Below are 72089 nucleotides of genomic sequence, written 5' to 3'. Positions count from 1 at the left end.
CTGACTTAAGACGACTTGACACATCGTCTTCGGTTTCCCTAGCAATATTTTGGACTACGTCCACAATGACTTCCGAGGTGTTTAAGCCTACGTCGGCTATTACCTCGTCGATCTTCTTGCTTGGTGATTTGGAGTTTTCAGAGTGAATACTTACCTCTACTTCCTCCTTTGATGCTGACTCGGTTTCGTGGCTCCCCGAGGGTTTGGTTTGCCTTGGTGATTGAGAGTCAACAGGGATGGGGCGAACGGTGTTGATGGGAATGGGCTGGAAAACGTCTCTGGTTCTCTTCGGTGATTTGTCCGAGGAAAGGGTTTTCTCGGAGTCAGTCGGCTTGCTGGAGCTCTTCTTTGCGGAAGACTTCTTCCTTCCCTTCTTCTCTTGTGAGGCTTCGGCTTGAACCTCCTTCCTCTTCGTTTTTTCTTGTTTTGAACTTTCTTCAGCCGGAGCGGAAGAACTGGTCCCTTTCGAAGACTTCATTCTGGAGGACTTCGGCTTAACCGCTCTGTCAGTCTTCTCACTCATTGATTCAGAGTTGAGAATGTTGTTGGGTGGGAGTGGTTCACCTTCACCAAGTTCTATCTTAAGGAACTTGAGAATTTTGACGATCTGCATTGCGAAGGCCTGAACTCGGCCATCTTTCTGTATCACCATTTCACAGAATTCTTCGAAGATGACGGCTCCCCAATCTATCTTGTCACCGTGGACAATAGCCATCATCATCTTAATTTTAAGTTTGGTCAGGTTATCGAAGTTACCTCCTCTACCCTGAATCGAACGAGAGATGATGTTCAGCAACCACCTGAACTCCGGTTTCAGTTTGTTCTTCCGGCTTGAGTGAATCACCAGTTCCTGATCTTTAGCTGATATCACCAACCGGACTACATTAGACTCTGCATCGGTTAGGTCGGTCTTGAAGTCCAAACCGGTGTTAGGCAAACCGAGGGCTTCAGAGAACAGATCCTCCGTGATATGAACTTCTTTGCCGTTGACGGTGGCAGAGACTTTCCTCTTCGTCAAAGTCGCTGTCGCCAGAAACTCCATAACCGCTGTCGGATACACGACGAACGGACCAGACAAGAACGCCTCCAGTCCCGAATCTCTTAGGGATTGAAGCACAGCCTTGTTTTTATCCCCAGCGTGTTCTTCGATGTCGTTGAAATCGACCTGCAACATCCATTGAAAGGGTGCTTTACCTAGAACCATGGTAGATTTGTGAAGAAAAGATGAAGAACAACGATGAACGAAAGTTAGAAAGCCTTTGAAGATTTGAGAGTTTTAGAGAGAGAAAGCGTATGTTGCGAATGATCTGATTTAAACTTATATAGAGGGCGGTTCCGAACGGTTGGAAGGTGAACCGTCACTTGATAGTGTTTTGGCGCCAATTTTCCCTCAAAAAGTTACTGCAGTAACTTTCGGCGGTAAATGCGGAGAAAATAATGGGCGGTAAATTTTTGTGCGGTTAAACCGTGGGCGGTAAGTTTTTCAAACTTTTCATTTTGCTTGAGATTCCGATTTACTGGAAGCATTGTTAACCGGAAGTTTCGTTTAACATGGAGTCTTATGTTTATTAAACTAAAAACCGAAAAGAAGGATATGGAAAGAAAAACCAAAGTCTTTAAAATTAGAAGGTTTTATAAATAAGTCTGACAAATTACATTAAGCGGTTTTTGGTCGTACAGCAAAATGACCAAAAAACCGGAAAGAAAGACAAATAACTTAGTTTAGATTGATCCAATCCCCTTCCATCATTCTGTCAAACCACTTCTCAACGGTGTTGTCGGGTGTCCGTTCCTCAATCCTCGATATCCATCTGTCTAGCATGGATATAGTCATAGTGTTGGCCGGTCCGACTAGAACACCGGGTCCGAGGTTGCGACGCTGAGCCTTCAGAAATCGAGTGATTTAAGGAGAAAAACCGGTCCTTCCCCTTGAAGCGGTTATGAGCTGCTTCAAGTTGTTGAAGAGGTAGGTTGCCCAGTTGATTGATGAGTTGTGGATGATGGCTATCATGATGTCGAAAGCCTCCCGGTTGTAGTTCTGGTTTGGCATTCGGCCCATGATAGACCGCTGAACCAAGTCGTGAAGGACTTGGTAGTGAGGAGCAAATCTTTCTTTCTTCCCGTGTTCTTTGACCGGTACGATGGAAGATGAAAAGATATGAGTGAAGTCTTCCTTAGCCGGAAAGAATGGCGTCGGAAAGTCAGAGAAACCTTCGGTTGGAAGGTGGAAGAAAGCGGCAAATTGATCTTCGGTAAGCCGAAGAAATTGTCCGTCAATGATGGTCCGGATGCTACCATCGTCTAGAATATGCCCATTATTGAAAAACTCGCACACTTCCTCTACGAGGATGGTGTTTGAGCCTTCAAGGAATCCCTGAAGCCCCGATTCTATGATCGGTTGGAAGATGCAGTCCTCATACCGACTGTCTTTTACGTCTTCGAAGTTGACGATGAGAGTATTTCTCAATTGAGCAGACATTTTTAAGGAAGAATGAGAATGAGAGGTCGAAAGGATTTCTTTTGATCTTTCAAGCTTTTTAGAGAGAAGGGTGAAGGAGGCGTGTTTTTGAAGATGCGGGATTGAGTCCCTTTTTATAGCTTGAGCGGTTGGATGCATTAAATGAGGATATTTTGAAATATCAGACCGTTTATGTCTGGTCATAAATGTTTTGTAGGTTATCAAGAGAATAAGGGCATTTCTGGTCAAATCGGATCAGGCATGCTTCTTGGAAAGTAGAGATTTCTGTTTTCAAGAGTGATTCGATTCTATTTGATACGGCGCATTAAATGTTGATCATTTATGATTTTAGACTTAAATGGAAGGAAATGATCTTCATTAATTCATGGTACCAAACCGGTAGTACAACAAAATTACCGGTTTTGGGAAAGGAAAAGAAAGATAGATAGGTTAAACATTTGATGACTCGGCCGCTTGATTCCTCTTTGCCTTAACTGCTTCCCATCGGTCGATCAGCTTTTGTACTCTCTCCTTGGTGAGCACATGCTTTTGGATGGAGAGTTACGAAGGGTCCGGAGTGGATGTCCAGACTGACACAAAAACCGCTCAGCTGAGGAGCGTAGCCAGTTTTGTTTAAAAGGTGCATCTTCTTCAGGTTGCTGAAGATGATCTAGGACCAATTAACCGGTGTCCCAACCGTAACAGCAATCATCATCTCGAAAAGCCTTTGGGTGTAGTAATAGCTTTTCTCTCTGCCCAAGATGGACTTTCCCAAAATCTCACAAAGAAGCTGGTACTTGTGAGATAGTTGGCTTTTAGCACCCCAGGGTCTAACCGGGATGTCAGAATTGGAGAACCGATGACACATTTCTTCCTTGGTCACTGGAGAGTAGGTTAGATCGGTTACCCCTTCAGTGGGAAAACCATAGTATTCAGCGAAATCCGTCTCGCTGAATAGAAATGACTGACCGTAAACTTGTGCAACGATTATGTCTCGATGCACCTCCTTTGCGGTCTGGAAGAATTCTTCGACTACTAGGTAGTCGAGAATGAATCTGTTTTTGAGGAATCCTCTTAGCCCGCTTCTTTCAACGGCTAAGAACATTTCTCTAACCTCATGATCTTCGTATTGGTAGATTGAGTTGAAATCATCCAATAGAATTTTCTTTGCTAGAGAGTTGGAGTTCATGTTCTTGAGAGGGTTTTGAACTTAAGACAGTTTTTGTGAATAGTGATTTTGTGAAGATTTTTGAGGTTTTAAGGGTGGTTTATATAGCCAGGGGTTCGGCTAGATTAGTAGGTTAAGCATGCTCGATGATGTCATCAATTAGTTAATAGACTTTAACTTGTTGAAGTGTATAAAGGTTATTTCCAAAGCAAAACTAATTATGACCAAGATATTCATGATGACAAAAATCTATTGACAAGATGTGAGTCTCCCTCTCTTGATGATGGACACATGTCGTTATCTCGATTGCGGTAGACTGTTTTTATTTATTACAGGCTTCATTTTTCAAGGTATGCATAAAAACTCAGTTAGTTATCACAGATTAACCGGAGAAGTTCATTTCATCAAAACCAGAGTGCATTTGTACTGATCGGTTTTCCATGACCAGTTTTAGTTGGATATTTTGTTCCGATTGTGAATAAATGTTGAGTCACGTCAACATTTGTTCAACTTTGGATTAAGTATATCCACTTCTACCAGGTCATTTCAACCATATAGTAAGTATACACGTGATTTGACATCATGAAGTAATCAGGCATAACCGGAGACTTCCTCCCGGTTAGCATTCTTGAATTTTTCAATGGCCTATTTGAATATGATTTGAGAAGCGAGAACTTCTCCCTGAACACATATCCCGGTTTTTCAGTGTTACGTATGTAAGCAATATGCATGCATAATCATGATATAAGTTTCTTAACATCAGTTATTCCCAGAATATTTCTAAAGTGAGAGAACTTAGCTTCCTGTAGCGGTTTTGTGAAGATGTCCGCTACTTGTTGCTCGGTCGAGACGTATTCCAACCGGATGTGTTTCTCCTGAACGTGCTCTCGTATGAAATGGTGTCTTATATCAATGTGCTTTGTTCTTGAGTGCAACACCGGATTGTATGTGATCGCTATCGCGCTGGTGTTGTCACAGAATATTGGAGATTCCTTGGCTTCTACACCGAAGTCCCTTAGTTGTTGTTGGATCCATAGGAGTTGTGCACAGCAGCTTCCGGCTGCTATGTACTCTGCCTCTGCGGTTGATGTTGCAACTGAGGTCTGTTTCTTGCTGCTCCAGGTAACTAACCGGTCACCTAGGAACTGGCAGGTTCCACTTGTACTCTTTCTATCGATCTTGCATCCTGCGTAATCAGCGTCTAAGTAGCTTATGAGGTTGAAGCTTGAGTCTTTCGGATACCAAAGTCCCACTTCTTGAGTTCCCTTCAGATATTTTAAAATTCTTTTGGCCGCAGTATAATGTGATTGCTTTGGATTAGCTTGGAATCTTCCGCATACCCCCACCGCAAACAAAATGTCAGGTCGGCTGGCTGTTAGGTAAAGCAATGATCCAATCATTCCCCGATATGCTGTGATGTCAACGGCTTGACCATCCTCATCTTTGTCTAGTTTTACGGAAGGACTCATTAGTGTAGCCGCTTCAGTGCATTTATCCATTCCAAATTTTTTCAATAGCTCGGCTGTATACTTCGGTTGTCTTATGAAGGTTCCGGATTCAATCTGCTTAACCTGAAGTCCTAGGAAGAAACTCAGTTCTCCCATCATACTCATTTGAAATCTGTCAGTCATCATCTTTGAAAATTTATCACATAACTTTGGATCAGTTGATCCGAAAATAATATCATCGACATAAATTTGAACAAGTAATATTTGCTCCTTTCTCTCAAATTTGAAAAGGGTTTTGTCAACTGAACCTATTGTGAATTAGTGATCAAATAAGAATTGTCTTAATGTATCGTACCAAGCTCTTGGAGCCTGTTTCAAACCGTAAAGAGCTTTGTTTAGCCGGTAAACATGATTTTCGTGTTCTGGGTTTTTGAAACCTGGAGGTTGATTAACATATACCTCTTCATTTACTTTACCGTTTAGAAAAGCGCTTTTAACATCCATTTGAAAAACCTTGAAATTTTTAAAAGCTGCATATGCTAAAAATATTCTAATGGCCTCGAGTCTAGCTACAGGGGCAAATGATTCTTCAAAATCAACGCCTTTTTCCTGTTTATAGCCTTGAGCCACTAACCGGGCTTTGTTCCTCGTAACTAAACCGTCTTCATTGAGTTTATTCCTGAATACCCATCGTGTTCCTATAACCGGTTTATTTTTCGGTCTAGGGACTAGGTACCAGACTTTATTTCTCTCAAACTCGTTTAATTCCTCTTGCATGCTAGGATCCAATCGGGATCTGACAATGCTTCATCCACCTTTTTCGGCTCAATTTGTGATATGAAAGCAGAGTTTTCATAGTGTTCCAAATTTTGTTGCCTAGTTCGGACGGGTGAGGATATGTTACCTATTACTAGTTCAAGAGGATGATTTTTGTTCCTTCTAAGGTTTATCCGAGACGTGTCTATCAAGCTTTCGGTTGGCTGATCAAGGTTAGACTGATCGGTAGGTTGAATAGAGTCAGACCGACCGATTTCTTTAGTAGAAACTGAAGAGTCAACTTTCTACGGTAAAGCAGCTTGAACAGGCTGAGGTTCAGCATCAACCGCTTGGTCATTGACAAATCGTCTAAAAACCGGAACCTCGTCTTCATCATCAGAATAGATATTGAAGTTTTCCATTTTGTTGTGAAGATCGAAGGGTAATGCAGTGTTTCGTTCAACCGATTCATCGAAAACTACGTGGGCGGTTTCTTCAACTATGAAAGTCTTAGTATTGTATATCCTGTAGACTTTACTTACAGCTGAATATCCCAACATTATTCCCTCATCGGATTTAGCATCAAAAGCGGTCAAGTAATTCTTGTTGTTATGGTGAACAAAACATTTGCTACCAAAGATTCGAAAATACGGTATGCTTGGAATTCGATCATAGTATATTTCAAAAGGGGTTTTGGAAAAACGTTTAGTTACTAGAGATCGGTTTTGTGTATAGCATGCGGTGTTGATAGCTTCAGCCCAAAACTTTTGAGCAATGCCCGAATCAGCTATCATTGACCTTGCGGCTTCCTTGAGAGTTCGGTTTCTTCTCTCAGCCAGGCCGTTTTGTTGAGGAGTTCTGGCACTAGACAACTCGTGTCTAATACCGGAATCATCAAGAAAAGTGGTTAATTTGCTCTTTATAAACTCAGTTCCTCTATCACTTCTGATTTTGTTTACTCGAATAGATTTTTCATTTTGTATTCTTAAAATCAGTTTGATCATGTTTGGAGTTGCTTGGTTTTTAGAAGCTAGAAATGTTACCCAAGTAAATTTAGAATAGTCATCAATAACTACCATAGTATAATGCATGCCTCCTAAACTGGTTACTTTAACCAGACCAAACAAATCCATATGCAACAGTTCTAAACACCGTTCAGATTGATAGTTTCCTTTACTTTTGAAAGATGACTTTTTTTGTTTACCCATTTGACATGCAGCACATACTTTGTCTTTTGAGAACTTAATACTTGGAAAACCGTGAACTAGTTCTTTGGAGTATATGAAGTTGATTGTTTTGAAATTCAGATGGTTTAGCCGTTTATGCCAAAGCCAGTTTGGATCATTTCCGGCTATCATGCACACAGGTTTTTGAAAATCAGTTTTCCAATTAACTTTGTAAATGTTTCTCATTCGGTTACCGGTTAAAAGGATATCATTTTGCTGATTCTTAACTAAACATGCGTTTTTATGAAATTCAACTTTATATCCCACATCACACATTTGACTTATACTCAACAAATTAAAACGCAGTTCTTCTACCAGCAATACATTATTTATGGGTAGGTTACCATGGACAATCTTACCCTTGCCCACGGTTTTACCTTTCGAGTTGTCACCAAAAGTTATGATTGCTCCGGTTTCATACTTGATGTCGGTTAGTAGCTCATCGTTGCCGGTCATATGTCTTGAGCATCCACTGTCCAGATACCATTCCGAGTTCTTTAGCCGGTTGCTTCTCCTAACCTACAAAAGAAAATTATTTACACCCTTTTGGTACCCACATTCAGTTGGGTCCATGGTTGATTAGTCCCTTTGGGATCCAGACTTGAATGAGTCAGATCACTTTTCCGGTATCTGTTCTTATAATGTTTGGCTTAACTTTTTGACTGTTGCTTAAGAATGCCTTATGTTGTGATGAATTTCTTTGAGATCGAGATTTGTTTGTTTTGTTTTGTTTCCGGTTGGCTTTCCTTCTCTCAGGATGAAGCAAGTTTTCCGATTCAGTCGGACTTACATACTTAAGTTCTTCTTCCGGTTTTAAGTCATTTTCGGTTGTTGAACTCTTGACAAATCTTATGAATGGAAGATTGTCTTTTGTGAGTTTCATCCCGTTAGGTTGTTTTGATTCGTTTTGTTTATTTGGTTCATAACCGATGTCAAATCTACATTTAGGATGTCTTTTATAATTACACATTTGTTTTACGGCTTGACGAGATCTCTCCCACGCAGCCGTAACATACAGTGCTCGCTCATCGGTTTCAATTATCGGTTGAACTGTCTTCTCATTATCTTAGAATAGTTCATCCGGTTCATACATTGCGGTTTCACATGTTTTAACAGTGGTACTATTTGTCTCTACGGTTTTAGATTCTACCGGAGTCGGTATGTATGCAGATATGTTTCTGAACTCAGCGACCATTTCGTTGAGTGCAGAAATCAAATCTTCTTTAGTAAATTCGTCAGAAGAGAAATCAAATACCTCTTCGTTGTTTGCCATGAAACAGGTTACTCTTTCTTCATTGTCTTCGTTGTCGGAGTACGCCCACTCGCTTCCATCGTCAGATGCGATGAGTGCTTTCTGAATCTCCTTCCCTTCGTCAGCATGCTGATCATCGTTTCTCCGGTAGTCGTTCCGTTGATTATCATTTCTCCGGTAGTTGTTCCCTTGGTAGTTGTTACCCTGGTACCGGTTGCCTTGATAGTTGTTGCCTTGATAGTTTCCTTCCGGTTTTCTATCGTCTCTCCTTGGTTTTCTGCATTCTGACCTGAAATGTCCAAAATCATCGCAGTTATAGCATCTTTTATTTGATTTATCTACATAATTATAATTAAAATCGTTGTTAGATGGTGGCTGGCTCTTCTTCATGAATCTCCCAAATTTCTGAGCTAGCATCGCCATCACATCTTCACTGATCTGATCAACGCTTTTGACTGGAGCCGGAACGGTTGATACTTGGACCGCCGGTTCCACCGATGTAACCAAAGCTCTGGTTGCATTTGATGTGGATGCTTCATCTTCGATCCGAGACTTAATCTCGAACTCGTAGGCTTTTAGATCCTCAAACACATCATGCAACTTCATCTGCCCGAGGGTGCTTGATTCCCTCATCACCATGGTCTTGATATCCCATGTGCTTGGCAGTGATCTTAAGGCTATGATGATCACTTCTCGGTTGTCATACTTCTTTCCGACTGTTTGAAGCTCGTTGACCACACTAGTGAACCGGTTACTGAATTTCTTCATGTTTTCCCCCGGTTTCATCCTGATGTTTTCATATTTCTGTGTAGCCACCAAGATTTTGTTCTCCTTTGTTCTTTCGTTTCCTTCATGGATCTGAATGATTGTTTCCCAGGCTTCCTTTGCATTATCACAGTCTGATATCTTGTTCAAGGTGTTATCATCTATAGCCTTGTAGATGTGCCTCATGCAATGGTTGTCCAGATTACTCCGTCTTCGATCTTCATTTTTCCATTGGTCTGACTCTTTGTTGATCTTGATTGGTCCCTCTTTCAGGACTCGGCTCATCTCATCATCTAACGTGATCAGATGTAGATACATCTGTTTCTTCCAACTGTTAAACGCTTCACTGTTTAGCATTGGCAGTTTGTTGTTGTGGGTCATGCTTCCAATCTTCTTCGGTTGCTTGAGTGCTAAGAACCTCGCTCTGATACCACTTGTTAGGATCGGGGACGCCCTTGGAGGACCGGGGTGTTTCCGGTTTCAGGAAGGGTGGCCGCTTATAACACACACAACACTTTGGTGATAGTCCGGTTAGAAACTATGACCGTTCTCAGCACTTCGCAAACTGTCACAGACTCTTGAACCGGGTTCAAGGGCGGAAATGTCTGTTTCAGTCTGAAGCAACGTATGCAACTTAGATGATGTTTTAGAAGGAGTAGGTTTTAGAGATATGAGTGGACCGGTTTACGGAGTAAGATTGATTTTGGTTAGGTTAGGTGAGCAAGCAGTAAATGAAGGAAATAACACGAGACAAGATTTTTATGGATGTTCGGAGCAAACCCTCCTACGTCACCCCTTCTTCTCAGGTTATGAGAAGGATCTCCACTAACTTTCAAAGTTACAACAATAACACTTTCGGTCGAGCCCAACTCGCTACTCGCCGGTTACACCAACTCACTCTTGATGTAATACAATAACACAACACAAAAACACACAAAAAGCTTCCGGTTTATGACACACCGGTTTTGGATCGTTCGTAATATTTCCTTATCTCTCTAGGATTTTCGTAACTTGTGTGCCGTTTATAATTTTGATCGTATGTCTCGGATGTGATGCTTATTGCATTTAATGAGATCGCTTCATCTTCCTTTTATAGTAGATGAGATCTCAACGGTCACATTCTTCTCTCACCGTGGGATTGGTTGATCAGCATCACGCCGGTGCAGGAAGGTTACTTGCACGTTTCACCTTCCTCAACACTTGGCAAGCATACAAGGATTCTTAAGGAAAGTGTGACGTTGCCGGTTTGCAGATTCGGACACGTGTCAGGCATGCACGTTCCGGTTGTCAACATCGGATCAGTAAATCATCATTGCTTTCCTCGCATGCTTCCGATCGGATCTTATCTTCTTTTATTCCTTCGAGACACGTCTATTTCGTCATCATACGTCATCTCTACAGATTGAAGTGGCCGGTTTTGTCTCTTACATAATATGGTCCGGCTGGAATGTGAACTTTGTCTCTGCTAGCCGGTCACTTGAGAGAGTAAAAACCGGTTCCTCTGATCTTTGACTTTATCACTTGGAACTGGATTTATTTGAAGTGTTTCCGCAACCGGTTCATGAGGCTCCAGCCGGTTCATACGATTTGATCTGCTCCTGCACATAGAAGTTAAATTACTACAGAGTACTCAAAAAAGGCAATACAAAAGTGTGTAAACTATAAGAACAAGTCAGATATCATAGAAGTTTAGTATTTTGGTACTAACCGAGTAATTCTTTTCAAGTGTAGATGTTTTGTTGTACATTCCAAGGACCATGGTATAAAAGTAGATAAGTATGGGTTTGTAAGTGTTAATGTGAACAGGACATTGAGAACTCAGATTCATGATCTATTCGTAATGGCAAGTCAAGTACAACAAGTTTTTTACGTTACGGATATGGCATCTAGACCTAGATAAAAAATAGTCACAAAAATAAATTCTCGTTATTCGAACATCTAAGGTTAATTTGGGTCAAATAGAATAAGATCACCTTTAAAAAACCTATCGAGAAAGATATACGAGCTCCAAGATCTTAAAGATGTCGACATACTTTTCGATGATCCTCTGGACTTTATTGGATCACTTTCAGACATTGATGATCTAAAGGATCTGGATTCCACTATTATCGAGGAGTATGTAGCAGCCACCATAGAGGAGACCGAGATAGGTAGTTAATTACAACTTATACGTGATATTTAAATGATTATATAATTTTAAAGAATATCGTGTCATTGTTATTTTGTAGGATCTTTATCGAGGAGGATATGACGGGGAAAGAACAAACACAATGCTATTGGGAAACTACCAACTATGCAGAGTATGCGATTAGAGTTTAGAGAGGTGGATGGGAAACCAAAATTTGATAACGCCACCTATTGGTCTAGCATATTGACACCATTATATAGGATCCCATGGTGGTGCCACATCGTCTAGTACATTGGTCTAATTTGTCACATGCCAAGATAGACCATATATGGAAGTCCATAACCATAAGTTTGATAATTTTTAATGTGTTATCTTATAATTTGAAACTTTCATAATCCTAAAATTTATTGTTATTTTTCAGGATCCATTCGAGGTCGTGCCCCATCCCATTGACACCAACCTAACTAGAACGATGTCACATGTGAAGAAAATTCAGGATATGTGGATATGTAAGAACCATAAGGACTACATAATACCGCATCGGGGAAATAACCAGCTAATCTGAGTAAATTCAACCATTCGAATTGGAATTATCTACTGGACCATCCGTACATCACAAATGAATTTAATGTATAGTAGTCATTTATAATTCAATATATGTTTAATCGAATATTAACCAACAACTATCTTATAGTTGCATAAGAAGAGTAAGACCAATACCGACAACATAGTCAATGCAAATACACCCACTACGCCGACAATAGAGCATTTACACAAGTGGATCGACAAATGGTAATATATTTTATCACTTTAATTAAGAGTTAAATTTTCATAATATTTAACTATTTATGTTATTTGTATAGGAGATGGCTACTGAACACCCCATATTTATGCAGATCTCTTCCTAGAGACTCATAGTAGGAGAGGGACCATCGAGGATACAACTCTCGTTGTTTCTCTAGAAGTTCAAGAGAATGTGGTAAGTTCTAATTCTTTATATCATTTTAGTTTGCATGTCTAAGTTTAAAATTACTTAACAATGTTATAAGTGGTTGTAGGCTTTTGATGTGTGAGCGGCTCCAAAAAAACCCTGAGATGACGTTGTTCAAAGTGTTTCAGGCTTCTTTTAGAGAACAAGGAAACGGGAGGGTGATCATGATGGGATCCACAATAAGTCCAACATCATTTTGAGTGCATCAATGGGGAAGTACTTTCTCGAATGTCAGTAAATATCCACGAATATCACACCGTTAAGAGACGCAAGTGTTACGTGAGGATAACAAGACGTTGTGGGACGAGGTGGAGCAGATGTGTAAGGCATTTGAATGTGCAATGGAAGAGACGCGCGCAAAACAAAATGCTCGATAGGCTCAGATCGCTATGATTATGTCTAGGATGTCCCTCTCTTGATCAACAATAGTATATACATTGATTGACATTTTGTATTAATACAATTTGAGATATTTGTATTAATACAAATTGATTTTAATTTTGAATGATCTTTTAGTTAATCGTAGTTAAACAAGATATAAAACAGGTTAAAAAGGTTGCTATCAACCAAAAATGTGCCAAAAACTCGAGAGAGCAAAGATTGTCAACTCTGACGAATGGGGATCAGTTGTCGATAATATTGTTAACTATCATCGATGGTTAATGGGGATATATCGTCGTTGATACTGTTCACTACCAGCGACAGCGAGTGGAGACTACTATCGTTGATAGTTAACAATATCATCGACGACGAATGGAGACTATCGTCGTTGATAGTTAAAAATATCAGCGACGACGAATGGAGACTATCGTTGTTAATAGTTAACAATATCAGCGACAACAAAAGGGAATCGATATCGCTGATATTGTTACTATCAGCAACGACGCAATGCAGTCGCTGATGCTCATAAACATTAATGACGACGTTTTCAGCAATGAAGGGCGACGACTTTATTCGTCTTCGCTTATAATTATTAGCAACAACGTTACTGCTATTAGCGACAGTTTCTACCATCGCTAATGACCATTTTTCCACTAGTGATTCTTACACTCAAAACAATTCTTTTTTGGTTTCTAATATAAAAATCAAGTGACGACTCTAAAAAGACAAAATGCTAGTCTTTTAAAAGTGTCGAATTAATTTATTTTTTTTTTAAATATATTTTCAAAAAATTAAAGTGAAATTATTTATTCGACATATATTCAAAATTGTTAACATGTATCAGGAAAATATTTATGTGAAAATATGTATCGTTTACTCGAAGACATGATAGTTCAAAGATATTTCGTCTACTAATTATTTAATAAAGTTACATGCTCTCACAATGGAATGTTCAAAGGTAAATATGTACGAATGATTATTCTTATTATTAGAAAATATTAAAGATGATCTAAAAATGTATATGAGATTTCTAATCAATGTAATAGTAAATTTGAAATTGGATATGCTAGTGTTTGAAAGGATTGGTGGCACCAATAGAGATAAGGGTCTAGCTATTGTTGACAACTTCGTACAAAAACGGTTTGATAGAAATCCTATTAGGGATTTAAATCACTTTCTATTCTTCACAAACCCTTGCAAACTCTTGAACGATTCATGTGCAGAAACGTTTGCTTAGGTTTGAAGCTAGATTCCAATGAAGGAGAAGATGACAGAATGTAAATGACACAAAGAGTTTTTTATGGATGTTCGGAGCAAAACTCTCTTACGTCACCCCTTCTTACAACCACCGAAAGAATTCACTATAATTTTCTTTAGAATCAAGTACAGCCGCAAAGCTAGTTCACTGTTGAACAGAACAGACTCTGTTCAACTTACAGTATATTTAAGAATATCACTCAGCTAGATAATACTTTGATTTTATCACTCTCTTGATGTACAAAACCAGTAAACAAGAAAGTAATTCGTAAGATTGTAAGTTTAGTAGAACGTTCATATGCGTATTGTGTTCTTGTCAAGTGTCTGGTTGGCCGTTCGTCCGTTTTCCTTGAGGATCTTTAAATAGAGAGAAGGAACCAACGGTCGAATCTTCTATAATGACATGTGGCGAACGCCCATTGAAAAGCCTCCATAGTACAAAGGTACAACAGACTCTGAGCACCATGAACATGGTCGTACTAATCTGGTAGTGCGCCGAATATTCTTTTAGGATTGTCCTGCAAGAAACAAGTAGTGGGAAGAATATTTACTTACGTGGAATCAGTTCATTGGTTGCAATTGGCTTTCGTACTAATCTGCACTGAATAGTGGAGTAGGAGTAGCATACAACTAGTTGATCATGGGTTGACGGATGCTAGCTTCAAGCAACTGCAGAAGCGTGGCATTAGACGTTCTTCAATCAGATCGACAAGTCTAATGAAGTTAGACGCCCCCGTCTAATAGCAGGATCCATTAAACCATCAGGTCTAATGGAATTAGACGACACGTCTAATTACGGTTCCCTTCAGACTAATCTGAAGGAGTTAGACTACATGTCTAACTCTCATCTGTTAGACGGCACGTCTAACTACGTTTCCCTTCAAACTAATATGAAGGAGTTAGACTGTACGTCTAACTCTCATTTATTAGACTGCATGTCTAACTACGTATCTGTTAGACTACACGTCTAACTAAGTATCTGTTAGACTGCACGTCTAACTACGTATCTGTTAGATTGCACGTCTGAGTACGTTTGTTAGACTGCACGTCTAACTACGTATCTGTTAGACTGCATGTCTCACTACGTATCTGTTAGACTGCACGTCTAACTACGTATCTATTAGACTACACGTCCAATTACATATCTATTAGACTGCACGTCTAACTACGTATCTGTTAGACTGCACGTCTAACTACGTATCTGTTAGACTGCACGTCTAACTACGTATCTGTTAGACTACACGTCTAACTACGTCTGTTAGACTGCACGTCTAACAATGTATCTATTAGACTACATATCTAACTACGTATCTGTTAGACTACACGTCTAACTACGTCTATTAGACTACACGTCTAACTTAATGTGTCTAATAGCCAGTAAGTATAATGAACCTCATTCAAACTTAGTCTAATTTAGCATGTTTTAATGCACCTGCACAAAGACAATTAGATGGCTTAGATTTCTTCTTTGAGTTTTATACACACTCATCATCAAAATTCCATTAGTCAAAATACTTTGACCCTTAGTCAAAATAATTTGACCGAACAGTGTTAGTGGTAAGTCTAAACATATATATATGTTTTAGACATAATGTCATTAATCTATATTCTATAATATATTTATCACGTTTGACCATGTCAATTAAATATACAATTGTGAATCCACTAATCAAACTATTGAATAGAGGGTTACTTTGTAAGTCTCGTATTACATTAGCCTACTATAAATTAGTATGAAAAAAACTAACATGTGTAGATTGGAGATCCCAAAAATTAATTTCAAAAGTAAAACTTAATTGTATGACTTGAAAATATACTCTAGAAAATTAATCTTATACTAATACAATTTGTGAAGAAAGAGATCACATATTTGAGAGAGAAATGGGACGCTCGAATGATTTGTATAGATTCTCTCACAAAATCATAAACGTGGTCCATAAACAAAACGGAGACAACCATGAGAGCTTGAAATTTACAAGAAGAACTCTATGTGAAAGTATATAATTATTTACACAAAATGTAGAATAGTTCAAGGACAACGAGTCTATCAATCAATAAATAAAGTTATTTGGTTTTATATGGGAGTGTTCAAAAGGTAACACATATCTATCCTAGGTAAGATTTAATTATTAAACTTATTATCAGGTTATACTTTCAATTTACCTTCATGTGTAAAATGTTAGAATTTAGATTATGTAGATGGCATTCATTATATGAATTTAGGGAGAACAATAGGGTTCATACATGTTGTATACATGTTTTTTTTCTAAGGTTATTAATTATGTGAACTAATTGATACTTTAAATAATAATTTTCTAGAAATGACATTTCGAAGTTGCATAAAAGCATAATAAAATAGAGAAATGATAGAGGGAGCGACTTAGGTAGCTTTTCCCTTAGTGACTCCCTATGTGACAGCCACATAGCATATTACATGGTTTATTATTTAAAACAAATTAGAACAATAGTGCGCTTCTTCATTTTTTTCATAGCTATCTCTCTCTATCATAAATTGCGCGCTTGGAGACGAACTCTGAAGAAGACAAATAAAAGATGATCTCTGAAGCTTTCTAAACATAGAAAAAAATTTAATAGAAGAAGGAGAACAGAGGAATAATCTCAAAAGAAGAATGATCTTTATCAATAAAAAGTAGTAGTAATGACTGAAACTAGGAAAATGTTGAATCGAAGAAGATCATTTAACCTTCAACGACACTAGTGTTCTGTATTTAAAAGTAGTAGAAGGGTTTTGGTGATCTTCAAAAGAAAACGTTCAAAGGTATGTCATTATGCATTGAAAACTGAATTTTTATTTATATATAAACTGTATTTTCATTTGTATATAAATTGCATTTTCATTTGTATTTTCTGCTTTATAATGTTTTATTACAAATTTACTACATTGTCATGTTTCATCAAATACGTTGTCATATTTCATCAACTACGTTGTCATATTTTATTAACTGCGTTGTCATGTTGTATATTAGTTGCAATAATATGTTTTATATTTTGCATTTTAACTTAATTTATGTTCATTCTGCATTGTAAAATTGTGTATTATGTGTTGTCATGTTCTATTAACTTTGTTATCATGTTTTATTAACTGAGTTGTCATGTTGTTTGAAATTTATTGTCATTTTATATATAATATGTATTAATATAATTTATATTTTACATTTTAACTTAACTTATGTTCATTCTACATTGTAAAGTTTTGTATTCTGCGTTCTCATTTTCATTAACTGCGTTATCATGTTTTATAAACTGCGTTCACATATTTATTAAATGTGTTGTCATGTTGTATATTAGTTGCATTGATATATTTTATATTCTTCATTTTAACTTAACTTATGTTCATTCTGTATTGTAAAGTCTTGTATTCTATGTTATCATGTTTTATTAATTGCGTTGCATTTTTTATGAAATGTGTTGTCATGTTTTTTGAATTGCGTTATCATGTTGTATATTTTCTACATTAATATGTTTTATATTATGCATTTTAACTTCACTTATGTTCATTTTGCACTGTAAAATTTTGTATTATGCGTTGTTATATTATATTAATTGTGTTGTCATTTTTTATGAACTGTATTTTGAACTGCGTTGTCATTTTATATATTAGCTACATTTAGAATTTTACGTTTTAACTTAACTTAAGTTCATTTTGCATTGTAAAGTTTTGTATTATGTGTTGTCATGTTTTATTAACTACGTTGTCATGTTTTATGAACTGTGTTGTCATGTTGTTTGAACTGCGTTGTCATGTTGTATATTAGTTACATTAATATAATATGTATTATGTATTTTAATTTAACTTGTCTTCATTCTATATTGTAAAGTTTTTATATTATGTGTTGTCATGTTTTATCAAATGCGTTGTCATGTTTTATAAAATACGTTGTCATGTTTTATTAACTGCATTTTCATGTTATATATTAGCTGCATTTGTATGTTTTATATTAAGTATTTTAACTTAACTTATGTTCATTCTACATTGTAAAGTTTTGTATTTTCTATTATCATATTTTAGTATCTACGTTGTCATGTTTTATGAACTTTGTTGTTATATATTTTTGAATTGTGTTGTCATGTGGTATATTAGCTGTATTAATATGTTTTATATTCTACATTTTAATTTATATTATGTTCATTTTGCATTGTAAAGTTTTATATTCTTTGTTATCATATTTTATTAACTGTGTTGTCATGTTTTATGAACTGTGTTGTTATGTTTTTGAACTACGTTGTCATGTTGTATATTAGATGCATTAATATATTTTATATTATACATTTTAACTTAATTTATGTTCATTCTGCATTATAAAGTTTTGTATTCTACATTGTAATGTTTTATTAACTCTATAGTCTTGTTTTATGAACGACGTTGTCATATTTATTCAATGGCATTGTAATATTGTATATTAGCTGCATTAATATGTTTTATATTCAGTATTTTAACTTTACTTATTTTCATTATGCATTATAAAGTTTTATATTTTGCGTTGACATTTTATTAATTGCGTTGTCATGTTTTTTGAATTACAATGTCATTTTGTATATTATCTACATTAATATATTTTAATTCTCTCTTATTCTTTATCTTAATGTATCAACCATCATCATCCCTTCCTGATGATCAAATCCCCACTATTGGAATGACGTTTATAAAAACATGACAACACAATATTAATAAATGATAACCCAATATTACAAACATGATCATACAATATTAAAAACATAAAAACAAGACAATGCAGTAGTAAAAATATGACAACGCAATATTAAAAAACATGAAAACGCAATATTTAAAACATAACAATACAATAGTAAAAACATGACAACGCAGTAGTAAATATATGACAACACAATATTACAAAATATGACAACGTAGTAGTAAAAAACATGATAATGCAATATTAAAACTTGACAACACAATAGTAAAAATAGGACATCACAATATTAAAAATTTAACAATGTTGTATTATAAACATGACATTCAAGTATTAATAACAATATTATAAACATTACACTCAAGCATTAATAACAATACAATATATTATTATAAAATTGACAATTAAGACAGTTTGATATTGTTGTTCTTTGAGTGTAAGATTCTTTTAATGTAATGGCTCTCAACCAATAAAGTTTTTTCTTCGAATTTGAAAGTGTGATGTCACACTACCAATTATTTACCTTGCCTTTATAAGTCTACATATACTGCATCAAATACACTCCAAATACACTCCGCAATTATGATAGTTGGACATATTTAGCATCTTCATCTTGTACGTGGAGAGCGTATCAGTAATGTGAGATCCTATGACTTCAAAATATTCATTAGATTCTTCAATATGGTCAAAACCAGTCCATATTATCCTTGTTAGGATCTAGGTCGCGGCTGGTGGACCGGGGTCTGGCCGGTTAGCGCGTTTCATTCAACGGTCGGTGTTTAATCCGGTTAGAGATTAACATCGGGATTTCAATACTACACAAACTGTCACAAACCCTTGAACCGAGTTCAAGTGCGGAAGTGGTTTGTTTCAGGTTGAAGCAGCGATCATGATGAATAGGACTGGATTTGGATAAAGTCGGTTTGGAGTTTGTGGGTCGGTTTTGAGATTCAGTATGTCGGTTTAGGTAGAATCGGTTAGAATGTAAGGCCGGCAGAAAATAAATAACAAGACAGGTTTTTATGGATGTTCGGAGATAAACTCCTACGTCACCCCTTCCTCTCGAAACCGCGAGAAGGATATTCACTAAGGAATACACAAACACAATCTGATCGAGACTTATTTGCTGCTCGATAACACTCGTACAATTCTCACTGAAATTGTAATCTCACTTCAAATACACACTTAAGCTATTTAATCTTAGAGATATAAAACACGATTTGTGACTTAGGTTGTTGAAAACTTCTCAGAATTGGTAACTGCGTTTACTCCTCTTCAGTTCCTTCTTTTATAGGTGAAATGTGCCAATGGTCACATTTCATCTCCTTGAATCTGATTGGTTGAGCAGAGGTTCAGTAATTCAGACCTGGCGGTCTAGGCTTCCAGTGTATAGGTCAAACCGGCTAGGTTTGTCTTTACTTAATATGGCAACTGTCGGTTGGACAGTTGCCTGCACCTGGAGGGTTGCGCCTCTGATTTACTCCGGAGTGGAAAGATCATTTCGGACGGTCTTTTGCATCCTGCAGATTGTCCTCAGACTTGTATGAATATGGAAATACTAAAATATGTCCTTTGATATCATCTTCAACAGATACTTAAAGTATCTTATTTGCACCGATCGGTTGTTTAGGTTAACCGGATGACTTCCGGTTTTGGTCTTTTCTTCTAACTGGTCTTGTCTTCCTGATCGGTTAGGTTCTTGGCCAGTTGTATTGCTTGACCGGTTGAGTTACTTGACCGATTAGATTACATGACCTGTTCCTGCACAGGAGGTTTGTTTTTGTTAAGTTCTATTTAACCGGTCTAATTTTATCTAACAATTTCTCCATTTTTGATTATTTTACTTAAGATATTCAAAATCATGTAAGGATTAAAATGTAGGCCGGTTGTTTTAAAAGCTTATTTGGCTGGATTTTTGGAAAATGACTTAGAATAATTTTTTGAAAAATTTTGGAAAAATTTTGAAGAGGAAATTTTATCTGATCAATTTCTTCCTTTTTGAGTATTTTACTTGAAATATTCAAAACCATGTAAGAATTAAGAAATAGGCCGGTTTCCAAAAATACTTGATATATTTATAATTATACTAAGTTAAACATAGGCAATATATAATTAAACATAAAAACTTCTATCTCTTTTTCTTGGGCAGGTATTTGGCCAGCATCTCTTCAGTCATCGTTCCCTTGCCCAGCTTGCAAGGATCGACGCCAGGTCTGGAGGAGGATCCTTGACCGCCTGAAGTGCCGGTGAAAGGTGAGGCCGGTGGAGCAACCGATCTTAGTGGGGCCACTTCGAGGCCTCGCGGTGTTTTGATCAGGAGTATGGTTCCGTCCTCGAGTTCCTCATTTTCTTGCGAAACCGGGTTGATTAGGAGATCGACAACTGTTTCAGCAACATTGTCCAATAGCTTTGAAATTGCCACCCTCTTGGAAGAATTCTTTCTTTTTCTAGTAGTCGGTCTGGATGGGGAGGCAGCCGCCTTTGATTTCTTATGGGCGTCGGCGAACTCATCGAATACTAGCTGTTGGCCGATAAGTCGAGCCGCATCTTCATTTTGCTGAACCGCTATGGCCGGTACAACGTTTTCTAATGTTTGCATATGACCGGCCAGGTTCGCATCCGCCTCTCCCGTTTCCTTTTGAAGTCGGGCTTGCTCGTTCAGGGCATCCTGAATCTTTCGAGCCGCGAGCTCATTTGCTTCCTCAAGTGCTTTGTCGGCAGCTAGCTTTGCCGCTACCATCTCCGCCATTTGTTCGGTGACCGCCTTTAGATCTGCCTCGGTCTTGGCATGTTTCTCCTCAAGCATTGTCATTTTCTCAAGTATAGATCCGGCCTGGACACCGGATTGAGACAGATCCCCATCAATCTTTTTCAGCGTTTGGTCGGTTGTTATGAGGTGTAAGTCTATCAAACCGACCTTTTGGCTGGTATGAGCGAGGTCGGTTTCCAACTTCTTACTTACGGTCTCTAGTACCTTATTTCTGTCAGTTGTGTCACTGAACAAAAGATCGGTAAGACCGTATTTGTCCTCAACGGACGTAATCTGTCCAACCGCGGCTTCCAGCTGTTTATCGGTGGACTCGATCATCTCGATGGATTTTGTCGCGGTTTCTTTTATCTTCTTTTTCCACGGCAGGATAGCGACATTGACAAATTCCTCGATTAGATCCTTGACCCTATCCTCTGTTACAGCCGGTACCGATGCATTGTTGGATTGAAGAGATACGTGTCAATCAAGGGGCGGTGTACCCGTCCCAAGTTCGATGTCGTTGATGATGGGTTCCTGTTGAGGAGAGATATTGTCACACCCTAAAAATCATAATTTGACCGAGTGCCTTCGGTCCTGGCCAAGATCAAGCACTCTTGTGATTGGAAATTAGGACCAAGGAAAATTCTGAGATTTAGGACCGAGAAATATATATTGGGATCGAGAAATATGTGTTAGGACCGAGAAATATGTGTCAGGGCCGAGGAAATATGTCTTAGGACCGAAGAGACCGAGAGAAATCTATGTCACGACCGATAGGGTCCGACCGATTATAGTTCCACCTCATGCTTGTTCCACCTCATGCTTGTTCCACCTCAAGCTTGTTCCACCTCATGCTTGTTCCACCTCATGCTTGTTCCACCTCATGCTTGTTCCACCTCATGCTTGTTCCACCTCATTCTTGGCCACCTCATGCTTCAAACTCTTATTCAACCAGCAGGTGACAAGCTGGTGACCAACATTTTTATCCAGCCCATGCTTATAACCAGCAGGTGACAAGCAAGTGATAAGGCTTTTTTCATTATAATATATTATTCTGCCCATACTTGTCAAGCCAATGACCAGCCCTTTTTCCTCAACCGACCTTGACCCTTTGTATATATATATACTTCACCATGGATTGATTAATATAAATCCATTTTTCCTCTTCTCTAAAAATCAGAAGACAACCAATAGAAATTCTTGAAGAACAGCAACTCTTCAAGCAAGATCAAACCTTAGCATCTTCAAAGTATAAGGCAAGAAAACCTTTTTGTTTCACTCTTTAGAAACCCACACTTGTTTATATAACTCATGTATATTCTATAAATTATACATACTGTTTTTATAGCATGTTTCCCTTGCATATTCATATCTTTAAAGATGAACCAAGTATGATCTGTTTCAAAAAGATATTCTGTTTTCCAAAGGCTGATCTGTTTTACAAACAAGGGTTTGTTTTCTAAAAGAAGGATCTGTTTTATAAACAAGGGTCTGTTTTCTAAAACAATGATCTGTTTTCCAAGGTATGAAACGTTTTATGGAATCATTGTGAACAAGGATGTATGAGTATTGACGGAAGGGAGGAGGGCTACTCAGGATGAGCTCTGGTAGTCTGATTCCAAAATATGTGATGGGGTTCTATTGGGACTGGACTTCTGGGACGAGATCTAGAAGATCCTACCCACACAGACAAGTGTCTATTAAGGTTGTGGACTTTAGGGATAGACTCCGAAGAGTGCCCTTCCAAGTGTCTATTAAGGTTGTGGACTTTATGGATAGACTCCGAAGAGTGACCTTCAAACTATGTGCTCAACCGGATTCCTAACTTTCAGGATCAGCTCTGAATTGTAAAGGGCCAAGTATGTGCTCAAGATCTTACTGTATTTTCACAAGTGATGCTATACTTTACAAACCAGCAAGTGGATCCAAAGAAGCTTTTAAAATGTCTTTTCTACAATCTGTTTTATAACTTGCTGGGTCTTTAGACTCACTATGCTTGTGTGGTGTAGGTACACAGCTTTAGACTTTATTTGACAAGTGAAGGAAGGCTTGGAGTGGGGCAAGGTGCGGGGTTGTGTGTGAAAGGAGGGACCAAGGCAGAAGGCCGAGCCCTTTGTTGGGTCTTTTATTTAAAGTCTGTATTTTATAAGCAAAGGACCTTGTCTTGTTTTTATAAACCAGAATTTTGTAGCACCACTTTTATACTTAACAAAACGCTTCCGCAATGTTTCTGTTTTTCCGCTTATGTTTGTACGGTCTCAAAGCACTCCCTCACTCGGTCTGAGTAGATTAGGAGTGAGGGGTGTTACAGTTGGTATCAGAACAATGGTCCAGATCCTTATTACTTTCACACATGCTCCTGCAATTGCACCTCCAAGAGCTCGCCTTAAAAATCTGTAAGTTGTTTTGAATTCAGCATACAATCATTTTCTTTACAATTACATTGTTCTGCCAAAATAATATATTGATAAAGGTAGTAACTCAGCTTGTGCATCTCAATAAAATGTTTAAACTGATAATAAGATGTAAAGTGTTATTCCCATTAGAACCATGAGAAGAGGAACCAGGTCCAATATTTCTACACCCTTAGAAGAGACAGTCCAAGACCACTACTTATCAGACCTAGTTGAGGCCTTGAGGGATCAAAATCGCATGCAAAACGAGCAGATGAGGGACCAGAACCGAATCCAAAGTGAGCAGATGAGGGAAATGTTCCAGTCTAATGGGAACAACCGCAACTCCAGCCGCAACACTAATGATGGCAGCCAACGACCAATCTATAAAGAGTTCATGGACTTCAAACCAGTAGACTTTAGAGGAAGCACAGACCCATTGGAGGCTGAAGAATGGCTGCGATCCATGGAGACCATCTTTACGTTCATGCAGTGCAGCAACTCAGACCAGGTTAAGTGCGCTTCCTTTATGTTTAAAGACAATGCTAGGATCTGGTGGCAAGGAGCCAAGTCCACTCTCGACCTTAATGCAGCAACTTGGGAGGAGTTCAAAGCCGTTTTCTATGGAAAATATTTCACATTGACCACTAGAAGCAAGTTGGCCAGGGAGTTCCTGGAAATCCGCCAGGGTGATCTAAGTGTCGCTGAGTACGTCAAGAAGTTTGAGCGAGGTAAGTATTTTGCACCAATGATAACGGGGAACGATGACATCGAGCTGAACCATTTTCTGGAGGGTCTCAATGCAACCATTGGCCAAGATGTGATGTTGAGCAATGCTGCAACCATGAGGGAATAAATTGATAGGGCGCTGATGGCAGAAAAGTACAGCAAGGACATTGATAAAGAGGAGCAGGCCAAGAGGAAAAGCTATCCAGGTCGAGAATCTCAAGAGTTAGAGACAAAAAAGCCCTTCTAGCCAAACCATTACCAGAATTCTTTCCCCCAGCAGGCAAGAAGCACTTGGCCAAATAGAAATCCACAACACCAGCAACATCAAGAAAGCAGAATGCAGCCCACCAAGCCAGCAAACCTTGCTAGCTTGTCCTTCCGCACTTGTAATCTTTATAAGAAGGCACATGTAGGAAAATGCGTCTAGGGATTTATAAGAATAAAACTAGAGTTTTTGTTAAGTTTAATTTCGAGGTCGAAATTCCTTTTTAGTGGAGTTGAGTTGTCACACCCTAAAAATCATAATTTGACCGAGTGCCTTCGGTCCTGGCCAAGATCAAGCACTCTTGTGATTGGAAATTAGGACTAAGGAAAATTCTGAGATTTAGGACCGATAAATATATATTGGGACCGATAAATATGTGTTAGGACCGAGAAATATGTGTCAGGGCCGAGGAAATATGTCTTAGGACCGAAGAGACCGAGAGAAATCTATGTCACGACCGATAGGGTCTGACCGAGAGAATCCGACCGATTATAGTTCCACCTCATGCTTCTTCCACCTCATGCTTGTTCCACCTCATGCTTGTTCCACCTCATGCTTGTTCCACCTCATGCTTGGCCACCTCATGCTTCAAACTCTTATTCAACCAGCAGGTGACAAGCTGGTGACCAACCTTTTTATCCAGCCCATGCTTATAACCAGCAGGTGACAAGCAAGTGATAAGGCCTTTTTCATTATAATATATTATTCTGCCCATACTTGTCAAGCCAATGACCAGCCCTTTTTCCTCAACCGACCTTGACCCTTTGTATATATATATACTTCACCATGGATTGATTAATATAAATCCATTTTTCCTCTTCTCTAAAAATCAGAAGACAACCAATAGAAATTCTTGAAGAACAGCAACTCTTCAAGCAAGATCAAACCTTAGCATCTTTAAAGTATAAGGCAAGAAAACCTTTTTGTTTCACTCTTTAGAAACCCACACTTGTTTATATAACTCATGTATATTCTATAAATTATGCATACTGTTTTTATAGCATGTTTCCCTTGCATATTCATATCTTTAAAGATGAACCAAGTATGATCTGTTTTAAAAAGATATTTTGTTTTCCAAAGGCTGATCTGTTTTACAAACAAGGGTTTGTTTTCTAAAAGAAGGATCTGTTTTATAAACAAGGGTCTGTTTTATAAACAAGGGTCTGTTTTCTAAAACAAGGATCTGTTTTCCAAAGTATGAAACGTTTTATGGAATCATTGTGAACAAGGATGTATGAGTATTGACGGAAGGGAGGAGGGCTACTCAGGATGAGCTCTAGTAGTCTGATTCCAAAATATGTGTTGGGGTTCTATTGGGACTAGGCTTCTGGGACGAGCTCTAGAAGATCCTACCCACACAGACAAGTGTCTATTAAGTTTGTGGACTTTAGGGATAGACTCCGAAGAGTTTCCTTCCAAGTGTCTATTAAGGTTGTGGACTTTAGGGATAGACTCCGAAGAGTGACCTTCCAACTATGTGCTCAACCGGATTCCTAACTTTCAGGATCAGCTCTGAATTGTAAAGGGCCAACTATGTGCTCAAGATCTTACTGTATTTTCACAAGTGATGCTATACTTTACAAACCAGCAAGTGGATCCAAAGAAGCTTTTAAAATGTCTTTTCTACAATCTGTTTTATAACTTGCTGGGTCTTTAGACTCACTATGCTTGTGTGGTGTAGGTACACAGCTTTAGAATTTATTTGACAAGTGAAGGGAGGCTTGGAGTGGGGCAAGGTGCGGGGATGTGTGTGAAAGGAGGGACCAAGACAGAAGGCCGAGCCCTTTGTTGGGTCTTTTATTTAAAGTCTGTATTTTATAAGCAAAGGACCTTGTCTTGTTTTTATAAACCAGAATTTTGTAGCACCACTTTTATACTTAACAAAACGCTTCCGCAATGTTTCTGTTTTTCCGCTTATGTTTGCACGGTCTCAAAGCACTCCCTCACTCGGTCTGAGTAGATTAGGAGTGAGGGGTGTTACAGATATGCTCGTCTTCAGCCGGATTCGGATCGCCATCATCCTCAGGTTGAGATCTGGAGAAGACCGACGCCTCTTGGTGCTCGGGTTCCGCTTCCAACCGCGCCAGCTCTTCGGTCAGTTCCCGTTCTTTGACCGTTAGCATGTCCAACACCAAGAGCTCGAACTGGGATTCCTCCGTCCCTGGGATGTGTTTTTCACGAAGATGTTGTATATGTTCGATAAGCCCTAGTAACCGGGCATGCGGTTCGACCATCTTACTTCTTCGAAGAGCGGTCAAGACGCTCTGAGCTTTTGTAAGGTTTATGACTTCGGCTTCCATCTCAACCAGTTTTTCGTATCTACGGTCAGCGGGATGTTCCGGTAGCATGTTGGTGTAAAATATTTCCTGCCGGTTCAGGGCCCATTAAAAGTAGATGTCGCTTGCAGCGTGAGCCTAATCGTGAATTTCTTTCATGATTTGTTTGACGAGGTCCTCGCCCATTTGCCGAATGTTTTCATCCGCAGTTTCATTTCCTTCCGGGTCCCTACTCGAACCGGTTTCAATATCATCAGTTATGGCCGACTGTTCTTCGACCACCTTCCCTTTCCCTTTGCCAGACCGATCCGCCTCGGTGTGGTGAGAGAGTGTTCGTTCAGAGCTTGAGGCCGAGTCTTCCGGATTAGGGGTATCGGTCGGAATACTAGCCGACCCGGTCGGTTGCTGATCTGCCTTGCTTCCGGATTTTTTTTTTGCCGGAGCCTTTCTCTTTTTAGCTTGTGTTTTTCTTCGGCCGCTTGAATTGCCGGAAACCTTTGTCTTGCCCTTTTTCTCCTCCGGTCTAATGAAGTGATGGGATTTTATGATTTTGCTGGGGGGAAGAAAAACACCGGGGCCGGTGTCAGCGTTGAAATGGCGCATCATCTTGCCAAGTGGAACGGCGTATCCCCATGACCGTTTGGATGATGGATCCACCATCTCACATAGGTTGGAGAAAATCACCTTGGCCCAGTTGATTTTGGTGTCGTTGACTAAACCGGCAATCATATCTATCTTTATTCGGGTGAGGCTGTCATAGTTGCCTCCCCGCGCTTGAACCGACTTAGACAGAATCTCGCATAGCGGTCTAAGTTCTGGTTTGACGGAAGTTTTCTTACCGGATACTGTTATTGATACCACATTATCCGAAACGTCCCGGCAAACTGCCTGGAATGTAGCCTCGTCTGTAACCACCGAAAAGTCGCTCCCCTCGGTTGGTAGATGGAAGACTTCAACAACCGACTCCTTGGTGAGTTGAAAAGACTTACCACCGATTGTTGCAGTTATTGTTCCTTCGTTGAGTGCGGCGGTTTGGAAGAATACAGTAACCGCCTCTTGATACAAGATGAACGGTCCGTTCAAAAAGTGTTTAAGACCGGACTCGGAAATTTGAGTTAATACTTGTTTAGCTTCCGCCGATCCATTCGCTCGAATTTCATCGAAGTCGACCTGGACGATATGGGTAAAAAGCACGGATTCGCGACCCATTGTGAGTTGAAGAGACCGAGAGATCGAGAGCGTGAGAGATTTGAGAGATTTGAAAGCTAGAGAGAGAAAGCCGTTTCACGTAAGAATGAAATAAAATGGGTAAGGACCATATTTATAGTCGCGGGTTGGAATTTCAACCGCCGCAAACTGTCACGTCAAGTTTGGGCGGGAATTTTCCCTCCAAAAAGACTTTGGGCGGCAAGCGATAGGCGGGAAGTTTGAGCGGGCTTTTGTTGCGGTTATTTAACCGGTGAGACGGTTATTTAACCGGTGATGACTCGGTTTACGATTAACCGTTTGAGCTTTTAGACCGACTTTTAATTTTGCGAATCTGAACCGAATTTTGATTTTACTGAATTTTGAACTCATTGATTTAAATGATCATTTGATTAAAAAGGAAGGACATAATAGACACCGGAAAATTATGATAGATACCGATACAAGGATCGGTTTAAAGTACACAAGATAACATATTTATAAATTATGTAACGATCAATTTAGAGAGTCTGTCCTCCACCATCTCCTCGTGGAGTACACTTGAGAAGCACACTGGGGTACCCGGTCCAAGATTTGGATGCTGTGTACGAAGGAACCGGCTAATATGAGGGGCATAGTCGAAACATTTCTTTGTCTCGACCATGGTCTTCAGGTTATTGTAGATGATCGATGACCAGTTGATGGGGGTGTTGCTGATGATGTAGGTCATCATGTCGAAGACTTTCTTAGAATAGTGTTGGTTCGGAGATTGGCAGATAATAGATCGGTTGACGATCTCGTGAAGGAGTTGAATGTGACGTGCGGGTTTTCAGACCGTAGTTCTCCACCGGCACTTGGGTTCCGGAGAACATTTCTGCATAGTCGACCGCTGCACTCCCCACCCGGGATGGAAAGTCAGAGAACCCTTCAGTGCGCAGATTGAACATTCGGGAGAATTCGCTTTCGTGAAGGACAAAGATGTGATTTTTCACGATGGAAGTAATGGCGTCGCCGAATATGGCCGCATTATTGAAGAATTCCATTACCTCTGGAATGAAGACGGGTCCGGATTCTTCGAGAAAGACACGAAGGCCGGTGTCGATGAGGGATTCAAAGAGAAGTTCCTTTACTTCAATATCCTCAATCTGGAGGACGGAGTTGAAATCGATGCATAGATAATTTCTTAGAGTACGGTTAGACATTCTTTCAAATTTTTGCTAAGAGAGAGAGAGAGTTTAAGAAATTATAATTTGTTTGGAGGTATGCTGAATTAATAAAGAGGGTTCTTTATATAGATTTGAGATTGTAGGGAAAATAGGAGCATTTAATACTGATATTCCGTTTTGTCTTATTAGTGTTGGGAATATTTATGTTTCCAAAACTCCTTGGGAAGGAGTTACTTTTGACCGGTTGCGGAGCTCGAGGTGGAGAATCTAGTTAGAAAGTAACTAAGTTTGTGTAATTTCCCATGTAGTTGGAAATCGAAAGTTACTTTTCATTAATGAAGGTGGGGTTACAACAAACCGAAAGAAACACAAAGATTAACCGAAAAGATCATAATGGAGTAGGATGACAATACAACCGGTACGTACAACAAAATGACCGGTTGTAGGAAGGAGTGATTTAATTGCCGGAGGAGTTGAGATGTCGGTTCTTCCTTTTCCAGGCCTTCTCGAACCGCTCATAGAACGAGTCGGCAACTTCCTTGGTTATGACCTGGGCCTGATTCAGCCCTTCGCCCGGGCAGAGTGGAACTCCGAGTTCCATAAATAGGCCGTTGATCTGAGGGATAAGGCCGGTTTGGCGAATGGTGATCATCCAGATCAGGACATCGAACAACACCCTAGACCAGTTGACTGTCGTATCTGTTGTGGTAGCGGTCATCATGTTGAAAACTGTAGCACAATAGGTGTTGGTCACATCCTTACCCAGGATGCCCCGACCGATGATATCATTGAGAAGCTGGTATTCAGCCCTCAATGATGCCCTAGCACCGTGGTCACTGACCGTATGATTAGACCGAGAGAAGCTCAAGGAAATTTCGGCCTTTAGTCCGGCCGGAACGTTCAGATCAGTGATCCCTTGCTTCAGAAGATTGAAGCATCTGGCGAAGTCACTCTTAGAGAAATCAAACACGGTCCCTCCGACCCTAGATTGAATGAGGGTGTCGAAATGAGAGGTGCCCCGGAAAACCCTAGCGTTATAGAAGAACTCCAGGACGTTTTCGGGGAAGATGACATGTTTGTCATCTAGAAATGATTTTAGACCGGTGTCTTCAAGCGACTTGATCATTTTGAAGATTTCATAGTGCTCTGTACTTTGAGCTGAGTCGAAATCAACTTGGAGAATGTTTGGAAACTGAGACATTTTTTTTTGTCTTAGTGAGAGGATAAATTGATGCTTGTGAATATTTTGTCTAATGTTTTCCTAACTTATATATAAGTGGAGGGATGATTGTATTATCCAGTGTATAGCAGGTGATCGGATCTATTAACCATAGGATAAAACATATTGCATGAAAGAAGTATGTCTACAACCTAGGATGTGAGTCATAGGCCTGGACAGTGAAAGATATCATATCTTCACGTCTTTGAGGTATGACCATTTTGCTTTGAAAAGGTATCTTTTTAGAACAGATACATTTATACACAGATAATTGTTCCAATTTTGTTTGCAAGACAAATAATCCGGAGTATACTATGTCCAAACCGGTCAGTTTTCAGTCATTGGTCCCGATGCGGTTAATTAGTGTAGGCACTAAGTAACCGGTCGGTTTACTGTGACTGATGAACAGAGCGGTTCTTCAATAGGTACCTTGGTGAATTCGTTTTCCGACAATTTAGGAAGAACTACCGGTTTTGTCTGTCCGAACCGATTTTCCTTTTAGACATTTTGAGAGATGAGCTGATTAATATCGGTTAAACCGAGTATGTTTCTGAAGTGAGAAAACTTAGCTTCCTGCAGGGGTTTTGTGAAGATATCGGCTACTTGTTGTTCTGTTGATACGTATTCCAGTCGGATATGCTTTAGCATAACATGTTCTCGGATGAAGTGGTGCCTTATGTCGATGTGTTTGGTTCTAGAGTGTAAGACCGGATTGTATGTGATTGCTATGGCACTTGTGTTATCACAGAATATCAGAGACTCTTCGGCGGTGATACCTAAATCCTTTAGTTGTTGTTGGATCCACAGGAGTTGTGAACAGCAATTTCCAGCTGCCAGATATTCAACTTCTGCGGTTGACGTGGCAACCGATGTTTGCTTCTTGTTGTGCCATGAAACAAGCCGATCACCTAGGAATTGGCATGTTCCGCTGGTACTTTTTCTGTCAACTTTACAACCTGCATAGTCTGCATCCGAGTAGCTTGTGAGGTTGAAAGATGAGTCCTTTGGATACCACAGACCGACTTCAGGGGTTCCCTTTAGGTATTTCAAGATTCGCTTTGCGGATGTGTAGTGAGATTGTTTTGGATTAGCCTGGAATCTTCCGCACACACCGACTTCAGGGGTTCCCTTCAGTTATAGGAGAGAACCGATGATTCCTCGGTAGGCTGTCAGGTCTACTGCCTAACTGTCATCATCCTTGTCCAATTTGATTGATGAGCTCATTGGAGTAGCGGCAGAGGAACATGTGTCCATCCCAAATTTCTTTAGAAGTTCCTTTGTGTATTTGGGTTGACTGATGAAGGTTCCTCCTTTGTGTTGTTTAACTTGAAGGCCTAGAAAGAAGCTTAATTCTCCCATCATACTCATCTCAAATTTGTTAGTTATCAAGGTTGAGAATTTATCACATAGCTTAGGATCAATTGAATTAAAGATGATATCATCCACATATATTTGAACAAGTAGGATATGTTCATTTTTCTCAAATTTAAATAGTGTTTTATCCACTAAACCGATGGTGAAATCATGTTTTAACAAAAATGCGGTTAGTGTATCATACCAAGCTCTAGGAGCTTGTTTTAAACCGTATAGTGCTTTGTTTAAACGGTATACATGATTAGGTAGGTCAACATTTTTAAAACCGGGTGGTTGTTCAACATACACTTCCTCACGTAGGTCACCATTTAAAAATGCACTTTTAACATCCATTTGTAAAACCTTAAAGTTTTTGAAAGCAGCAAAGGCTAGAAAAATCATAATAGCTTCAATCCTAGCTACAGGGGCAAATGATTCTTCAAAATCAATTCCTTCTTCCTGTTTGTATCCTTGTGCCACTAGTCTGGCTTTGTTCCTCGTGACCAAACCGTCTTCATTGAGTTTATTTATAAATACCCATCTTGTTCCTATGACTAGTTGATCTTTCGGTCTAGGAACTAGGTACCAAACTTTGTTACTCTCAAACTGGTTTAACTCTTCTTGCATTCCCAAGATCCAATCTGGATCTGACAATGCTTCATCCACCTTTTTCGGCTCAATCTGGGATATGAAGGCGGAATTAAAGTATTAGTCCAGAATTTGTCGCCTAGTTCGAACGGGTTTTGAAGGGTCACATATAATTAGCTTAGGAGGATGATTTGTGTTCCTTTTGAGATTCGGTTCAGGAGTGTCTACCAAATCACCGTTTACTTGATCAAGGCTAGACATATCGGTAGGCTTAACAATGATGTCAAACCGATCGATTTCCTCAGTTTGAACCGAGGTGTCAACTTCCTACTGTGTAACAGCTTGATCCGGCTGGGTTTCATCATCACCCATTTGGTCATGGACAAACCGTCTGAAGGCCGGAACCTCATCTTCACTATCAGAATGAATATTGTTGTTTTTCAATCTGTTGTGTAGATCAAAGGATGATGCAGTGTTTCTTTCAACCGATTCATCGAATACAACATGAAGAGATTCCTCCACTGTTAAAGTTCTAGCGTTATACACTCTATATGCTTTACTAACTGCTGAGTAACCTAACATGATCCCAATATCGGATTTTGTATCAAAAGCAGATAGTAATTTTTGCCATTTATATGAATGTAGCATTTACAACCGAAAATTTTAAGATACCTAATGTTGGGAATCCTATCAAAGTATACTTCATACGGTGTTTTGTTGTGAAACTTGTTGATCAAAGACCGGTTTTGCGTGTAACATGCAATACTGATAGCTTCAGCCCAGAATTTTTAAACAACGCCTGAATCGGCTATCATGGACCTTGCGGCTTCCTTGAGAGTTCAGTTTCTTCTCTCGGCCAGGCCGTTCTGTTGAGGAGTCCTAGCACTAGACAACTCGTGTCTAATAACGGATTCATCAAGAAATGCATTTAGAGTACTATTTGTAAATTCGGTTCCTCTATCACTCCTAATGTTGTTGATGCGTGTTGATTTTTCATTTTGTAAACGTTTAAGCAATGTAATTAAATTTGATGCGGTTTCACGTTTAGATGCCAAAAATATTACCCATGTATACCTAGAATAATCATCAATAACTACCATAGTGTAGAGCATGCCACCTAGGCTGACGACCCTAATCGGTCCAAATAAATCCATGTGTAGGAGATCTAAGCATCGGTTAGACTGGATATGTCCTTTACTCTTAAAGGTTGAGTTAGTTTGTTTACCCATTTGACATGCTGAGCAAACCTTATCCTTATTGAATACTATATCAGGAATTTTTTCAACCAGCTTTTTACCACGGATATAGTTTAAGGTTTTCAGGTTTAAATGATTTAGCCTTTTATGCCACAACCAGGTTTGATCGGTTTTAGCTACCATGCAAACATGATGTTCTACTTTATTTTTCCAGTCTACCTTATATATGTTTCCTAACCTATTTCCGGTTAGTAGTATGTTCCCTTGGGAGTTTTTAACTAAGAATGCATGTTTAAGAAATTCTACAGTGTATCCAGCATCACACATCTGACTGATGCTCAGCAGGTTAAAGTGTAGGTTTTCAACTAAAAGTACATTATCAATTGTTAAATTACCATGGACAATCTTACTCTTGCCCACAGTTCTATCTCTTGAGTTATCACCAAAGACAATCATTGCACCGGTTTCTATTCTGATGTCGGTTAGAAGGTTGTTGTTTCCAGTCATGTGTCTGGAGCAACCGCTGTCCAGACACCATTCAGAGTTTCCTAGCCGTTTCTTCATATCCTGCAAAATATACATATTTACAACTATTTGGTACCCACATTTACTTGGGTCCACAAGTGATTAGTCCCTTAGGTATTCAGACTTTAATAAGTCGGACAACTTTTCTGGTTATGGTTCTAACTAGTTTTCCTTCACTCGGTTTGGCGTCTTTCTGTTTTCCTAAGAATACCTTACTCGGAGGTGGCCTTTGATCTATTCTGTGCGGTCGTGGATCGGCTTGCTTACCTTTGGGCCGGTTGGCTTTCCTTTTCTCAGGTTGAAGCCATTTTTCGGAATCAGTTGGACTTACATAGATTAGTTCGTCTTCCGGATATGAGGCACTTTGTTCCTCATCGTTGGTTGAGGAGCTCTTGACAAAACTTACAAATGGAAGATTGTCTTTTATGAGTCTCATTTTGTCGGAATGGTTCCGGTTGTTGGATCTGTTGTTTTTGTATCCAAGACCAAACATGCACTTTGGATGTCTATTGTAATTAGACAGTCTGTTCACCATTTCACTAGATCTTTTCCATGCGGCTATTCTATACTGGATTCGGGCATCTTCCTCGATCAACTCTTGAACTGACTCCTTGAGTTGTTCGGTCTTAGAGGATAGTTCAGATGCTGCCTTGGTTTCTAAGATTTCGTTAGGTTGAATACTATTGGTGTTAGGTTCGGACATGGCTGGTTCTATGGGATCGGTTCTAAAGTTAAGTTGGGTTGGTATTAGTGTTAATAGGTTCTTATACTCTACTACCATATCATTTAGTGCATTAAATAACTCATCTTTAGTAATTCTTCACAAGGAGAATCAAACACATGTTCCTCATTTGCCATGAGACATGTGAGTTCATCATCACTGTCACTGTGAGCCCATAGGCTTCCTCCATCATCGGCTATCAGTGCTTTCTGAACTTCACTTCCTTCACCGGTTTGTGGATAGTTATTTCAGTGGTTCTAATCGTCCGGTTTCCGGTCATCCCGCCTCGGTCTTCTGCATTCCCACCTAAAATGTCCCAAACAATTGCAATTATAACATCTAACATTATATTTATCACCGTAGTTATAGTTGTTGTTTGTTGGTTAGCTTCTCTTCATGAATCTGCCAAATTTCTGTGCAAGCATTGCCATGGCATCCTCGGTGAACTGTTCAGCGGTTCTGATCGGTGCTGGAGCAACCGGTTCTATGGATGTGACTAAGGCTTTTGTGGAGGTTGAGGAGGAAACTTCATCTTCAATCCTAGATCTCATTTCAAACTCATATGCCTTAAGATCTTCGAACACATCGTGTAACTTCATCTTGCTTAGACAGTTTGATTCCCTCATCACCATCGTCTTTATGTCCCATGCACTTGGAAGAGACCTTAATGCTTTCATGATGATTTCCTTGTTATCATACTTCTTTCCAAGAGTTGATAGCTCGTCTATCACATCTGTGAACCGGTCACTGTACTCCCTCATTATGTCTCCCAGTTTCATCTTAATGTTTTCGAACTTCTGGGTAACCACCATTATCTTGTTTTCCTTGGTTCTTTCGTTTTCCTCATGAATTTGAATCCCATATTTCCTTAGCGGTTTTTGCAATCTCTGACCTTACAAATGGTGTTCCTGTCCAAACCGTTGATGATACGGTTTCTAGCATGATTGTCCAGATTGTTTCTTCTCCTATCATCAGCTGTCCAATCCTTTCTGTCTTTATCAATCTTTACCGGTCCTTCAGTCAGAATGAACTGCATCTCATCATCCATGGTAATTAGGTGCAGGTGCATGCGTACCTTCCAGTTGGCGAAATCGTCACCTTCTAGCATTGGAGGCTTATAGAAAGACATGTTTGCTTGAGTATTGAAACTAACTGCTCTAATACCAATTGTTAGGATCTAGCTCGCGGCTGGCGGACCGGGGTCTGACCGGTTAGCGCGTTTCACTCAACGGTTGGTGTTTAATCCGGTTAGAGATTAACACCAGGGTTTCAATACTACACAAACTGTCACAAACCCTTGAACCGAGTTCAAGTGAGGAAGTGGTTTGTTTCAGGTTGAAGCAACACACAGGATGAATAGGACTGGATTTGGATAAAGTCGGTTTGGAGTTTGGTGGGTCGGTTTTGAGATTCAGTAGGTCGGTTTAGGTAGAATCGGTTAGAATGTAAGGCCGGCAGAAAATAAATAACAAGACAGGTTTTTATGAATGTTCGGAGATAAACTCCTACGTCACCCCTTCCTCTCGAAACCGCGAGAAGGATATTCACTAAGGAATACACAAACACAATCCGATCGAGACTTATTTGCTGCTCGATAACACTCGTACAATTCTAAATGAAATTGTAATCTCACTTCAAATACACAGTTAAGCTATTTAATCTTAGAGAGATAAAACACGATTTGTGACTTAGGTTGTTGAAAACTTCTCAGAATTGGTAACTGCGTTTACTCCTCTTCAGTTCCTTCTTTTATAGGTGAAATGTGCCAACGGTCACATTTCATCTCCTTGAATCTGATTGGTTGAGCAGAGGTTCAGTAATTCAGACCTTGCGGTCTAGGCTTCCAGTGTATAGGTCAAACCGGCTAGGTTTGTCTTTTACTTAATATGGCAACTGTCGGTTGGACAGTTGCCTGCACCTGGAGGGTTGCGCCTCTGATTTACCCCGGAGTGGAAAGATCTTGTCGGACGGTCTTCTACAGCCTGCAGATTGTCCTCAGACTTGTATGAATATGGCAATACTAAAATCTGTCCTTTGATATCATCTTCAACAGATACTCAAAGTATCTTATTTGCACCGATCGGTTGTTTAGGTTAACCGGATGACTTCCAGTTTTGGTCTTTTCTTCTGACTGGTCTTGTCTTCCTGATCGGTTAGGATTTAGGCCGGTTGTATTTCTTAACCGGTTGAGTTACTTGACCGATTGGATTACTTAACCTGTTCCTGCACAGGAGGTTTGTTTTTGTTAAGTTCTATTTAACCGCTCTAATTTTATCTAACAATTTCTCCCTTTTTGATTATTTTACTTAAAATATTCAAAACCATGTAAGGATTAGAATGTAGGCCGGTTGTTTTAAAAGTTAATTTGGCTGGATTTTTGGAAAATGACTTAGAAGAATTTTTCGAAAAATTTTGTAAAAATTTTGAGAAAAATTTTGAAGAGGAAATTTTATCTTATCAATTTCTCCCTTTTTGAGTATTTTACTTAAAATATTCAAAACCATGTAAGAATTAAGAAGTAGGCCGGTTTCCAAAATACTTGATATATTTAGAATTATACTAAGTTAAACATAGGCAATATATAATTAAACATAAAAACTTCTATCTCTTTTTCTTGGGCAGGTATTTGGCCAGCATTTCTTTAAGTTATCGTTCCCTTGCCCGGCTTGCAAGGATCGACGCCAGGTCTGGAGGAGAATCCTTGACCGCCTGAAGTGCCGGTGAAAGGTGAGGCCGGTGGAGCAACCGATCTTAGTGGGGCCACTTCAAGGCCTCGCGGTCTTTTGATCAGCGGTATGGTTCCGTCCTCGAGTTCCTCATCTTCTTGCGAAACTGGGTTGATTGGGGGATCGACAACCGTTTCAGCAACGTTGTCCAATAGCTTTGAAATTGCCGCCCTCTTGGAAAAATTCTTTCTTTTTCTGGTAGTCGGTCCGGTTATAGGATTTCATAAAATCTATAAGAGTTGCACAAACATTTTTTACGAGGTTATAGGTTTGACTATCAATGAGAACAAGAGTTTGGGATTCTATGGAGGAGTAAAAGTGGAAACGAAGGCAAATATCTACAACATCATGGGCATCACAAAAGGAAGCTTCTTAGTTAGATATTTAGGAATACCACTCACGGAAAAACAGATCCAAATCTCACGCTATAGACCACTGATCGAGAAAGGGAAGAACTCAATTTCCGGTTGGGCAACAAAAAAAACTTACATACGCACAAAAAATTGAGCTGGTCAAAAGTGTGGTAATGGAAATCAGCGGTTACTGGTCACAATAACACGTGCTCCTGATGAAGGTAATGAAAGAACTTGACGCGCTATTTAGAAACTTTATTTGGGGAAGTAGCGGGAGAGGCGGAAAGAAAGTTAAGTGGACCGCAATTTGCAAACCAAAGGAAGAAGGTGGCATTGGGCTCAAGAACTATGTTTAATGGAACAGAGCATTGACGTACAAGCACCTATGGGCCATCGAGAGTAAATAGAAATCACTCTAGATCAAGTGGTTTCACACTCAGTTTATAAAATACGAATCAAGCGTTTGGAAGAGCAAAATAAGAGAAGGTATGAGATGTTCGTTAAAGAAAATACTTAAGATAAGAAACAATATTGCAGGATTATTTGACATTAGTTGGGGAGACGGAAGAAACACACTATTTTGGCATGACCCGTGGTACGAGGACGAACCGCTAAATCATAAAGAGGAATTCAAAAACGTAAGGATCAGACGAGACTGTCTAGCTGCCAAGGTTAGAGATATTAAAGACGAGCTATGGAATTCGCTCCTTAGACGAATACCGGAGGAACAACACATTTTCGAACATATTAGCAATATCCAATTCAACGAAAGAACATACGTACACCTATGGAAAGATGAGGAAAATTAGAAGATGATATCAAGAAAAGTGTGGAACACCATCCGGGAGAAGGAACAAACGGTAGATTGGTCTAATCTGGTCTGGTCATCAAAGGTTATCCCGAAAAAAGGCTTGCATTTCGTGAAAGGATAAACACGTGAGATCACATAAGGAAGTATTTGGAGATCACGGATACGAGTTGTCTGATGTGTGAAGGGAATGAAGAAACAACTGATCATCTTTTTAGGAACTGTTCATTTGACTCGGATCTTTTGGAAAAAATTGCAAAAAATATGGAGATGACAAAGTTCTCGAGAGACTAGAAAGGAATCAAGGAAGTGGTTGTGAAGAAAGTGAAAATCAAAAAGGTTAAATCAAAGATATTCAAATGCGGATTCGGTTTAATAGTATACAACATCTGGAGGGAGAGAAACACGAGGGAATTTTTGAGGAATCGAAGAAGCTTAGAGCAGACCTGTAATGATATCGTAACTAACTATAGCGCGAATATTCAAACGTGAAAAAGAGCCCCGAAGAACGAATAGAATTAGAGTCTCTATGGAAATTGGAAGGTATCATATCAGGAAGTCAACAAAGACGCTGATTTTTTAGCGAGATCAACGTTGTTTGAACTTGTTTGTAATTCCATTGTATGTTTGTAATTCCATATTTTCTTTTGACTGTTATGAACAAAATTTTCTAGTCATGTCTAGAAAAATTCAATAACGTTTTGGTATTTTTTTTCTTTTTTGGATTTTTTTAATGAAATGACGTTAGGTCGTTTTTAAAAAAAATATTACAACGCATTATATAAAACATGACAACGAAGTTCAAACAATATGCTAATGTAATTCAAATAACATGACAACGCATTATGAATAACATGATAACATAGTATATAAAAATGACAACGCGGATAATAAAACATAACAACGTAGTTCAAATAATATGACAGCGCAATATATAAGACATAACAACATTGTATATTCATAACATGACATTACTAATATTTAAGAACAATAGTTATTGTTTACCTGCACTCTAGATTTTATGTTGTTCACAGAAAGATGGACACGAAGTATTCAACAAAGCCATGTTTGAAGTCGTCATCCGTATATTTGTTTGTAAAAATTATCTCTGTCATGGAGAGAGATGCATGAGCACTCTAATTTAACTCCCAACACATCTTCCCTTCCAAGCCTTGATAATTTGGAGGTATCCTGGTCCATCATAGTTATGTCCAATGAACTCTATTATTTTGACGTCATCTCGAGGGAGGTTCAACACGCACTGAACATCCTACTCATCGATTTTCAACAATTTCCCGTTGCTCAATATAAAAGCACTCCTTCTGGCATCGAAATTTTGCAAAAGCTGGCGGGATATATGGAAAGGGTATCTTAAGATGCCCAAAGAGAGTAGGGAGCCAAAATCAATGGCCTTTACAACATCTTTCTGAACATCTGAGAGTTCTCAGCATGGTTTGTAAAATCCTTTTAGGGATGTTCGGATGTTTAAAATAGTTTATTTCAATTAATTTAAGAAACGGGAAGTGGTGAAAAGCTTCCTCTTCTTAGATACCTTCACATTACAAAAAATTTAGAAATATGACAACTTATTATTCAAAACATGACAATGTAGTATTAAAAACATGACAACGTAGTATTCAAAATATGAAAACGTAAAATTCAGATAACGCAGTACTCATTTGTTACCCTTCAACTTTGTCAGACTTCCTCTTTACTGCCTTCCTATTATATACCTTAACACTGCAAAAAAAGAAGTAATTCCAATATTTAGTTTAATATAAAATCATGACATTTCAGTAATTAAAACATGACAACGTAGTATTTAAAATATGACAACGTTTTATTCAAAACATGACAACACACTATTAATTATATGGGCATAAACAATGATAAAAGTCATTTCGAGTGTTACATGTCTTACAATAAACGAGGATAAAAGTCTTGCTTTTTTTGGATGTGTGAAGGTGGAAATAAAGGAGGCTATATTTGGAGTCATGGGCATAAAGGAGGGAAACCTGCCGCTTAAATATCTTGGTATTCCACTAACATCTAAAAATTACATATTATACATTGCAGGCCACTTATAGAAAGGGTAAAGAACTCAATATCCGGATGGGCAATGAACAAGCACATGTACGTTGGGAGAATCATTGGGTATTGGTCTCAATAAATGGTGCTACCAAAGAAAATTATGAAAGAGATGGATCAACTTATTCAAAATTTTAAATGGGAGAATCAAGGAAAGGGTGGCAAGGAAATTAAGTGGGCTGATCTTTGCAAATCAAAGGAGGAGGGAGGAATAGGGCTGAAAATTACATTGAATAGAATAAGACTATTACACTCAAACACTTGTGGGCGATAGAAAATAAGTAGGATTCTTTGTGGCTAAAGTGGGTACACTCAAAGTTTATGAAGAAGGAATCGAGTATGTGGACTTGTAAAATCAAACTAGATATGGCATGGTCATTAAAGAAGATACTAAAGCTTAAGGACAACACTATACCTTTATTCAATATACGGCTAGAAGATGGTCGGGGAACATTGTTTTGGCATGAACCCTGGTCTGAAAGTCTACTCATTGTACTAAAAACAGAATTGGGGGGAGTGTGTATAAGAAGAGATTGTCTTGTTGTCTCGGTGAGAGATATACGAGAAGGGAAATGGAACACACTATTGAGACAAGTTCCGGGGGTGTAAGGATACTTGACCACTTCCAAACGTTATAGATTAATGATACTATGGATTCACATGTTTGGAAGGTTGAAAATAATGGGAAGTTCAATTCAAACTTAGCTTGGGATTCTATTCGCGAGAGGGGGGAGAATGTGGGCTGGTTTCATGCCGTATGGTCCTCCAAAATCATTCTGAGGTAGCAATTTTTGTCATGGTTGTTGTTTAGGAGAATATTATTAAATAGAGATCGTATCAAGAGATTCATGGATATTCCGAATATTAGTTATGTATGTTGGAAATGAGGAAACAATGGATAATTTGTTTGGTTGCTGTCCGTTTATTAAAGCTTTATGTAAGAGATTCTCGAGGTGCATGGGATTGCCAAGTTTTCCATTAGAATGGCAAAACATCAAGGAGAAAGTTATCATTAAAACAAGAGGTAATCGATTTTCTACTAATGTTTTCAAGTGTGGACAACCAATCTCTAATTCACACATGGAGGCGTATACTCAAAACGTCGGATAATTGGATGTTATGTCAAAAATTGGATATTAAGTTTGAGGAAGTGTCAAAATTGAAATTGTATAAGGCGCTTTACTTGTTTAAAATTTGTGTTTGTAATTTTGTTTACTCATGTTTGTTTTTTTGGATGATTCAGTTGCTTTTTAAAGTGTCAATCTAGGGTCTGTCTAGATTAGGGTCTGTCTAGATTGATACAAATGAACTCATGTTATTTTTTCTTTGCCTTTTAGGAATTTTAATTAAATGGAAAATAAGTCATTTTTTCCAAAACAAAATATTAATAACATGACAATGCATTATTCAAAACATGACAATATAGCATTCAAAATATGACAACATAGTATTCTATGTGAGTTTAAGCATTGATTGTCAGTAAATTAAAAGTTGTTGGTCTTAATTTTCTTTTATGCAATTATGCCATATTTAATTATTAATGGGTTTGGGCCTTTATGTATAAGTAATTTAGAGTTTCTTGGCTAATTATTCATTTATAAAGGTTGTTTGTAAAGGTTGATATACAACACTTAAGACTCTCAAGACTTTTCCTCTTTAACAAATATTATTGTTCTTCCCAGTATTTTCTAGAGTTTCATTTTTTCATAATTATTCTTAGAAGATCCGATAACTAGAACCAACATTTGGTATCAGAGCCTATCTAATGAACATATCATCAAAATCAACCATAGATGTGGTGACAATGAAGATTGGAAGAGAAGTGAATGTGACATTTCATATCCATTACTCGAAGAGTAACTACTCGGTGTGGGCGTTGAAGATGCATGTAAAATTACAAGCACAAGGAGTGTGGGAATCCATGATGTTCGATGAGGTCGACGAACGTAAGTATATAATGGCTCTTGTTTCCATCTATCAAGCGTTACCCAAGGACGTCCTTCTCATTGTGGCCGAGATGGATTCTGCCAAGCTAGCGTGGGAGACGTTAAAGAAAATGCATATTGGAGTGGAGAGAGTCAAGGAGACAAAGTGCAAATCTTGAAGACAAAATTCGAGGCAATTCGCATGAAGAATGGGGAATCGGTGGATGATTTCGCCATGAAATTGACATCCATCGTGACTGGTATGTGCTCGTTGGTAGAGAAGGTGGAGAAGATCTTCGTCGTCAAGAAGTTCCTTAGAGTCGTACTACAAACATTCATGCAGATCATCACAGCGATCGAGAAATTTGATGACCTCAAGAATATGACCATCGAGGCGATCGTCGGTCATCATAAAATCCACGAGGAGAGACTTTACAGCAACGGAGACCAAGAGGAGGAGCACATATTGTTCACGCATGATGAATGGATGTCACGAATGTAGAAAACAGAGAGGTTGATTTTTCTTCTAGATTCTCGAGTCGTAGAGGCAATGGTGGAGATAACCGAGGTCGTGGAAAAGGGTGATGTGGAGGTCAATGTGATGGAGAAAGCTCACATCGACAAGAAGACGCCAAGTCCCACAAAGACAAGAACACGGTGAAGTGTTACACTTGTCAAAATTACGGGCACTACGCATCTTAGTGCCTTAATAATGGTCTGACGATGAGGAAAACCTCACTAGCTTCTAACGAGGAGCCAACATTAATGTTTGATGAGGTAGTGAAGAATACTTTTCCCGAAGATGATGAGTCAAACCTCACTAGCTTCTATGACGAGTAGACGTTATTAATATTTTCTGAGGGAGTGACAAATGCTTTTCCTGGAGATGAGGAGGAAAACCTTGAAGAGTTCGTTCAAGAACTGTCCAAGGAGGAACCAAAGGTGGTGTTGCTCAATGAAGAGAAAGTCATAGAAAAATTCCTCGCAAGTGGAGATGAGTGTAATCACACCGATGTGTGGTACCTTAAAAATTGAATAAGAAACCATATGACGGCCCATTGAGAGATTCTCAATGATATCAATGTGAAAATTTCTAGAAATGTGAAGTTTGAAGACGGAAGCAAGGAACATAGATTGTTGATCAAGCTTGTGGGAAAATCTGTGTGAGTAGAGATACCGTGTTCGATCAGGAGAAAAAGTGGGAGTGGTGCAACAACAATAATAATCTAGTACAAAATTCCGTGGAGTTTGGAATCCTACGAGATGTCTATGCGGAGGCACCACTAGTAGAGATGAATCGTGATGAATTGTTGTTGCTCACCACTCACGATCCAACAACATATCATGAGGCGGCAGTCAAAGAGTCGTGGTATGAGGCCATGAAGAAAAAGCTCGACTCCATCAGGAAGAACAAGATATGAGAATTCACTGACTTACCACCCGATCACAAGACCATCGGGTTAAAGTGGGTTGTCAAGTTCAAAAGAGACAGTGAAGACAACATCCTCAAGCACAAATCGATATTGGTATCAAAAGGCTATGTGCATAAGAAAAACATTGACTTTGAGGAGATCTTTGCACCGTTGGCAAAACATGACGCAACAGGCTAATTCTTGTCATCACAGCTCACCGTGGATGGGAGATCCACCACATGGATGTCAAATCAGCATTTTTCAATGGTGATATCGAATTAGAAGTCTATATCGATCAACCTGAAGGCTTCATCATAAAAAAAATAAAGAGCACAATGTGTATAAATTATACAAGACTCTCCAAGGGCATAGAACATTTGCCTCAACAAGAGAATGAAGAGTCTCGGCTTCGTGAAATGTTCTCAAGAGCTGGTTGTGTACACGAGAAACTATTGAGAAGAAGTACTCATTGTTGGCGTATACATCGATGACTTGATCGTGACATGATCAAGCATCAAGGTGTTGAGGAGTTCAAAATAAAAATGATGATTGAGTTCGAGATGAGTGATTTTAGGATACTCTCGTATTATCTTGGTATTGAGGTGAACCAGAAAAAAGATAGTATCGAGGTGAAGTGGGAAGCTTATGCGAAGAAGGTGCTGAAACAATTTGCAATGGAGGATTACAATTAGAGCAAGTATCCGATGGAAGAAAATTTACAGCTCGAAAGAATGTGAAAAGAAGCTTAGTGGATCCGAAAGAGTATAGGCGTGTCATCGGGTGTCTCAAGTACTTGATGTACACTCGATCCATTATCTCTTATGCAGTTGGCATAGTGAGTTGATACATGGAGCATTCTACCACTCTACACCAACAAATAGTAAAACACATTATTGTTTACGCGAAGAGAACAACAAACTATGAGATTCAGTTAAGAAAATGACGAGAAGTTGAAGAACTCGTTGGTTTTACTGATGGCGACCTAGCCGGTGACATAGATGATAGAAAAAACACATGAGGGATGGTGTTTTATCTCAACGGGAATTCGATCACCTGACAATCACAAAAGCAACACATTGTTGATTTATCTTCATGTGAGGCGGAGTTTATGACATCTACTCCAACGTCATGTCAATGACTTTGTTTGAGAAACTTGTTGAGCGAGGTGCTCAGATGCGAGTCTAGGCCAGTAATCCTCTATGTCGACAACAAGTCTACAATAGAATTAATGAAGAACCAGGTATTTCATGGACACATCGACACTTGGTTCCACTTCATTCGTGAATGTGTCGAGAACCAACAGATTGTTGTAGAGTTCGTAAGCACTAGAGAGCAACGTGCAAACATTTTAACCAACATTTAAGACTCTAAAGACTTTTCCTCTTTAACAAATATTATTGTCCTTCTCAGTATTTTCTAGAGTTTCATTTCTTCATAATTGTTCTTAGAAGATCCAATAATCAGAACCAACATTCCAAACATGGAAAAATAGTATTAAAAATATGACAACATAGTATTGAAAATATGACAACGTAGTATTGAAAACATGATATTTTGGGTTTATACATTTGCAGTATTCATAACATTAAGAGGAATCATATTTGTTATCTTTCAACTTTAGACATTGTTTTTATCTTCTTCGCTTTGTTTTTTTTCTGCATTCACTTCGTTCTTCTTAGCATTTGTTTCGATTTTCTTAGCATTAAAGATGACCATTTGTTTATTTGATTCCTAAAATCACATAAGGTCGCAAGTTAGACTACATCATTCAATGTCACACTGAAGTAAAGTAAAAAGGATGAATGAGTTTTCATTTTAAAGTGACAACTATTTGCGATATTAAAGAATGATGTAGTCAATCGGAAATGGAATACATTCGATTTGCATTTAAGTAAAGAACGCGCTCGAATTACCGATCAATGGATTCTTCGAAGAGTCACATTGGCTAGGGTTAGGGTTTGAATGAAGTCTGGGGGTAATAATGGGTGTAATGGAAAGAAGAAAGTAAAGTGAATACGAATAGACGACTTCAATTTTTATTTTAAATTTTTTTTCTTTTCTTTTTAAATAATACACCTTGGAATAAGCTACGTGGCTGACACGTAGAGAGTCACTCCCCCAGACGTTCCATCTATCATTTTTCAATAAAATAATAACTTTATTCTAGATTATCCATCCTCTAACAAAATTGATTTAGTTTATACGGGAGAAGTATGATGTAGATGTCATACTGAACACTTTTGCAGGTCAACCATATTCTATAACTAAATTATGCTAAAAACATATATTCTTATGTTTATATTAGCTCACAGAAAATATAATACATGGACAAGAAAAAGATGAAGGAAAATACATGGAAAAGTAATTCACGAGTCCCTACCAAGCATCATAAACTGTCATACAGTTTCCTGGTAAGGAGTGGGTGATGCTGCCATTGCAAACTGCAAATCTCTCGTTTGATTAGTGTGCAGCACAAATGCGAAATGTGTTGCAGATTCTGCTGCATCCTGTTTACATACAATTTTGTGAAAACTTCTTACCAAAGAAAATATTTAGTACTACTACTAACTGACCTGTTGTGCTTGTCTCCGGTGCTGCTGCATGATACTGATAGCCCAGCCCATAATATAACAGGGTAAAAGGAAGCCAGAAATGCGTAGCAAGAAAAGCTGTAACACAGAGGAATCGGAAGGCATAGTCAGTTATTAAAATCAGTCCTCTACTCAGTTCTGTTGATGATAATTTTATTAGAACAATATCTTTTATTTATTAATAAAGAAAATCAACCTTTTGGAGAAAAGTAATATAACCTGATTGTTTGCTTTCTTTTTTAAAGGAGGAGAATTTTAAAATATAATGAAGCAACACCTCGTTTTGAGCCAATCTCTACCTTGTGCAATCAGAATCAAATAAAATAGAATAAAAGGTAACCCTTACAGAAAAGAATGTAGATGAATCATGATCAGTATCATCAATATCATCATCTATAGCAGGATCTGTCAATGCCAATGCATGCCTCATGAGAAGAATTGCCATTAGCTGCAAAATTGCAGAAAACAAGATTAGTAGATATTTTGACAAGTACAATTTATTTTAATTTGTTTCTAAAAGGTTGGAACCTTAATTTCATAAAATTATAAAAAAAAATACAGTCACTTACAAAAAGAAAAAAATACGTAACATGTTGATTTTCTTTACAGTTTATACACAGACATACAAATAGTTTACACCTTACATGTTGTAAAAGGACCTACAATTAAAGCAACTGAGCGTAAAAATGCAGCTCCAGTAGTAGCACTTGTAACTGAATAATCATTATACTCTGCCTCCAAAAAGTGTCGCTCAGCCTCTGCCATAGCAAAAATCCTAGCATCATGAAAATCCATTGCGGGGTTCCATTCACTGATTCATCATCATATTGAAACCAACAGATAAAATAGAATTAATATCAAATGCCTATATAGCGGTTGAAGAAAGATTTTAAAAAAGAGAGCACCACTTGAATAAGACATGCCTTATATCAATAGTTGTCTCTTCTGGTAGTGGCCCAGGAGCAGTATAATCAGGTTCATAAGGCTGTGAACAACACGTAACTAGCAGTGAGCAGATAAAGTGTTAGCAGCAATTCAAATTAAGACATGCTTTTGAAAAAGAACTATACATAATAACTGGAAAAATGTGCAATGTAACTCAAGACATGAACGTCAAAGGAAAAGAAAGAAAGAAAGAAATTAGAAAAGATTGATATGTGTTTCCACCACCTTATGACAAATTTCACAAGTTGTACCTCCCTTCTCATTACACCATTGTTGCACACACTTCCTGTGAGCAAACTGCACAAAAACAAAGCGTACGAGCTTCTTCTGAAAACGGGTAACTAACAACTATAAAAATTTCTATAATGCCCAGAAAATTTGATCCACCTTAAGGCTGCCGATACAGCCACAAGGTGCTTCCAGAGTGTCAATGGAATCCTCCTCCTGGCAAATGCGGCACTCAGCCACCTTCAATAGCGACTCCGCCTCCATAACTGTCACTTCCTCCGCAGAAAGAGAGGGATCCGCCATTTTCGCCTCCGTCGATGATAGCACCGCCGCTAGCCGATTTATGCGCAGAACCGTGTCCCATCCATCGAAGTTTGATTTTATCTCTGTCATTCAGACGATGGAAACACAAGCAAAGAAGATCCATCAATATATCCACAATGGTCTTTATCTTCTACCTTGCGAAAGAGAAATCATTTTAAAAAGGAAAAAAACTAGATAGAAAATCCGAGAAATTATGGAGAATGGCGTAATACCTGAAGGGTCGAAATGAAGAAGGAACTGCGTGTGGGTGGACGGGCAACTCTCTTGGACTTAAGTTGTTCCTGACACCGTTCCGTTGAATGGTTCCCGGCCATTCTTATTATCTAATTAATGATTGGTGTTTGCTTCTTGCGAACCTAAACAATTTTAGTTTTTTTTATTTGGGAGGTATATATATATATATTTTTTCAAATACTTCTATAAAAAAAATTAAAAAAATTGAATGATTCAATTTTTTATTTATAAATAAAATTATTTATCAAATAAAAATAAAAATAAAGTCTTTAAAATATTATTTATTAATAATTAATTAAATTAATAATATATACGGTAACATTCCATAATAAGATTTTCAAATGAATGAATTTATATTTTTTTTTTGAAAAAAGAATTCTTAACCGAAATAAGAAACCAAAAATAATTATTCGAATAACGGATATAAAGAATATTAAATAAAAAAATAAAAAAATAAATAAGATATTAGAAAATAATTAATTAAATTTAATGAATAAGAAAAATATAATAATTAAATTAAGTAAATAAATAAAATAAGATATGTAAATATATAAAAGTAGTAAGAATAAATGAGTAATTTTGGGGAGAGGATCCTCTGCTACCATTTTATGGTGCTCCCATGTTCCCTTCTCACAAATGGAGGGGTAATATGGTAAATAAATAAAAATATTTTTTATTTATTTACCATATTATCCCTCTATTTGTGAGAGGGGAACATGGGAGCACCATAAAATGGTAGCAGAGGATCTTCAATGGTAATTTTGAGGGTAAGTAATGAGTGTAATCGGAAGTGGAGATGTGAGAAGGGGAGATAAACAATTTGCTTTTTTATTTATATATATTTTTAGTAAGGAACTTATTTTTTTTTATTTCAAAACATAATAATTAATTTTTATATAATATAAAGTAATAATTTTTTTATTTAATGAACTAGTTCAGATCTATTATATATAAATCTTAACAATTAAACAAAAATGTAATAAATGGTAGAAATAATCTAAAAAATTTAAAATCTCAATATAAAAAATAAATAATTTTATCATTTTGGATAAATTAAAAAACAAACTTATTTCAATTTTAGATGGAAAGAACCAATCAAAAGTGTTGGATTGCAATTAAATGTTTTTAATATTGAGTTTTTCTTTTTTTTTTAATTTAGGAAGTTAGTACATCCTCGTTGATGACCTTCGCTTAAACTTATGTTTAAGTGAGAATCAAATTTGTGATATTTAGACACCGATTTCACTTCCACTTAGTTTTGTCTAAACCGAGGGTGGTCACGATCAGTGCTCGAGACACTCTATCAAAGCATTGGAGGGTTCGGCCCTGGGGTTTGGGAGGCTTAATCCTCAACTCGAATTGTTCAATCTTATGTTAGGGAGTCTCGGTCTCAGATCTAGATTTCTCGGTCATGGGTCCTATAAGTCTCGGTCCCAGGTTAGACGTATCGGTCCTAAGTGAAAATCCTAGGTCATATTTCTCGATCCTTACTCAAAAACACTAGTCCTGGGGCTCGATTCTAATTTAAGAACACCGGTCCTAGGTCTCGGCCCTATGTAAATTTTTTTGGTCCTTGGTCTTGGTCAGGACCGATGATTCTTAGTCTTGCTTCTCGGTCCTCTTCCTCTTGGACCGAGTGTTCTTCATTTGGTGTGAAGATTGCAGGTTTGTATCTTTGGATACAGATCATGAAAAAATGATCGGTAATAGCTAACTCATATGGATGTATGGATCATAACCCTTAATCCTATAATCGATTAATCGAACTCTAATACAATAGACTTTTCAAAATAGTTTATAGGGAAAAATTTGGGAAGTTTTGATTTAGGCCATCTCATGGCATAATTCTTATTCCAACAACTTCGAAATGATGTTACAATCGAACACGACCAAAACAAGAACATTAAACAAGATCTATCACGATTTTACAAACTGAAATTTAAACTTGATTTTCTAAAATTTCAGATCAATCAAACGTGGTCAGGATGTATGTAATATCATTTGAAAATAATCCTAACATGCTTACAAATATGTTAGACAACTATTTGAATCAAAAGTCAAGTTTAAAAGCTCAAAACACGAAATTCAAAATTTCAAAATTTGTATATCAAATTTGTTTTTTTTATTGTTGTTGAATTGATAAAATCTTTTTCGACAGAAAGCATAAAAATCATCTAGGGATTGATTTCAACTATAGAAAGCACGAAATTAAGCCTTAAATAAGATCAACCAAGTCAAACTTGGAAAAATCAAAATTTGAATCATAGCTTAAATTATATAGGTCTATAAGCTTATTGTTGATTGGAGAACACTCCAATGATTTGTATGAAGCTTTTCCAAGCCCTAGATCAAATCCTAGTTCGCTGGAACGATTTCTTATAAAAGACAATCGCTAGAGTTTTTAAAATACTTCAAGCAGGCTGTAATCTTTACACATATGGAGTATTTATACTCGATCTAGGTCGGTTATTAAAGTTGAATTCATATCGAATTTGGTTTCTAAAACCTTATCCTTTGATTTCTTTTTTCTCCTCGGCAGCCTATCTCTAAGGTAGGTTTTGACTTCTAATCCTAGGGAAATTGAAGGTGAGGGAGAGACGTGCACGTTGGTGAAAATGGAGGGATAAGCTTGAGTAATGGCGGAGATAAGGCTTCTGGAAGATCACCAGCATCGGGTGCGTTCCTTTGGTCTCACGAAGAAGATGAACAAGATGACGTCGTTTTTGTTGCGTTATGTTGGGGTTATGTCGGTCGTTGGAGCGTCTGGACTAACGGGGTTAGCGTCCCATTAGTTGATCTATTGTGGACCCGGTGCGCGTGCTTGGCTACAATAGGTATGCGTGGTTGTCTTTCAAAGCGCTGGATGAAGATTCGATCGATGAAATCCTACTACAATCAATTCTTTTATTTTTGGCCACACTAGATCAATGGTTTTATTATTAATAAAATGGTTATTTGAAATCAAATTTTAACCATTTTTTTCTTTTTCTTTATCAAATTAATACACAAAAATATTTTTGGAAACATAATAACAATTATGTCCATTTATTTTATTTTTGGTTATTTTGGGATATTTATTAATTGTTTTAAGACATAAGTTATACATAATTTATGTTTAAAATCATAATTAAATTATTTCAACCCTTTTTAGGTTTAATTTGGTAATATAAATATAATATTTTAACCTCAAATTATTTTTGGATTTTTAATTAATTTTTCTAATTATAATTTAATTTTCACAATAATTAGTCCTAGTTTAGTTTTAACTTCTCCTTTTGGTTTATTTTAAATTTAAAAATTGAAAATATTATTTTAAAATTATAAATATTATTATAAATTGGGGTATGTCAAATTTTCATGCTTACAAATTTACAAGGACAAACATGAGGGCTCTATTGGATTATCATTAGGGTAATGATATTTGATGTAAAACAAAAATTGCGTCGCAAAGTTTTATTATTTCTTTTGATAAATAAAAATCTGGTGAATAAATCAGACTTTATAATTAAATCTCATAACTAACATTTTCCGTCGAATTACAGTCGAGATTGAGAATACAATATTAGATTTAATTTAAGTATATTTTAACTTTTTTCGATTAAAAATATTTTTTTCACTATAGAGTCGTAACTTAGTTTTTCTCGCAAAAATAAGAAAATAAATTTATAGTGTGAGAACACTACTTGATCACGTGTGGAAAATGGCATAAGCGTTATGTTTCACATGTCCGTCTAAATAGACGATTTATACTAATTAATTTTAGTCATATTTAGAAATGATTTCACATTTTACCTTTTAGACATTTTTCAAATTTTTATCCAACTATGCTAAAACATTAAAGTTAAGTTGGATATTCCTGTCAACGGCCGGTTATTTATCAAATACACGGACTAATTCCGTGTTAAAAATAATTTAATGAAATCATAGATTTGATCGTGAATGTCTTGTGAATGTTTGTATAAAAGCATAAACAATTATAAAAACATTCAAGTCATGAATTTTTCATACAAATATCATTTAAGCTTGTTAATATAAAAATCATACTAATCATTCTGACAGTGTGTTCCTTCTTGATGATTGAGATCAAATCTCATCCTAAGGCTAGATGACTATCCAAGCCTTGCCTCTACTCTCTTCTAATTGTAAGCCTTGCCTCTGCTCTCTTCTAATTGTACGAAGCAAATTATGGTCCTTTGCCTTATTTTTTTTTAGTTATTTAAGATACCAGATCAGATCTTCTCAGATCTTCTGCTACCTAATCCACTATTCCTATATTTCGGACCAATCATAATGCAGCATTATTAAATTATATTTTGGGTTGAAATGAAGAGAGACCCAGAATCCGAATATAATTATGGGTTAACTTCATTAATGTAAAATCATTTTTGAGAGTCACATCACAAACGAAGGCACACCAGAAAGTGTTATTTGGTGAACCTTGCTCCACGTCACTCCGCTCATGTAAATTCACTTACTAATTCATCTAAAACCATTTATTCCATCATTAAAATCATTTATATTTTCATGTAAACCTACAAAAAAATACAGAAAAAATATATATTTATTATTTTATCGTCAATATAATTATATATAACATAAATTTTTGAACATGTTAGATAAAATATAAAATAATTAAAGTAAATTCATTTAAATATCTTACATATATAAATATCTAGTGAAGTTTGTTTCACTTTTATTAGCGCTGTAAATACCGAGTGAAGCAAACTTCACAAGGTAGCGCTTGTTTCATTTTTTTATACTCTTCCAGACTTACATTAAAGCATAAATGCTTTTATATGAACGTATAAATGTTTTTACATAAATGTGTTAGTAGTCTTACATTAACATATATATATATTTAATAATTAATATATAATTATATAAAATATAAAATAATTTAAATAATTTTTTAAAAATATCTTACAAATAAATTTTAAAATATTTGTTTTAAAAATTCATTTAAATATATTACAGAAATTTTTGAAAATGTTATTATATATATATATATATATTTCTTATATAATTATATAAAATATAAAATAATTAAAATAAATTTATTTAAATATCTTACAAATAAATTTTAAAATATTTTGTTTTACAAATTTATTAAAATATATTACATAAATTTTTGAACATGTTTGATAACATATAAAATAATTAAAGTAAATTCATTTAAATATCTTACAAATGTAAATACCTAGTGATGTTTGTTTCACTCCAATTAACGTTTGTTTCATTTTTTTTATTCTCTTGCAAACTTACATGAAAACATAAATATTTTTACATGAACGTATAAATGGTTTTACATAAATGTGTTAGTGGTTTTACTTGAACATTTATATATATATTTAATTTATAATTATATAAAATATAAAATAAATTTATTTAAATATTTTACAATAAAAAACTTAAAATATATTATATAAATTTTTGTACATGTGGTTTGATAAAATATAAAATAATTAAAATAAATTCATTTAAATATCTTACAAATGTAAATACCTAGTGAAGTTTGCTTCACTCCTATTAGCGCTGTAAATACCTTGTGAAGCAAGTTTCACCAGGTAGCGCTTGTTTCATTTTATTATTCTCTTGTAGACTTACATTAAAGCATAAATGTTTTTACGTATAAATGTTTTTACATAAATGTTTTAGTGGTTTACATGAACATTTAAATATATTTAATATGTAATTATATAAAATATAAAATAATTAAAATATATATTTTTTTTAAATATTTTATCAATAAATTTTAAAATATTTTATTTTACAAATTTATTTAAATATATTACAAAAATTTTTGAACATGTTGTTATATATATATATATATATATATATATATATATATATATATATATATATATATATATATATATATATATATAATTTTTAATTATATAAAATATAAAATAAATTGATTTAAATATTTTAAAAAAAATTTAAAATATTTTATTTTACAAATTTATTTTAATATATTATATAAATTTTTGAACATGTGGTTTGATAAAATATAAAATAATTAAAATAAATTCATTTAAATATCTTACAAATGTAAATAGCTAGTTAAGTTTGCTTCACTCCTATTAGTGTTGTAAATACCTTGTGAAGCAAGTTTCACCAGGTAGCTTGTTTCATTTTTTTTATTCTCTTGTAGACTTAAATGAAAGCATAAATGCTTTTACATGAACGTATAAATATTTTTACATAAATGTGTTAGTGGGTTTACATGAACATTTATATATATTTAATATTTAATATATAATTATTTAAAATATATAATAATTTAAATAAATTTTAAAATATTTTGTTATATAAATTTATTTAAATATATTATAGAAATTTTTGAACATGTTATTATAAATATAAATTTAATATATAATTATATAAAATATAAAATAATTAAAATAAATTTATTTAAATATCTTACAAATAAATTTCAAAATATTTTATTTTACAAATTTATTTAAATATATTACATAAATTTTTGAACATTTTGATAAAATATAAAATAATTAACGTAAATTCACTTAAATATGTTATAAATGTAAATGCTTAGTGAAGTTTGTTTCACTCCTATTAGTGTTGTAAATACCTTGTGAAACAAGCTTCACAGAGAGCGCTTGTTTCAATTTTTATTCTCTTACAGACTTACATGAAAAAGCATAAATGATTTTACATGAACGTATAAATATTTTTATATAAATGTGTTGATGATTGTACATGAACATTTATATATATTTAATATATAATATATAATTATATAAAATATAAAATATTTTAAATATTTTTTTTTAAATATCTTAGAAATAAATTTTAAAATATTTGTTTTACAAATTCATTTAAAAATATTACCGAAATTTTTGAATATGTTATTTTTTATATATATATATAATATAATTATATAAAATATAAAATAATTAAAATAAATTTATTTAAATATATTACAAATAAATTTTAAAATATTTTGTTTTACAAATTTAATTAAATATATTAAATAAATTTTTAAACATTTTAATAAAATATAAAATAATTAAAGTAAATTCATTTAAATATCATACAAATATAAATATCTAGTGAGTTTTGCTTCACTTCTATTAGTGTTGTAAATACCTTGTCAAGCACCAGGTAACGTTTGTTTAATTTTTTTTATTCTCATGCAGGTTTACATGATAACATAAATGCTTTTAAATGAACGTATAAATATTTTTATATAAATGTTTAGTGGTTTTATATGAACATATATATTTATTTAATATATAATTATATAAAATATAAAATAATTTAAATAATTTTTTTAAAATATTTTGATTTACAAATTCATTTAAATATATTACATAAATTTTAGAACATATTGTTATATATATATATATATATATATATATATATATTTAATATATAATTATATAAAATATAAAACAAATTTATTTAAATATTTTACAGAAAAATTAAAATATTTTGTTATAAAAATTTATTTTAATTTATTACATAAATTTTTTAACATGTTATTTTATATATTTAATATATAATCATATAAAATATAAAATAATTAAATTAAAATCATTTAAATATCTTAGAATTGTAAATATTTAGTGAAATTTGCTTTATTTCGATTAGCGCTGTAAATACCTAGTGAAGCAAGCTTCACCAAGTAGCGCCGTAAATACCTAGTGAAGCAAGCTTCACCAAGTAGCGCTTGTTTCATTTTTTATTCTCTTGCAGACTTACATGAAAGTATAAATGATTTTACATGAACGTATAAATGTTTTTACATTAATGTGTTAGTGGTTTTACAAGAACATTTAAATATATTTAATATATAATTATATAAAATATAAAATAATTAAAATATTTTATTTTTTAAATATATTACAGAAATATTTAAAAATGTTGTTATATATATATATATATATATATATATATATTTAATTTATAATTATATAAAATATAAAAATAAATTTATTTAAATATTTTACAAAAAAAATTAAAATATTTTATTTTACAAATTTATTTAAATATATTATATAAATTTTTGAACATGTGGTTTGATAAAATATAAAATAATTAAAGTAATTCATTTAAATATCTTACAAATGTAAATACATAGTGAAGTTTGCTTCATTCCTATTAGCGTAATAGCGCTGTAAATACCTTGTGAAGCAAGTTTCACTAGGTAGCACTTGTTTCATTTTTTTTAATCTCTTGTAAACTTACATGAAAACATAAATGTTTTTACATGAACGTATAAATTTTTTTTACATAAATATTTTAGTGGTTTACATGAACATTTAAATATATCTAATATATAATTATATAAAATAAATTTATTTAAATATTTTAAAAAAAAATTTAAAATATTTTGTTATACAAATTTATTTAAATTTATTACATAAATTTTTTAACATTTTGTTTTATATATTTAATATATAATCATATAAAATATAAAATAATTAAAACAAAATCATTTAAATATCTTAGAATTGTAAATATTTAGTGAAATTTGCTTCACTTCGATTAGCGCTGTAAATACCTAGTGAAGCAAACTGCACCAAGTAGCGTTGTAAATACCTAGTGAAGCAAGCTTCACCAAGTAGCGCTTGTTTAATTTTTTTTATTCTCATGCAGGTTTACATGAAAGCATAAATGCTTTTACATGAACGTATAAATGTTTTTATATAAATGTGTTAGTGGTTTTACATTAACATTTATAAATATTTAATATTTAATATATAATTATATAAAATATTTTAAATAATTTTGTTTGAAAATATCTTAAAAATAAATTTTAAAATATTTTTTTTTACAAATTTATTTAAATATATTACAGAAATTTTTGAACATGTTATATATATATATATATATATATATATATATTTAATATATCATTATATAAAAATTAAAATAAATTTATTTAAATATCTTATAAATAAATTTTAAAACAATTTGTTTTACAAATTTATTTAAATGTATTACATATATTTTTGAACATGTTCGAGAAAATATAAAATAATTAATGTAAATTCATTTAAATATCTGACAAATGTAAATACCTATTAAAGTTTGTTTCACTCCTATTAGCACTGTAAATACCTCGTGAAACAATCTTCATTAGGTAGCGCTTGTTTCATTTTTTATTCTCTTGTAGATTTACATGAAAATATAAATGCTTTTACATGAACGTATAAATGTTTTAACATAAATGTTTAGTGGTTTTATATGAACATGTATATATTTAATATATAATTATATAAAATATAAAATAATTAAAATAATTTTTTTTAAATATTTTGTTTTACAAATTCATTTAAATATATTACATAAATTTTTGAACATGTTGTTATATATATATATATATTTAATATATAATTATATAAAATATAAAATAAATTTATTTAAATATTTTACAAAAAAAAAATTAAAATATTTTGTTTTACAAATTTATTTAATTATATTACATAAATTTTTTAACATGTTGTTTTATATATTTAATATATAATCATATAAAATTTAAAATAATTAAAGTAAATTCATTTCAATATCTTAAAAATGTAAATACCTAGTGAAGTTTGTTTCACTCTTATCAGCGCTATAAATACCTAGTGAAGCAAGCTTACCTAGGTTTGATTAATTTTTTTATTCTCGCAGACTTACATGAAAGCCTAAATATTTTTACATGAACGCATGTTTTTACATAAATGTGTTAGTGGTTTACATAAACATTTATATATATTTAATATATAATTATATAAAATATAAAATAATTTAATTAATTTTTTTTTAAATATCTTACAAATAAATTTTTAAATATTTTGTTTTTCAAATTTATTTAAATATATTACAGAAAATTTTGAATATTTTGTTATATATATATATATATATTTAATATATAATTATATAAAATATAAAATAAATTCATTTAAATATCTCTTCAATAAATTTTAAAATATTTTGTTTTTTTTAATTTATATAAATATCTTACACATTTTCTTTATATATATATATATTATATTTAATATATAATTATATAAATTATAAAATAATTCATACAAATTAATTTAAATATATCACAAATAACTTTAAAATTATATTGTTATATATATTTATATAATATATAATTCTATAGACAATAAAAAATTAATATATTTTATTTTGTATTGTTTTGTAGGTTTTGGTTTTACATGAACGAGTAAGTAGATTTATATATAAATTAAAGGCATTATATATTTATAGTGAGTAGTTGAGTGAAGTGAAACAAGTTTACTAAATATTGTTTTTGATATGAAATACGTCTTTTCTTCCTTTGTGATGTGATTTTCAAACTTGATTTAAATGAATTAACTGGACACATAATTATATCCGGGTTGGGGTCTCTCTCTTCATTTAACACAAAGCTTAATTTAATAATAAAATAATAATATTGCATTATGATTGGTCCGGAACAAGGAAATAGAGAATTCGGTAACTGAAGATCTGAGTTGTTAAAATACCTAAATGACAATATTAATATAATAATAATATATTTTATTATCATTTATATTTAGCCTATTATTTTTATTTGGACCTATTATTTTTATTTTATCATATCAAATATATTTGAAATAAATAACACATACCGATAATAAGCTTACAATATTATTATTTTAGAATGACATTACTCTTAAGAAAGAAGTAGAGGAAGGTGGCATAAGACATTCCAAGTCAACCCCAAGTACAACAGCTTTAGGAAGAAGGAAGTCAGTCACGTCGTAACCGTGTGGGAGAATAAGAACATGTTGGGTCAAATTATTTTGACTAAGTGTTGAAATAATTTAACCATTGAGATTTTGATGATGAAATGATTTATGAGTTTTGATGCAGGTGTATCGAAATCACATTTCATAAGACTTGGCTCTAATGAGGATCATTAGACCGATTTTGGCATTAAATGCACATAATTAGATGTGCAGTCTAACTCAGCGGAGTTAGATGTGCAGTCTAATGAATGCACAGAATTAGACGTGCAGACTAACTCATGAAGTTAGACCAGTCTAATAGATCTCAGAATTAGACGTGCAGTCTAACTCAGCGGAGTTAGACGTGCAGTCTAATGTATTTGGAATTAGACGTGTAGTCTAATGTATACGGAATTAGACGTGCAATCTAACTCAGTATAGTTAGACGTGCAGTCTATTGGAATGTGAAGGTTAGACGTGAGTCTAACTCCTTCAGACAAGTCTAAAGTAGAACTGGAATTAGACGTGCAGTCTAACTCAGTGGAGTTAGACGTGCAGTCTAATGGTTATTGGATAATTAGACGTGTAGTCTAATGGTTATTGGATAATTAGACGTGTAGTCTAATTAGTGAAGGTTAGACGTGAGTCTAACTCCTTCATACAAGTCTGAAGTAGAACCGGAATTAGACAAGTCTGAAATAGCCATCGTCTTTATGTACCATTCCCTCAGAAGAGCACGCATGACCTTAATAGCAAGCTCCCTGTTGCTATCGGTCTTGCCAAGGATAGATTAGGAGGAGACAATCTTGCTGAATCTAGTGTCGAACTCGTTCATTGTTTCACTAGGGAGCATCTTGAAACTGTCAGCTGTTGAGTGGCCACCATGATCTTGTTTTCCTTGGTTTGCTCGTTGCCTCACATAGTGGGGTGATTCTGTCACAGACCTCTTTAGCAGTATCGCATTCAATAATGTAGTTGAACATGCTATCACCGAGAGATCTGTACAGAACATCAAGAGCCATGTTGTTGAGGTTGTTCTTCCACTTTTCTTCACTGGTCCATTTGGATTTTTCCTTGTCGATCTTGATAGGACCATATGTGATAACATTAAACTTCATATCTAACTTTCTCTTTCCATTAAACTCCACGTCTAATTCAACTAGTTAGACTGCACGTCTAACTCCGTGTGTTAGACTACATGTCTAACTCAACCAGTTAGACTGCACGTCTAACTCCGCTAGTTAGACTACACGTCTAACTCTGTGTGTTAGACTACACGTCTAACTCCGTGTGTTAGACTGCACGTCTAACTCAACCAGTTAGACTGCACGTCTAACTCTGCTAGTTAGACTGCACGTCTAACTCAACTAGTTAGACTGCACGTCTAACTCCGCTAGTTAGACTGCACGTCTAACTCAACCAGTTAGACTACACGTCTAACTCCGTGCATCTAATATCAAATTAGTCTAATGAACCTCATTAGGACCAAGTCTAATATAATCTGATCTGATTATGATACACCTGCACCAAAGACAATTAGACGTATAGATATCCATTCATCATCAAAATTCCAATAGTCAAACTGTTTCGACACTTAGTCAAAATAATTTGACCCAACAGTCCAAAAGTCTATCAAAGGAAGTTTTGTAGTTGACTTTGTCGCAGACCAATCCATCAAAGTGGAAGAAAATGAGGAGTTAGTGTTTCAAGACGACGAAGTAATGACTATCAATCCTACAACACAGAAGCTACTATTCGATGGAGCATTAGAAAAACAAGGCTACGACATCAAGATCTTACTCATAGATCTGTCCAGAATGTATAATCCTATATCAGTCAAGCTAGAGTATCCAGTGACGAACAATGAAGTAGAATATAAAGCATGCATCTCTAGCTTGAAGATAACTCACGAAAAAGGAACGACACACTTAGAGGTAGTTGGTGACTCAAACTTGGTCATTTCATAAGCTAAAGGTTGATGGAAGGTATAACGAGAAAAACTCAAACCCTACAAGCAACACTTATCAATTCTATATCTAAGTTTGAACATCTAACGTTCACGCACACTCCAAGAAGTTAGAATCGATTTATAGAGGGTTTAACCACGTTAACAACCATGACTCAGTGTTAGGATCTAGATCGCCGATGGGGGACCAGGGTCCGACTAACACTGCAACACTCAACGATTGGCGTTTAATTCGGTTAGAGATTAACATCGGTTTCAATACTACATAGGTTGTCACAAACTCTTGAACCGAGTTCAAGTGCGGAAGTGGTTTGTTTCAGACTGAAGCAAAACACACATAGGATGAATAGAGGTAGAGTTTGGAGAAAGTCGGTTTGAGGTTTAGTGAGTCGGTTAGAATGATGTAAGTCGGTTAGGACAGTACGAGTTGGTTAGAAAGCGGAACCGACAGAAATTAAAGAACAAGACACAGGTTTTTATGGATGTTCGGAGATAAAACTCATACGTCACCCCTTCTTCTCAAACCGCGAGAAGGATATTCACTAAGGAATACTCAACCACACTACACAATCGAGACTTATTTACTGCTCGATAAACACTCTTACAATTCTCACAGAAATTGTAATCACACTTCAAATGCACACTTAAACTTTGAATCTTGTAGAGAGATAAACAAAACTTATAACTTGTAACTTGGATTGTTGGCACTCTATTTACTCCTCTTCGGCTCCCTCTTTTATAAGTGAAATGTGCCAACGGTCACATTTCTTCAACGGATACCTTCAGGGTAATCCTTGAATCTGACTGGTTGAGCAGAGGTTCAGCATTGCATTAATTGCGGTTTAAGCTTCCAAGGCATGGAGCAGACCAGCTTCATTTGTCTTTTACTTAATATGGAAACTATCGGTTGGCCAGTTGCCTGCATCTGGAAAGCTGCACCTTTAACTTGTACCAAAATGGAAACTGTTTCTTCAGGCAATCTTCTGCAGCCTTCAGCATATCATAAGACTTGTACCAAAATAGTAATGTCACAGTCTGATCCTTTGATGTCATCTTCTGCATATGCCAAAAGTGTCTGTTTGCACCAATTTGTAAACTGCTCTTTATTTGATATCTTTGACTTCTTTCTTTAAGTAGTCTTCTCGTTAGATTTGGGTTGAATACTTCATTCCAACTTATCAGGTTAGCCAGTTGTGCAATTCAACCGGACTACTTCCGGTTCTGGATTTCGTCTCTTCTGGCCGGTTTGAGATCTTTGTCGTTCAGGTTGTTCATATGTTCAATCCGGATAGCTTTAGGTATGTTTGCAGGTTGTTCAATTTAACCGAATAGCTTCAGGTATGTTTGCAGGTTGTTCAGTTCAATCGGATAGCTTCAGGTATGTTTGCAGGTTGTTCAATTGAACCGGATAGCTTCAAGTATGTTTGCAGGTTGTTCAGTTCAACCGGATAGCTTCAGGTATGTTTGCAGGTTGTTCAGTTGAACCAGATAGCTTCAAGTATGTTTGCAGGTTGTTCAGTTGAACCGGATAGCTTCAGGTATGTTTGCAGGTTGTTTAGTTGAACCGGATAGCTTCAGGTATGTTTGCAGGTTGTTCAGTTCAACCGGATAGCTTCAGGTATGTTTGTAGGTTATTCAGTTGAACCGGATAGCTTCAGGGATGTTTGTAGGTTGTTTAGTTCAACCGGATAGCTTCAGGTATGTTTGCAGGTTGTTCAGTTGAACCGGATAGCTTCAGGTATGTTTGCAGGTTGTTTAGTTCAACCGGATAGCTTCAGGTATGTTTGCAGGTTGTTCAGTTCAACCGAATAGCTTCAGGTATGTTTGTAGGTTATTCAGTTGAACAGGATAGCTTCAGTTATGTTTGCAGGTTGTTCAGTTCAACCGGATAGCTTCATGTATGTTTGCAGGTTGTTCAGTTCAACTGGATAGCTTCAGGTATGTTTGCAGGTTGTTCAGTTCAACCGGATAGCTTCAGGTATGTTTGCAAGTTGTTCAATTCAACCGGATAGCTTCAGGTATGTTTGCAGGTTGTTCAGTTCAACCGGATAGCTTCAGGTATGTTTGCAGGTTGTTCAGTTCAACCGGATAGCTTCAGGTATGTTTGCAGGTTGTTCAGTTCAACCGGATAGCTTCAGGTATGTTTGCAGGTTGTTCAGTTCAACCGGATTGCTTCAGGTATGTTTGCAGGTTGTTCAGTTCAACCGGATTGCTTCAGGTATGTTTGTAGGTTGTTCAGTTCAACCGTATAGCTTCAGGTATGGATTTTACTTCTTATATCCGCTTGATTTCTTGGCCTGTTGGAATTCTTGACCGTTCCTGCACAATAAATTTGTTTTGTTAAGTTCTTATTAACCGGTCAATTTTATCTAACAATTTCTCCATTTTTGATTATTTTATTTAAAATATTCAAAACCATGCATCCGATGGTCGTTTAAAGAGTTTGTTGTTTTGAAGAATATTTTGGAAAAAACTTTGAAAAATTTTGCGAAAATTTTTATCAAAACTTTTATCTATCAATTTCTCCCTTTTTGATTATTTTATTTAAAATATTCAAAACTTGTAATGTTTGGCCGGTTTAAGAAGCTTATGTTTGTTTGGTCGGTTTAAAAATATTATGTTTGTTTGGTCTGTTTAAAAAAAAACTTATGTTTGTTTGGCCGGTTTAAAAATCTTATGTTTGTTTGGCCGGTTTTAAAAAGCTTATGTTTGTTTGGTCGGGTTTTGGAAAAACAGTTTGGTTTAAGGAGAACATTATTTGAAGAAGAATTTTGTATGAATTTTTTTTTTGTCATCTAACAATTCTAAAATATTTCTAAGGGAAGAAAACTTAGACTCGAGAAGTGGCTTTGTGAGGATGTTAGCGACTTCATGCTTGTTCCCTTCATGTGATGTGTCTGTCAGCAGCCGACTGTCTGGATGCAATGTTGTCTCTTCCAAGCTTTTGTCTTGATTTACCTATATTCATAGACAATAGAAAATCTGGTCCTCATTTTTCTTTGGGTCCGTTGCTTATTAGTCCCTTAGGAATCCATACTTTGATTATTTTGATGGACTTCCTGTTGTGTGTATGTATAGTATATCTATCTGCTGATGATTTAACTTTAAAAGATGATTTTCGGTAAACATCTCTTGACTTTCGGTCAAGTTTTTCTTTGCCATACAAACTGGTTGTCCTTCTCTCAAGTTTCAGCCAGCTTGAAGTTGGCTTTACATAAATCATCTCATCCTTTGAAGTTATATCATTACAGCTTATAATTTCTTCCTTGAGCTTCTCATTCTTAGATGAGATCTCACTTATTCAAACATCAACCTCTTTGATTTGAGATGAACAACTTGAACTATTAGACTAGCTTTTTGAAATAGTTTGATTAAGAGATTTTGACAGTTTTATGTACTTGATGACCATGTCATTGAATGCAGCAATTAGATCATCTCGGGTAAAATCATCAAAGAAGAGATCAAATACCTCAGATTTTTTCTTAGCCGTGAAGCAGGTTTCAACTTTATCATCACTATCGCTGGATGATGAGTCGTCCGAATCACTATCGGCCCATTTTCCCTTATTTTCAGCAGCCATTAGAGCCTTCTGCTCTTTCTAGTTCCCCTTTATTTGGTCACTACCTTCAAACAGTTGGATCAACTTTTCCCACACTTCATTTGTAGTTTTGCATTCTCTGACTTTACTAAAAGTGTTTCTGTCCAGAGATTTGAAGATGTTACTTCTGCAGTGATTATCCAAATTGTTTCTCCTTTTATCATCAGTTGTCCATTCCTTTCTGTCTTTCTCAATCTTTATCGGTCCATCAGACAAAATGAGTGTCATCTCATCATCCATAGTGACTAGGTGCAGATGCATGCATATTTTCCAGTTAGCGAAATCGTCTCCTTTGAGCATTGGAGGTTTCTCGCCGAAAGTCATGCTTGCTTGCTTCGTGTTGCTTGAGTATTGAAACTGAATGCTCTGATACCAATTGTTAAGATTTATATCGCCGATGAGGGACCGGGGTCCGACTAACAATACAACACTCAACGGTTGGTGTTTAATCCGGTTAGAGATTAACACCGGTTTTAATACTACACAGGCTGTCACAAACCCTTGAATCGAGTTCAAGTGCGGAAGTGGTTTGTTTTAGACTGAATCAACACACACACAGGATGAATAGAGGTAGAGTTTGGAGAAAGTCGGTTTGAGGTTTAGTGAGTCGGTTAGAATGATGTAAGTCGGTTAGGACAGTACGAATTGGTTAGAAAGCGGAACCGACAGAAATTAAAGAACAAGACACAAGTTTTTATGGATGTTCGGAGATAAAACTCCTATGTCACCCCTTCTTCTCAAACCGCGAGAAGGATATTCACTAAGGAATACTCAACCACACTACACAATCGAGACTTATTTACTGCTCGATAAACACTCTTACAATTCTCACAGAAATTATAATGACACTTCAAATGTACACTTAAACTTTGAATCTTGTAGAGAGATAAACAAAACTTATAACTTGTAACTTGGGTTGTTGACACTCTATTTACTCCTCTTCAGCTCCTTCTTTTATAAGTGAAATGTGCCAACGGTCACATTTTTCAACGGATACCTTCAGGGTAATCCTTGAATCTGATTGGTTGAGCAGAGGTTCATCATTGCATTAATTGTGGTTTAAACTTCCAAGGCATGGAGAAGATCGACTTCATTTGTCTTTTACTTAATATGGCAACTACCGGTTGGCCAGTTGCCTGCATCTGGAAAGCTGCACCTTTGACTTGTACCAAAATGGTAATTGTTTCTTCAGGCTCTGCAACCTTCATCATATCATTAGACTTGTACCAAAATAGTAATGTCACAGTCTGATCCTTTGATGTCATCTTCTGCATATGCCCCAAGTGTCTGTTTGCACCAATTTGTAAACTACTCTTTATTTGATATCTTTGACTTCTTTCTTTAAGTAGTCTTCTCGTTAGATTTGAGTTGAATACTTCATTTCAACTTATCAGGTTAGCCGGTTGTGCAATTCAACAGGACTACTTTCGGTTCTGGATTTTGTCTCTTTTGCCGGTTTGAGATCTTTGCCGTTCAGGTTGTTCATCTGTTCAATCCGGATAGCTTCAGTTATGTTTGCAGGTTGTTCAGTTGAACCGGATAGCTTCAGGTATGTTTGCAGGTTGTTCAGTTCAACCGGATAACTTCAGGTATGTTTGCAGGTTTTTCAGTTGAACCGGATAGCTTCAGGTATGTGTGCATGTTGTTCAGTTCAACCGGATAGCTTCAGGTATGTTTGCAGGTTGTTCAGTTGAACTGGATAGCTTCAGGTATGTTTGCAGGTTGTTCAGTTCAACCGGATAGCTTCAGGTATGTTTGTAGGTTGTTCAGTTGAACCGGATAGCTTCAGGTATGTTTGCAGGTTGTTCAGTTCAACCGGATAGCTTCAGGTATGTTTGTAGGTTGTTCAATTGAACCAGATAGCTTCAGTATGTTTGCAGGTTGTTCAGTTAAACCAGATAGCTTCAGGTATGTTTGCAGGTTGTTCAGTTGAACCGGATAGCTTCAAGTATTTTGCAGGTTGTTCAGTTTAACCGGATAGCTTCAGGTATTTTTGCAGGTTGTTCAGTTCAACCGGATAGCTTCAGGAATGTTTGCAGATTGTTTAGTTGAACCGGATAGCTTCAGGTATGTTTACAGGTTGTTCAGTTCAACCGGATAGCTTCAAGTATGTTTGAAGGTTGTTCAGTTCAACCGGATAGCTTCAGGTATGTTTGCAGGTTGTTCAGTTCAACCGGATAGCTTCAGGTATGTTTGCAGGTTGTTCAGTTCAACCGGATAGCTTCAGGTATGTTTTTAGGTTTTTCAGTTGAACCGGATAACTTCATGTATGTTTGCAGGTTGTTCAGTTCAACCGGATAGCTTCAGGTATGTTTGTAGGTTGTTCAGTTCAACCGGATAGCTTCAGGTATGTTTGCAGGTTGTTCAGTTCAACCGGATAGCTTCAGGTATGGATTTTGCTTCTTCTATCCGTCTTGATTTCTTGACCGGTTGGAATTCTTGACCGTTCCTGCACAATAATTTTGTTTTGTTAAGTTCTTATTAACCGGTCAATTTTATCTAACACTCAGATTCCAAAAGGAATCAAATTTAAATCCTTAAAGATCCGACCGATGCAAAAGCGAGACTTTGAGAAGAAGAGAATATCCAATATTGAAGTGGCGCCAAACCTTGGTTTTAACCTCTTTAGAAGTACGTTGAACATGGTGAATATCCTCAACATTTCTAGAAAACATAGAGGAAAGATTTACGCTAATATGTGACCAATTATGTTCTACTTGTAGAAAAGTTATATCGGAACTCCTTCGATGGTTAGAACATTCTATGCATCGACCAACCTCAAATATCGACCAACCTCAAACATCCTAGATGATGGAGGAATTACACGTAGGAACATGTGTCCCACACATGAAAAAATTAACACTCGCCAAGAAGATCCTTCTCTTTATCTATTACTAGTACAACATGGAGCAAAATGTGTAGATTATATCAAGAAGTTTCACTAATGTCAAGTTTATGCAAACTTGAAGCACACTCTAGCATCTTTGTTATACAATATGACGTCTCTATGGTCATTCTCAATTTGGGTGATAGATATCATCGGGAAGATCAATCTTAACGCTTCAAACAAACATGAGTTCATCCTTATAGCTATCGACTATTTCACCAAGTAGGTCGAAGCTCAATAATAAAAGGTGCTCAAGTCATCACATGTTGCCAAGTTCATATACAACAATATTATTGCATGATATAGAGTTCCTCAAGCATTGATCTTAAACAATAGAGGACACTTTCGAGGAGAATTACTAAAATTACTAGATGAATACTACATTGAGAATCACAGGTCATGACCTTATCTCCCTTAAACGAATGACGTGGTAGAAACAACAAACAAGAATGTCATCACAATTTATTAGAAAATGATGCAGACCTACAAATATTGTCACGAGATGCAGACATATGCTCTCTAGGATATAGAAAAATTATTAGGATGTCAATGGGAGAAACGTTGTTTGTATTGGTGTACAGAATGGATGAGGTGCAACCTATTGAGATCGATGTCCCTACTGTGAGATTTCTCTTCGAGACACAAGTAGTGGAAGAAGATTGGTGTACGTCACGGTACAATCAACTAGACTTTATTAAAATCTTAGACGCGTTATGTAACATACAATCCTATCAAAGATGAATGTCCAGAGCATTCAACAAGAAGGTTAAGACTTAGAACATCTGAAAAAGAGATTTAGTCCTAAAGAAGAACCAACAAATCCTAGACCATTAGAGGCAAATTATGAACCCCATGGGAAGAACCCTACCACTTAAAGAAGGTATTTTTAGTGGTGCCACACGATTGACCACCTTAGACAAAGAAGAGTTAATAGTACCTTTCAATGTGTACATGCTCAAAAGATACTTCGTATAGAGCATGTGTGATGAAAATCCATTCACAAAACCCCCCCCAAGAAGTTTAGACTAACAAGAACTAAATTACCTTTGGACTTGATCTCTCCTTATTATTATAATACGTAGGCAGCCTGTCACATATGCGGTTCCAATAATAATATAACTCAAAACTTAATCAATAAAATATAATATAAAATTAAAAATAATCCCCAACGTTTCACATAAGGGATTGAACACTTTTTGCTAATCCTAGCAAACACATTTGCTAATCCCCAACATAATAATATACGTGAATCCACCGCACGAGAGTCCAAACCATACAACACTTAACTAAAATCATGATCTATCCGTGATATAAATCCATAACTACGTTCTCACCTGATCTATTCTTGTTTTAAGAGTATGTAGGCAGTTTGTCATAAGTTCGGTCCTAATAAATCATCACATTCTCAATATTAAGTCAATTTCCATTCAATTAGAAACTTAAGATATCTCTCCAATAAGATTAAATCAATGGCCACTCCAGCAGGAACATAAGACACCGTCCTCATTAGAAGTTGGAATCACGATATATCCGTGTAGAACTTTTAGAACTACGTTTGGACCCGATATCTCTTTGTTATTAAAATACATAGGCATCTTTTAATGAGCTCGGTCCCAATAAATATAAAATACAAAACCCTTATTTCAATACTGAGGACATTTTTATTAAAATAAAAATGATTTAAAATAAAACAAAATTCGATTTGAAATCAACTACACGACATTGATTCGAATTTTCCAAAAATCAAACAAAAGTATAATCCGGAATAAGTCAATCCTTGAGTAGGGACAAATGCATCCCCACAAAGTTCAAGCTAACGAGAGCTTAGGATTACAACTCTATCCAAAACAATCAAATTATTATGACAATATGTTAGGGTCTACGCATCAAGGCCTCGGTCCTAGAATATTTCCGGCACCCTTTTCTTGGTCCTAGTGTGCACATGGGCCAGTTTATGTTTGTTGTTTAATAATTCTGTTTTGTTTCTCTTCTCTTATATTTCTCTCAAACCGAATTCTGTTATTTCTACAAGTTGTTGTAACAAGTTTGTAACCGACTACTCTTGGGTAATTCAACCGCTTTAAATGCTGATGCCTACCCCACTTTTTGGGCTATGAATTGAAGCTTGTGAAAGTTGTTACTCTAAGTTATTCTCTCGGTCTTGGACCCTATCTTGGACTATTAGGTGTATTCTAGTAGTATTTCTCTTCTCACCTTTGGTTGTTCTCTCCTTAACCTCAAATTCTCATCTCACATTATATCCACTGTGCTTGAGTATAGAATTCCACCCTCGGTCCCAACTATCAAAAATCCGATTATTGGTATCAAGAACTCGGAAAGCTAAATTATTGTTTCAAGCTTAACATATTGGTATCAGAGCTGGTCGATTATCGGAATAGTAGAAACTCGCCAGCAGTAAGAAATGGATGCGCTCAGGGCCCTTATTGAAAATATATCCCAACAAACAGTTGCGATGCAAGCTGCTATAGACCGAAGATTAGATGCGGCTGAAGAACGAATGGCAGCCCTTGAGAGCAGGGCATCTGGAAATATGCAATAACCCCGCCACAGACCCTACGATGATAATTCTTGCCACGGTCCTTCCCCATTTAGGCCCCAGCACCCTGGCCAAAATCGTGACACACACTATGTTCCTCCAACTCGGCTAACCAATGTCGATTTTCCCCGGTTTGATGGGTCGGATGTGGAGGGCTAGCTAATATCCGCCGAGCAATTCTTTAGGGTGGATAAAACTAGGGATGCCACAAAACTAGAAATTGCACCCATTCAATTTTCTAGCGAAGCAAGAATGTGGTATGGATCTTATCTCCAGAATCGTAACCACATGGAGGCCTTATCTTGGGACGTGTTCAAGAGAGACCTTATGACGCAATTTGGGCCCTCTATACATGATACTCCAGGCAATTAATGAATCTGAAATAGGTTGGTTCTGTTCACGAATATAATTTGCAATACATGTCGATCTCTCAAAAATTCTACAACATGCCAAGGGAATACGTTATAGATTGATACTTGTCCGGTCTAAGGGAGGAGATTGCAAACTGCATCAGGTTGCGATTTCCCGACTCTCTAAACGAAGCCATGACCATGGCTAAGGTCCAAGAAGTAACGTATCGGTCCCTAATGTGCAGTGGGCACTTATACAGCGTCGAAGCATCGTTGCTTCCTAAGCCATCCAATATAAACACAGCCTGGCCAAGCACCAATACCGACTTCAAGAATTCATCATATGGGTCCTCTTCAAGTTAAACCAGGGCCATGTTAAGCAATTAGACCCGGTCTCAATGGATGAAAAGAGAAAGAAGGGTCTATGCTACACTTGCAATGAAAAATGACAACCAAACCATATGTGTAAATCAAAGTTATTCATGGTCTCGGCCAATCATCAAAAGTCCAAGAACCCGTTCAAGAACTTGTTTTTAATGATCTACCTTTGTTGCTCGGGGCAGGGGAAGAACCAACCATATCCTTAAATGCATTGTCCGGTTCCAAAGCATTTCAAACTCTCCAGATTCTTGGAAAAGTCGAGAACCTGCCGGTAGTGATCTTTTTAGATACAGGAAGCACCCACAATTTTATCAATAGCAAGATTTTGGAGAAAATAGACCATAAAAGCATAGCAACCCAGGTGCAATCGGTTAGAGTGGTCGATGGATCCAATGTTTTATGCTTTAGCATTGGTAAAGACTTGAAATGGTCGATGTAAGGCAATGACTATCAAACAAAAATGAAGGTAATTTCCATGGACGGATATGATATTGTGATGGGCATTGAATGACTGATTACTATAGGTCCTTCATCTTGGAACTTCGAAAAGTTGACCCTTTCGTATGAGAAGCAAGGCATAACCACGGTCCTAAAGGGGATTCCTCGGTCGCAGGTCACCTTGATGCATGGAAACCAGTTGGAAAAGATTTAGGAGAATGTAGTGTTGCTGCAAAAGTGCAAATAAAATGTAAGCCTGAAGGCCAAACTGTTTCCCTCGCGGCAATGACTTTGGAAGATATTCCTGAAGATCTCCAGCAAATATTTGAAGTGTTTAATGCTCTATTCCAGCAACCCGAAGACCGACCACAAGTTAGGAGAATAATTAGAAGTTATGGCTCTTGTGCTGCCCTATGATACTTTTTCGGGAAAAAGACTTGGCCTGGATTTTTGATAACACTATAGAGTATAATCGAAGCTGGAAGAAGTTTTTTATATATTTGCTCCAAGTCTTGGCGACATTGCAGCAACAAAGGTCAGCCCTAAACAACAAAAAACTCGACCTTGGGTGCACATAAATTTCTTACATGGGCGGAGTGGCGAGTGACCCGGCAGTGCAAAAGACTACAAGGACCCGACCATCTCCACTGTTCAAACGATTCTGCCGAAAGTTTTTTAAGAAGTCCGGTCCTATGTTGCGACCC

At 36.2% G+C, this 72089-nt stretch overlaps 1 protein-coding gene and 1 long non-coding RNA gene across 3 annotated transcripts; both read right to left on the bottom strand.

The window, feature by feature from the left end:
* Positions 1-46400: 46400 nt before the first annotated feature.
* Positions 46401-46856, bottom strand: LOC124915441. The gene is made up of 2 exons (XR_007096856.1): positions 46751-46856; positions 46401-46684 (listed from the first exon to the last, which is right to left on the bottom strand). It is a non-coding gene; the product is annotated as an uncharacterized LOC124915441 (long non-coding RNA).
* A 164-nt stretch (positions 46857-47020) lies between these two features.
* Positions 47021-48607, bottom strand: LOC124915440 (E3 ubiquitin-protein ligase MARCHF3-like). Of its 2 annotated transcripts, none has more exons than XM_047456152.1 (6): positions 48478-48607; positions 48101-48327; positions 47939-48010; positions 47692-47753; positions 47432-47579; positions 47021-47216 (listed from the first exon to the last, which is right to left on the bottom strand). In XM_047456152.1, exons 2-6 carry the CDS (start codon positions 48242-48244, stop codon positions 47064-47066), a joined length of 579 nt encoding a protein of 192 aa, XP_047312108.1. In that variant the 5' UTR covers positions 48245-48327; positions 48478-48607; the 3' UTR covers positions 47021-47063. The 2 variants fall into 2 exon arrangements, with proteins under 2 accessions (XP_047312108.1, XP_047312110.1); XM_047456154.1 differs by having other exon boundaries at positions 47075-47216; positions 47413-47579.
* Positions 48608-72089: the final 23482 nt, after the last annotated feature.

Source organism: Impatiens glandulifera, chromosome 9, assembly GCF_907164915.1.
Source record: "Impatiens glandulifera chromosome 9, dImpGla2.1, whole genome shotgun sequence".
NCBI lineage: Eukaryota > Viridiplantae > Streptophyta > Magnoliopsida > Ericales > Balsaminaceae > Impatiens > Impatiens glandulifera.
This window is presented reverse-complemented; position numbering and strand designations above follow the sequence as displayed.

Bases quoted from the DNA above. Each gene is read 5' to 3' on its own strand.
- LOC124915440 (XM_047456152.1), bottom strand. From the start codon at position 48,244: ATGGCGGATCCCTCTCTTTCTGCGGAGGAAGTGACAGTTATGGAGGCG. The intron at 48,011-48,100 runs GTGGATCAAATT...GTTTTTGTGCAG, and splicing joins GCTGTATCGGCAGCCTTAAG to TTTGCTCACAGGAAGTGTGT. The intron at 47,217-47,431 runs GTAGGTCCTTTT...GCAATTTTGCAG, and splicing joins TACGCTCAGTTGCTTTAATT to CTAATGGCAATTCTTCTCAT.